Source organism: Mustela putorius, unplaced genomic scaffold (assembly GCF_011764305.1).
Source record: "Mustela putorius furo isolate JIRA1106 unplaced genomic scaffold, ASM1176430v1.1 tig00001009_pilon_pilon_pilon, whole genome shotgun sequence".
Taxonomy (NCBI): Eukaryota; Metazoa; Chordata; class Mammalia; order Carnivora; family Mustelidae; genus Mustela; species Mustela putorius.
In genome coordinates, this window is record NW_025421529.1 from 1390162 (window position 1) to 1455537 (window position 65376).

General features: G+C 54.9%; 1 protein-coding gene across 1 annotated transcript; it reads left to right on the forward strand.

The window, feature by feature from the left end:
- Positions 1-18588: 18588 nt before the first annotated feature.
- On the forward strand, positions 18589-60685 carry WNT3A (Wnt family member 3A). Its single transcript, XM_004780600.3, has 4 exons — positions 18589-18849; positions 32438-32679; positions 52853-53118; positions 58457-60685. The coding sequence occupies exons 1-4, from the start codon at positions 18779-18781 to the stop codon at positions 58934-58936; spliced, it is 1059 nt and encodes a 352-aa protein (XP_004780657.1). The 5' UTR covers positions 18589-18778; the 3' UTR covers positions 58937-60685.
- The last annotated feature ends 4691 nt before the right edge of the window (positions 60686-65376 follow it).

The following is a 65376-nucleotide window of genomic DNA, read 5'->3' on the forward strand; positions in this document are numbered from 1 at the left end:
TCTGGGAAGGCCAGCCTGGGGAGGGATTGCCAGCCACTGCCTGGATCGGGTGGGGGTACAGTTCTCTGGGTGGTCTGGAAGAAGCCAGCAAGCAGCTGCTTATCAGGAAACATTGCCTAATTGGGAAGGTTTATGGGGCCAAGCAGGGGGTCTCCCTAGGGGAGATGGTGAAAGCCACTTATGAGTCATTTGAAACTGAGCTGGACAAAGAGCTCAAGGAGAAATGATCCCACCCAGCCTGCCAGTCATGGGCAGAATGAGCTCATGGGCTGTGGGGCACGTGTATGTGTGCTTATGTTCGTGTGTGTGTGTGTGTGTGTGTGTGTGTTTTCACACTCATGTGAGAGAGAGAGGAAGGAAGAGAAAGCTGGTGCACTCCCAGCTGGGACTGGGAAGCTGAGCCCAGTGGAGCCTCTACCACAGCCCATCCCTACATGGCCAGGCTGCCCACTACAGATCAGCTGGCCCAGTGTCCCAGCCAGCACCCAGTCCACTATCCCAGCCAACACCCTGACCCAGTGTCCCGGCCAGAACCCAGTCCAGCATCCCAGACAGTGCCAAATCCAACATCTCAACTAAGCATCCCAATCCAGCAAGATAGTGCCCAGTCCACCATCCCAGACAAGCATCCTTGTTAAGTATTCTGGCCAGAATCCTGGTCCAGCATCTTTGCACAACATCTCAGCCAGCACCCAGTTCAGTACTCTGGCCAAGCATCCTAATCCAGTATTCCAGGCAGCACCCAGTTCAGCTTCAGGCCAAGCATCTCGTCCAGTATCCCAGCCAACATCCTTATCCAGCGTCCTGGCCAGTACCTGGTCCAACATCCCAGCCAGCAACCAGTTCAGCATTCCAGTCAGTACCCAGTTCAGCGTCCCAGCCAGCATCCTTGTGCAGTATCCCAGCCCACACCCTGGTCCAGTGTCCCGGCCAGTACCCAGTCCATCACCCCAGCCAAGCATCCTGGTCCAGCATCCCAGCCAGCACCTTTGTCCAGTATCCCAGTCAGGGCCCAGTCCAGCATCCCAGCCAAGCATCCTTGTCCAGTATCCCAGCCAGTGCTCAGTTCAGTATCCCAACCAGCATCCTGGTCCAGCATCCTGGCCAGTGCACACACCCTCTAGGCAGTGCCCAGCACAGCACCTGTCCTCAGACAGATGCCAGTGGACATGGAGCTTTTTCCTCACAGTAGGACACCATCTGTTCACACCACCTTGCCACCTGTGAGAGGTGTGTTGGAAAACTTGGGTGCATAGTAAACATTTCTTAACATGTTTCAAGGTTTTAAAATTTGTTGTTTAGAGAAAACTGAAGGTTCACATATAATTGTAAGAAATAATAAAGGTGATTCTTGTATCCTTCACTTGGATACCCCTAGTGAAGAAACTGTTGCAAAACTCTAGGACAATATGACACCAGAAAACTATCATTGACACAATCCGTCAACCATGGTGCATGCCCTCATCACATGCTGTGTTCAGTCCACCCATCACTTTCAGTACAGGAATGCTACACACATAGAAGCGTATAGTGTGTAACCTTTGAGGACTGGCTTTTGCACTGAGCCAACATTCAGTGGATTGACTGGATGGATCCATCCAATCAATCCACCCAGCATTGATGGATTCCCTGGAGATCCATCCAGGTTGTACATTCCTTCCTTTCTTTGCTGCATAAGATTCCACTCGACAGACGGACCACAGCCTGTTAAGCACACACCCATTGAAGGACACCTGGGCTGCATCCAGTTTCTGACTATTATGCGTAAAAACTGCTGTAAACATTCTTGGAAAGGTTTCATGTGAACAAAAGTTTTATTTCTCTGGGATGCATGCCCAGGAGAGCCAAAGCTAGGTCATATGCATGTTTGGTTTTGTGAGAAACTGCCAAACTGTTTTCCAAAGTGGCTGCATCGTTGCACACACTCCCACAAGCATCATACACGAGATCTAGTTTCTCCACATCCCTGCCAATATTTGGGACTGTCACTGCTTTTTTTTTTTTTTTATTCTAGATGTTTTTATAAGCATGTGGTTGTGTCTCATTGTGGTTTTAATTTGCATTTCACTAGTGGCTAATGATGTTGAACATTAATGATTTTTATTTGCCATCTATATCTCCTCTTTGGTGAAAGATCTGTTCATCTTTTGCCCATTTTCTAATTGGATTGGCTCTTTTAATGTTGAATCTTGAAAGCTCTTAATCTATCGTAGGCATGATTGTTTTGTCAGATTCCTGGTTCGCAAACATAACACCCAGGGTCTGTAGTGTGCCTTCACGGACACGACAGCACCTTCATTTCTTCAGGTATATAACAAGCGTTAACACTGGGAGACTATTTTTTCCACTTCATTCTTCTTTTTCAAGATTATTTTTGGGTAGTTTAGGATCTGCACCTTTCTGTATAAAGTTTAGAATAAGCTTGTCTGTGCCTTGGGGGGCAGAAAAACATCACTAAGATTTTATAGGGATTACATTAAACCTATAAATCAATTTGGGGAGAACTGTAATCTTTGCTATGTTGAGTCTTTCAACTCATGAACATGTCTCTATTGAGCTTTTCTTTGAATTCTTTTATCATTGTTTTGTAATTTCAGCACACAGATCTCATACATGTTTTGTTAAGTTAGTCAATGAGCATTTCTTTTCTTAGAGTGATTAAAATCATATTTCTTTTTTTAAAGATTTTATTTATTTATTTTAGAGAGAGCACGAGCAGTGGAGAGAGGCAGAGGGAGAGGGAATTGCAGGTTCCCTGACATGGGGCTCAATCAGGACCCCGATATTGTGATCTTAGCCAAAGGCAGATGCTTAACCTACTGAACCACCCAGGTGCCCCTAAAATCATATTTCACTTTCCATATGTTCATTGTAAGTATACAGACTTGAGATTGATTTGGTATGTTGCTCTTGTAACCTGCAACCCCACAGAGCTCACTCAGTTCTAGAAGGTTTTTGAGGTTTTTTTTTTTTTAATTCATTGGAATGTCCTATGTAGATAATCATGTCATATGTCAATATTCTTTTTCCATCTCACTACACTGACAGAATTTCCAATTTTATGTTGAATAAGAGACCAGATATCCTTGCCATGTACCTAATCTTAGGGGGAAATCTTTTGTTTTTCACCATTAAGTATGTTACCAGCAGGGTTTGATTTGTGTTCTTTTTTTAATGGTCTATATCAGTAGAAGAAGTTCTCCTGAATGCCTAGTTTTCTGAGAGGTTTTGTCATGAACAAGTGTTGGATTTTTTCAAGTGCTTTTTCTTTATCAATCAATGTAATCATATAATTTTTCTCCCTTGGCTTGTGGATGTGATGGATTACAGTGGTTGGTTTTCAAATGTGGACCCAGACTCAGACATCTGAAGTGAATCCCTCTTGGTATAGTATGCAATTCCTTTCACACATTGCTAAATTCAATTTGCCAATATTTTGCTGAGAATTTTTCTTCTAAGTTCATAAGGAAATTAGTCTGCCAGTTTCTCTCTCTCGCTCTCTCCCTCCCTGTACTGTCTTTGTCTGGTTTGGGCATCAGGAGGGTAATGCTAACTTCTTAACATGAGTTGGAGTTATTTCCATCTCTTCTACTTCTTAGAAGAAATTGTATAAAATTGGTGTTATTTTATTCTTAAATGTTTGATAGAAGTCTTCAGTGAATCCACTGGGCTTGGAGATTTCTTTTTTTAGGAGCTTTTTATGTACACGAGTTTTTAAAATAGTTATAAGACTATCCAGGTGGTTCCTTTCATCCTGGTTGAGTATCTATAGTTTGAAAGGAATTGGTCTGTTGCATCTAACTTGTTGAATTTTTTAGAGTAAAGTTGTTCATAGCATTAGCTCGTGGTCATTGTGATGTCCTGGGATCTGTAGTGATGCCTCCTATTTCATACTGATCTTGGTGACTTGTGTCTTCTTCCATTTTAACTTCTTCAGAGTCTCTACTGGTTTATAAACATGATTGAGTTTTTTGAAGAGCCAGCTTTTGTTTAATTGATTTCTCTATTTTCCTGTTTACAAATTCATCTGTCTCTGCTCTTAACTTTTATTCCTTCCTGCCTCTTGCTGTAGTTTTATTTTGCTCTTTCTTTTCTAGTTCATTGAAGCAAGAACAGAGAGCATTGCCGGGGGCCTACCCTACTTTCTTTTTTTTTTTTTTTAAGATTTTATTTATTTATTTGACAGACAGAGATCACAAGTAGGCAGAGAGGCAGGCAGAGAGAGAGAGAGGAGGAAGCAGGCTCCCTGCTGAGCAGAGAGCCCGATGCGGGACTCGATCCCAGGACCCTGAGATCATGACCCGAGCCAAAGGCTGCGGCTTAACCCACTGAGCCACCCAGGCGCCCCCTACCCTACTTTCTAATGTAAACACTCAGTGCTGTAAATCTTCATCCCTCCCATATGCAGTCCTGCGGTGAGCCCCTTGGAGAGGGGAGGACCCACAAATGTTCAGCAGGGCTGTGCTGGATGAAAACCAATCTAAAGGGAATGAATGAACAATTTCAAAATGGGAAAGTTGCAGCCCTAGTTCTGCCATAAGCAATCTTCAGAGGGTGTCAGAAACCTTAATAAAATGAGGATGAAATGCAGAACTTTCTGTTGATGTCAGGATGAGAAAGCCCTTCTTAAGTGTAAAAAGGAAATGTCGGTGGTGGCAGGCCAAAATGCTACACATTTTTCGTAGGCCATCTGGCAACATGCCTTGGCAGTTGCAGCTTTGTCAAACCACTGGCCCAGTTTTTAGACATTTATGCTACAAAACAACAGAGATGCACAAATATTCTGAACAGGGATCATGACCAAAGCATTGTTTGTAATATTACAAAATTACATGCATTATAAATGTCCCCCAAAGGAAATCCATTTTCATAGAGTTCCAGGAAAATTAAACTGTTTGAAGATACAAGAAAACTTCTGGTTGAAAATGGCTCTGGAGCTCACACACTGATTTCTTCCTCTTCCCAGGCCCCACAAACAGTGTCCTAAATGAATGAAAAGATACAAGGCCCATGGGACAGAGTCATCAGGAGAAGCTGGACAGAGATTATAGTGGAGTTTGGGAAGAAAGAAAACAGATGGGTGAGCTGGGGGTTCCAGAGAGTTGAGCAGAGCGGGACCCAGCAGACCCCCAGGCTGAGGAAACAGCGGGAGTCCACAGAGGGACTGGATTGTGACCCTCAAAATTCATCACCTGCAGGACCTCAGACTGTGACCATGTTTGGAGACACAGCCAGGAAAGAGGTGATCCAGTGCCCACTGGAGGGCACTGATCCAGGGGAGGAAGGATGAGGGGGCATGGCCCAGGCCACACACTCTGCTGCCTCTGTCCATAAGCCTTGCAGGCCTCCACCTGCAAGGGTGAGGCCCAGGTGTCAGAGCTGACATTCCATGGTTCTCTATTACAGGGCAGACCTTGGAGGGTAAGACCAGGATGTGGCAGTGGTGTCTGTGCTCCCCATCACACCCCAGCAGCATCGGCAGCGGATGGAGACCGTCCTCTGGCAGAAACGTCCTTGAGCCCAGGTCCTGCCAGGCATCTCCCTGCTGTGTGCTTGGCACCTCAACCAGATCCGGGAGGCCCACCAGTGAGCAGAGATGGGCTGACCAAAGCTGGGTGAGGGAGCCTGTGCTTGGATCGGGGACCTGGGGCCTCAGACCTGGGGGAGAGATGTCCCAGGGGAAGAGCTGGCCCCCTTTCCTGGCGGAGCTCAACAACTCCACACCTGGCAGCTCCCTGTGCACCCATCACAGGCCACAGATGGGTCCCAGCAAGCGGATGTGTGCTCCACTGTACAGCTCCCACAAAGCTGGGGGTTCCTCTTGGGCATGCATGGGAGAACACAGTAGACAAAGGGCCCCCCTGCAGGACTGGGGAGCTGCCCTGCTGCCTGTGGGGTGGGGCCAAATCTCAAGGGGTCAAAGAGAATGAAGTGCTGACTGTACCCTTCATGCTGGGACAGCAGACCTTCAGCAGGAACTGCTGGCATGCCAGGCCCTGGCCAAGCACCTTAGAGCCGCCTGCTGCCTGTCGCTACTTATACGAAAGTTAAAACTCAAGAACGTTAGCTAAAACTAAAAGCCGAGGTCCTCAGCTGCACTGACCGCATGTCAGGGGCATGGGAGGGAATGTGGCCAGTGGCTATGGCAGTGAGAAGTCCAGGCTCAGAGCATGCAGTGGGCAGTCCGGCCGGTCAGTGTTGCTCTGCATGCGTGCTCATTTGATCAACAAGGATGGATCCCATGCCAAGGGCTGAGGCCTGTGCCAGGTGCTGGCAACCCAGCAGTGATCACCCTCTTCTACTCTACTGTGGAGAGGCATATAATGAGTCAGATGATAGATAAATACATGATAGATAATAAATAGATTGATAGATCAATGATGGATAGATAGGCCCATAGATGATTAGATAGATAGAAGATCGATAATTCAGATGGACAGATGAGTAGATCAGTAGCTAGGAAGATCAATAGACAATAGATGGGGGATATAGAGAAACCCTGCCACAGAACACTTAGATCTGGGAAGAGTGGTCGGGGGTCAGAGTGAGTGTCTCTGGGGCAGTGGCAACTGCACCATCCCAGAAGGTGGTGAGGGGCCTGTTCTGTGCAGGCTTGGTATGGGGCATGTCAGGAGGTCAGCAGTGTGATGAGCGAGGCCTGGGGGAGGTGTGTGTTGGACCACAGGGAAGCAGAGTGGACACACACGTCAGGGCCCCACAGTGGGGTCGCTCAGGCTGCAGCCCTGAGATTGGACCGCAGAGCCAGCACAGGAGCAGGAAGCCGGGGAGGCTCCAGCCAGCCCTGCAGGAACTGCTGGCAGGCCTCCCAACATGCATGATGCGCACGTGCATGAGAGGCTGAGAGCCAGATGGCCTGAGGCTGGGCTGCCCTTGCTTGGCTCAGACAGGAGCTCCAGCGAGGGATGTGTGAAGTGCAGCATTGGTCATCCACATCAAGGTTGGGGTGAGGAAGGACAGACATTGGCATGGCAAATTAGAACCAGCAGCAGTCCCCATATCACAAAGTCAGCCCTGGATTCCAGAGACCAAGGAAACCAGCAGCAAGATAGAAAGTGCAGCCTACCACAGCCACAGAATCCAGCCAACAAGACAGGCCATGCACCCAACCACAGCCACAGAACCCAGCCAGCACCCAAGAGGCCTGCACCTAGCCACCCCAAGGTGGCAGGGAGAGGCCACAGGAGCCTTGCATGTCCATCTGCAGAAGCACCTGCTCTGAGAAACCTTGTCCTCAGATTCTTAGGACCAGGGACATCGTTGTCAGAAACCACCCAGTGGCACAACCCATTCTTGCCTGAAAAGTCCAAGCCCCATGCATCACTCTGACATAGACAAGCAGCATCGGTTTCCAAGCCTAGTGTGCCCTCAGATCCCCAACCCCAGCTGTGCACGCCTTGCCAAAGCCCCAATACGTGGAGGAGGTGAACCTGGGTTGAGTGCAATGGGTTGAGATTACTGACCAGCTGACTTTGAGAAGGCTGAGTGTCCAAGTGGGTCTCATTCAATCACGTGATCTGGTAGCTGGGACTAGTCCTCTGAGGGGTCACAGAGAGTGGAGGCATGTGAGTGGCCAGGAGGGCCAAGACATGAGGACAGTTCTTCACTGCTGAGAGCAGTGAGACAACAGGCACCTCAGGCTTGAATTACAAGGATGCTGTCTCTGCCAGTGATGCAGGGGGGTTCGGGGCAGCTCCTTCCCCAGTCCAGCTCCCAGAAGAGGACACAGCCTGCCTGCCCCCTTGGTTCTGCCTGATGAGACCCAGGGCAGAGACTGGTGTGATGCACCAGCTTTGCTGTGCTGATTTGTGGCATGTGGACAGAAAACTGACACATCTGTGCTGAGCTTCAGTCGAGAGGCTCCACACTTGACTGTCCATGTGTTGATTTTTGTGTAGCGTTCCAATAGGCAGAAGTCAAGGGAACAGCATTTCTCCCCAGGCTGCCCTGAGCACTCCGTCCTCCAGCCCTCACTCTTCCCCACCTCCACAAAGACCACCAGGGCCCCAGTTACTGATGGCCCATGACCCAGAGCTGACCTCTGCCTCGCAGCTGCTCTCAGGATCACCCAGCAGAGCACCAGGCCCTGATGCCCCTTGGGTGCTCTGCAGCAGGCAGCGAGTGACCTCAGTGAGGTCCTGCAATGGGGTTGATCTCAGCAGTCTTACCAACTGGGTTCATCATCAGGTAGGAGGAACACTTCCATCATCCAAACCTGCCCCTGGAGCACAGATACCAGTTGTGGACCCTGACCCCTGCTTCTGGTGTACATAGGTAAACCTATCTCAGGCCACCTGAGAGCTCTGGGTGGGGAGAACATGAACAGGTGTGGACAACCTGGGGCCCTTGGCAGGTGGAGACAGATTGCTCCTGGCCTTTTGTTTCCCTGAGTGTCTGTTCCTGCCATACCAGACTGTGGAGTGACAGCAGGCACAGTGGCTCATGTGGTTTTGGCTTTGGGCCTGATGCACCAGGGATCAGCCTGTGCCATCCTCTTAGACTCATGGATTGATCCAGCCTGGGTCTAGCTCTGGCCTTCCCAGCTCACACTACCTGACAGGACTGGAGCCCTTAGACCTGAAGTATCAGCTGTGTCAGAACAAAGGCCACTGGACACCATCACCATCTGAGGCAGAAGGAGCATGACATGCTGCTTAAGGATATGATGACACAGAACAGGAACAAGAGATCAGTGTCCAGAGCTTCTGAGGCCCCACCACATCCCTTCGGCGCATGCAGAGATCCTGTGGAGAGCAGAGGGTGTGTGGTGAGGAGCCGTGTCTACCCCCTGGCAACAGGGAGGTAGCACCTCCCCATCCCCACTGGCTGATGTTACAATGGACCAAGAGACTTGAATGTAGCACACTACAGTCATGCTGCCAAGAGGCAGGAAATCCTCAACCTGAATGACAATCAGCAGATGCTGAAATGACAGAGGCGTTGAACTTATCTGACAAGGAGTTTAATAAAGCCATCAGAAAAGTGCTTCACAAGCAATTACAAATGCACTTGAAATAAATGGGGGGGGGGTTTCAGCCAAGAAATAGGAGATATAAATAAGAACTGAAAAGAAATTTTAGAACTGAAAAATGCAACTAAATAAAAAATCTCAAAGCATGGGCTTGACAGCTAAACAGAGAGAACAGAGAAAAGGATCAGGGAATGTGAAGACGAACAATGGAAACCACCCAATCTGAACAGCAGAAAGAAAACAGACAGAAAAGGAAAGAGCAGAGCCACCAACAACCTTCTGCTGTTCACAGGTCTCCTGTGTCACTGGATCCTGGAAAGATAGGAGAAAAGAGGTCCAGACTGAGAAAGTTCGTACAGACAAAAACCTACAGATTTGTAGGCTGAGCAAACCCTGACCAGATCAATGGGAAGAATGCCCACCAGGACCCATCAACGTCAAACTTGGAAAGCCAAAGGCAAAGAAAAAGTCTTGAAAGCATCAAGAGGAAATAGACATCTTACCAACCAAGGAAAACCATTCACATTGTGGTGTATATCTCATTAGAAACCACAGAAGCCAAAGGAAGTGGCACATTTTCCAAGCACTAAGAGAAAAGAATTGTTAACCTATAGTTCTCTAGTCAGAAAAAACAAAATTCTTCTGTAATGAAGAGGAAATGAAGACATTGGAGGGGAAGGAAAATGAAAATAATATGTCCCCAGTAGACCCACTCTGAAAGATGGTTAAAAGAAGTTCATGGAACATAAAAGAAATGATGGAAGGAATCAAGGAATATTGTGAAAGAAGAAAGAGTAAAAATTTGGCAAATACAATAGAATTTCCAACCCCTCTTGAGTTTTCTAAATTGTTTTTGATGGTTTGAGCAAAAATTAGAAGCTTGTGTGGTGTGATTCTCAAAGTTTGAAGAGGAAATATTTAATATTTAATATCATAAATGAAGGATGGCAAAAAGATGTTCTTGAACCAGTACAATATCTGGTAAAGGAATGTAAGTTTTCTACACTGTATGCAAACTGGAAAGATGTCTACTCCAGTAGAATGTGATGTTATATACAAAAAAACTGATACCTAGACCAACCAGTAAAAAAGCTTTACAAAGTCATACTCTCAAAAGCACAGTAGCTAAACTAAAATGGAATTTTAAAAAGTGTTCAAGTAACCCACAGGAATGTATGATAAAGAAAACAGAGACCCAGAGGGAACAAATAGAAAAGAAAACAAAGTGGCAGACATAAGCCATAACATATCAACAATTACATTAAATGTAAATGGACTAATTTATTCATAATAGCTAAAACAATGCAAACAACAACAAGGAAAAAATCCCTAAGTAGGTGAATGGTTAATCAGACTCTAGTGTACCCATTCAACGTACTACTTACCAATACAAAAAAAACAACTATTGATTCACACAACAGCTTTAATGGATCTCAAGAACATTATGCTGAGTGGAAAAGCTAATCTGAATGAGCCACATGCCATATGATTCCACGTGCACATTTTGTGAAATGACAAAATTATAGAGATGAAAAACAGACTTGTGGTGCCAGAGCAGAGATTTGAGGGGAGGGCTAGGTGGGTCTATAAATGAGTAACCTGAAGAGGAGCTTTGTGGTGGTGGACGAGGTCCATATCTTGGTTGTGATGGTGGTGATGAAATGAGAAAAGCTAACAGACATCATACCAATGGCAATTCCCTGATTTTGACACAGTGTTCTAATTATGTAAAATGTAGCCATGGAAAGAAAGTAAATGAAGGGCATGGGGAAACCTCATGTACTATTTTTTGTGGATCTATGGTTATTTTTTTACTCATTTACTTTTAAAGAGTTATTTATTTATTTGAGAGAGACTGTGTGTGTGTGTGTGTGTGTGTGTGCATGTGCTTGTGTGTGTGCGGGTGTGTGTGCACATACGCATGCATGGGGAAAGGGCAGAGGGAGCGAGAGAGTGAAAGCAGACTTCCCACTGAGTGAGGAGCCCGATGCAGGGCTCAATCCCAAAACCCTGAGATCAGGATCTGAGCTGAAACCAAATGTTTGACATTTAACAGACTGACCCACTCAGGCACCCCAATCTATGTTTATTTTTAAATAAAAAGTGTTTTTAATGAGTAAGAGATTTGAAAAGATACATCACCAAAGAGGATACCCAGAAGGGAAATTGGTCCATGAAAAGATGCTCACCAGCATTAACCATTGGGAAATGGACATGAAGACCACAAGGAATGATGACCACACATCTATTAAAACAGTGAAGAATAAAAACAAGCAAACCCTGACAATGAAATGCAAGGTGTTGACAAGAATGTAGAGCAACTGGAACTCATATGTGCTGGTGGGAGTGCAAAACGGCGCAGCCACTCTGGGAAATGGTTTAGCAGACTTTGGAAAGTTAAAGAAACACTTAATCCCACTCCTAGATATTTATTCCTGGGAGAAAAAAAAACACTTTTGTTCACACAGAAATCATGTACACTAAAGTTTATAGCAGCTCTATTTATGACTGCCAAACAGGTAAAACCCCAAATTCCTTCAACAGGTAAACAAACTAGGTAATGGGTAAACAAACATGGTGCTTCCATATGGTGGAATATTTTCTGCAACAAAAGGGAATGAACTACTGATAAATCCAATAATGTGAATGAAGCTCAAAGGCCTTGTGCTGCAGGACAGAGGACAGCCTGAAAGGGTCATATACCACACGATTCTGCTTACTGATGTTCTTAACAGGACATTATTGAGAATGGGGATGCCTGGGAGGCTCAGTTGGTTGAGCATCTGCCTTCAGCATGAAGTCATGCTGCTGACACCCAGGATTGAGTCCCTCATTGGGCTCCCTGCTCAGTATGGGGTCTGCTTCTTCCTCTCACCTTCCCCGTCTCATGCTCACTCTCTCTCATCTCTCTCTCTCAAATAAATTAAAAAAATATTTTTTAAAAAATAACATTATTGAGAATGGAGAACACATCAGTGATGGAGCCACATAGGGAGTCTTTTAAGGTGATGGAGTAGTTTCATAAGATTATAGTGGTGGTTCTATACCTGTGGTAAGATTTCATGAAAACACACACACTCACTCACACACACAGAGGACTGGCATCCAGGATGTATAAAGAACTCCTACAAATAAAAAAAATAGGTAAAAATCTCAATAAAACAATATGTAAAACACTCAAATGGATACTTCAAAGTAAGAAAATACACAAGTGTCATTAGAAAAAGTGCAACTGAAAACCAAAATGATACCACTTCACATCCACTGGCAGAACTAAAAGCAATACTGACATCGAGAATTTTGCTTCCTTCCAAGGCAGAGTAATAGGGAATAGATTTACCTTCTTATATAAAACAACAACAAAGAACAAAAAAGGAACCGGCAAAATAGATGAAACCACAGAGAGTAAGGGTCAAACAATGCAGGACAGTGATCCCTAAAAGAGGGAAAACAAGCAAGGTGAGCCCTACAATTGCCAGGCCAACTGGGGAGAGTCCCCACTGCGATAGGGAAGAGGACACAGAAGGAGCTTCAGCCTTCCTGGAACTAGGGAGACAGCACTGGGAGTCTAGGAATCCAGGTTGGCTGGAACTCACAAGACAGAGCACCAGAGAGGACAGAACTACATGGACGGCATTCCTAAGATCTGCAGTGTGCTCCCTCAAGTCATCCCTGAGGGCTGATCGGCCCGTGTTCTACTAATCATTCGGGAAAAATACTAACAATTCTCTTCTAGAACATTAAAGAGGTTGTAATGTTCCTAAGGGGTCCATGTAGCCAGAATTATCCTGATACCCAAAGCAGACAGATATTATAAGAAGAGAAAATAGCAAACCAATATTCCTCATGAACGTAGATGCAAAAGTTCTTAACCAAGTTTTAGCATATCCAATGGATTACAGTGCTTCATGACGAAATGGGATGTATCCCAGGAATGCAAGTTTGGTTTGATATTTTGACAATCAGTTAGTACAATTAGATATATTAACAGACTAAAAAAAATAAAAACCATCAATTGTCTCAATAGACGAAGAAAATCAGTGGAAAATTCTGACATTTGGATAAAAACTCAGCTCATTAGGAACACAAGAGAACTTGCTCAACCTGATAAAGGACATCTATGGAAAACCTGCCACTGACATAATACTAAATGAAACAGCACATGCTGGTGCCTCCAAACCAAGAAGAAAACCATGTTATTGACTCTTGCCACTATTATTCACCATTGTCCTGGCATTTCTAGCTAATGTAATAAGGCAAGAAAAAGAAATGAAAAGTATCAGAATTGAAAGTGAAATGTAAAAGAGTCTCTACTCACCATGTCTGCGTAGAAAAATCCTACAGAATTTATGGAAAAAAAAAGGAAAGAAAACAACACTAGAACTAAAAAGTGAGTTTTGGGACAATACATATTCAATGTGCTAAAATCAATGGTATTTCTTCATAGCATCAACAAGTAATGGAACGGGAAATGAGAAGAACTAAGTCCATTTAAAGTAACACCTAGCCTCTAGACTATGAGGAAGGAACTGGACTGTAGAGCAGTGGAGGATTCAGAGACAGGGGATGCCAACTGAGTTGGGACATGAGAACACATGCTTTCCTGACCATGAGACCTGACCATGAGAACACATGCTTTCCTGGACCAGCGGCAGTGGTGGAAACACTGTCCTCTTGGGCAGGAGGGAAGCTGGCAGGAGATGTGGGGAGCTGACGCCCCATTTCTTCAGTCTGGGGAGGGGTGACGAGGGATGCATGCTTCCTCTGCCTTCACTGATGGAGCCCACAGGTGGCAATGGGGGTGCACAGAAGGAGTGAGGTTCTTGGTGTGGAAGGAGTTGGAGATTGTGGGCAGGTCATGGGCAGTGCAGGAAGGACGCCACCACCCAGGCCATATCCTAACTGGACGCTCTGAACACCCACCCAATTAACCTCAATCTTGGCCCCTGAGGGGCCTGAGCTGTGATTCACGCCCTGAGGGTAGTGATACCAACATCTTGAGTCATCTCAGGATCAAGCAGGTTGCCCTCTGCACCTAATGCAGACTGGCCAGGGCTGTAGAGACCACTGTTCCAGGAGGAGTCATTGCACTTGGGGGAAGGCAAGCTGAGGTCTGACAAGGGGCTGGGCATGCTCTACCCACAGCTGACCCCAGACACCTTCAGGTGGGAGACTTAGAAGTGACCCCTGGGCCTCATCCACAACACCTCCCTCAGCCTCTCCACATGGTGGCACTGTTGGCTCAGAATCACAGCTGTCACAATCGGCATGATAGGCAGAAAGGCTGGGCTACCAAAGTCATTTTACAGGTGAGTGAGTGCCTCCCCATGGGAGGCCAAAACTCCAGAACAGCTAATTTACTGTCCCTGTGGTGGTGGGTACAGGATGATAGAACTCCACAGTGCTTCTGTTTACCCCCACATTCTGTTTCTTTATGGTTCTAAGACTCTCCATCCGTGGCTTCCTTTGTCAGGAATCAGATGATGCCAAGACCCAGTGGCTCTTCTTCCAGCTGCTCTGGGTCCCATGACTCTGTGGCTGGGTGACGTCAGCTTGCTCCTTCATGGACAATGCACAGCTTCTTACTTGGGGAGCTAGAACTTGGTGCCCCCTCCATGATTCTGGGGTTCCACCCTTTCCCCCCCAAATTCCCACATCACCAGCCCACTTCTGTCCATTCGACTGACCTGCGGCAATGGGCTCAAGAAGCTGCGAAGGGCATGGGGTCTGCCACACCTGCTAGGTGGCCATGCCCTAACTGGAGCCAGGGCAGGAGGTCGGGGAGCCACATGAGCAAGGGCTGCACGCCCCAGAATTCACACAGGAGTCTGGGTGGTGGTGGGTGTTCATTCTCCAGGCCTTTGATGGCAGCCTCCCATAGGACAGGCTGTGTGGCTGATGATCCCCCACCAGAAGGGCATGGAGACCCTGGAGGAGGGGTCCAGACACCCCTGGCTCCCTATCCCCACCCTGCACCAGGTTCCTCCATGCATGGAGGGCTGATCCAGAGCTCTGGCCTGGGCCAGGGGTTGGGGGAGACCCCACTGTGGGGGAGAGCTTGAGATGGATAGATGGATAGACTGCCCCCAACACCTGTGAGCTCCCTATCCCAGAGAACCCCAGCACACAGAGACAAACCACACGGATCCTGCATGCTCCCTGGGGGAGAACACCCCATGCACACCCTCTCTGCCCCCCACTCAGATCTGGAGGGACTTGTGGCACACGTAACCCACAGGGACTCCCATCCCCGTCCTGGCCAGCAGGGACGGCAGACCTCAATCTCATCCAGCCCCCACCACAGTCCTTAGAGCCATGGTTCCCAAACAGTGTGCCAAGGCACCCTGGGGTGCACCAGCAAATCCCCAGGCGCTAAGGGATCTTCCCTGTTCTCCCGACACAGCAGTTCATGTCATCTGCAGGACAGACACCCATGATCCCCAGCAGCGACACCCCAGAGGTGCTCCTGAAGTGACAGGAGAATTAATTACAAATCAGACTTTTTCAAAGACTTGCTGATGACCGCATTTGTTGTGTGGCCTGAGTCGATTGCTAAGCCCAGCGGTGAGGTGTTCCTCTGGGCCTGGGCTCTGTGGAAGCTGGCGATGGACAGAAGGTCTGGCTCTAAGGCCCAGTCCCCTGCTGTGAAAAGCAGCTGTCCTTGAGCAATCCCTGGATAGAACAGGACCCCAGGCCCTCCTCCTGCCCTGCCTGCAGCCCCTCTGAGCTCACAACCCTACAGACTGCCCAGTCTTTCCCCTGCTAGGAAGCAACTGAATAGATTGGAAGGGGTCTGAAGTCCTGGCGCCCGCTCCCCAGGACAGGAAGGACGAGCCCATGAGTACCTGACACCGACAGGGAACTCACTACCTCACAAGCAAACTGCCCTCCCATCGGGCCTCCCAGACCTCCTGGGCCTGTGCCTTCTTCCCTCCGGGACATGTTCTGGGGCCTCTGGGAGCTCCCTGTGGGTCCCTTCCCTCCAGATCATCCATAAACGGGGAGTACTTTGGCAGACCTGCTTTGCAGTCTGCCAAGGAAGCTTGCCCTGCATGACAGCAGGGGGCGCTGCCAGGCACAAGGGAGCCAGGCCCCAGAAGGCAACGAGGAACAGGGGCACCGAGCAAAGACACGCTCGAGGCTGCCCTCTACCTTCATGCGAGGAGGCAGAATTTCCAGCTGAAAAGTAGGAGCCCGGAAAGAACAGCACCCCAACCCCATGCTTCTGGGGTCTCAGAAACCAGGGGAAACAGACTCCTGGGTTTTGAGGACGCCCAAAATAGGGCAGGACCCCATTCCCCCTCTATGTCAGCTTCCCAGGATCCCTGGAAGGGCCAGTAGTCACTGCCATCTGGACCCAGGATGCCCCTGCAGGCCAGCCTTCCCTCCAAAGTCCTGCTCCCCTCGTCTCTGCATTCAAAGAGAGGGGCCAAGACTCTCACCAAGACCACAGTAGGGGAAGGAAGGGCTCTGGAAGCTCTCAGCCCAGGACCACCACAAAGACGTGCTGAGATGCACATCCTCAGGGAACTCTCCCCCTCTCTCTCCCCCTGCAGCACAGGGGGCTGCCTAGCTCAATCCCTCCCCCCCCCCATCCCCTGTGCAGTAGAGACAGAAGCAGAGGGAGCCCCAAGGCTCCTGGCAGATGAGAAGACTGTGCCCACTGACTCCATTCTGTGCAGAGCCCAGCTGGCTGGGTAGCTAGCCCCTTTGTGTGCACAGAGCCACCAGCCTCTGGGGCTCCCCATAAAGGCCCTAACCCCTGGCCCCACAGCTGGGGTGGAGGGGGTGGGAGCCTGCTGCCTCAGCTCACCCCCCCCCACACACACACACACACAGCCCAGGGCCCTGGTAATGCGATAATTGGGTGGGATTTTTGCTGAGAGAGAGAGGGGAAGCCCAGAGGAGGATGAGCCAGCCCTCCACCAGCCCACCCCACTTCATTCCAGAAACTTCCCTCCTTCCCGATGCAGGTGGGGGGCTTGTGGGGACTGGGGGAGGGGGGTGGGCAGAGGGTCCGGGCATGCATAGACTTAACTGGATCCCAAGGAGGTGTGGAGGAAAGTTTCCTTTAAAGGGAAGAGCTCTTGCTCCCGGTCCAGGAAGAGATCCTGACGGGTCACCCACCCCTGAGGCTGACTCCCTTGGCAGACAGGGAAACCACAGCAGGCAGGGGTGGCATGCCATGGGTGCGATCTGCCTCTGGTTCTCAGCACCAAGCCTGAAGGCTCGCCACCCCTGCCCAAAGAAGGGGTCACAGGTCTACCTCCATGGGTCCCCTCACACTGCAGACGAGGTAGCGATGCCTGGCTGAAGGGGACCCGTGGAGGGAGCAGGTGGTCCACAAGACAAGAGATATTAGAGAAGAACCCGGAGTTGGGATTTCTAGCTGCAGCTCTGCTCCCTCAACTCCAAAACCATGTCATGAATTCCTGCTGTGTTTATCACAAGGCATCATTTGAGACTAACTGTTCTCCCACCACCGTCAAGGCAGGCACAGAATCTCTCACCTGTTATCATGTGCCATAGGGAAGCTGGGGAGATTTCAGGGTTTGGTCTTTCTTTCCCCAGTCAAACTCCCTTGGTGTCCCACTCACCCACCCCCAGAAGGTGCAAGCAGGGCTTCCAGGTGGACCCCAGGGTGGGTACTGGCTAGCTGCTCCTTGAGACTTTGGATAAGTCACCTTCCCTCTCGGGTCTGCCCTTTCCCCATCGACTAATCATATGGCTTACCTAAACGGTCAGAAATCCCTTCTGGATGAAGAGACTAGCGGCGCTGGGCATACCCGGAGGCTGGAGGTGCCAGAGCGAGGGATGCAGGCTGCACCGCCTTGGCTAGGAAGCGCCAGGGACTGGGGCCCATCTTTCCTGGAGGGGTGTGCGGGAGAAAGTGGAGGCGTCCACACCTGCGCTCCAGACAGTCCACACCCTTACCTTCAGGTAAGGGGCTGCAGCCTAGCCGCCCACCCAGCCACTGTCCGCACCGCAGGCGGCCTCCACCACCGCCGCGCTCCGCAGAGGAGCGGATCGGATAGCTCGGTTCCCAGCGGACCAGCGAGCAGCGACTCGAGGGATTGGCCCCAGACGAGCGGACCTCCCAGGCAAAGAGATGGAAGAAAGGGAGAGCAGCCCTGCCGCGGTCCGAGCAAGAGAACGAGCGCAGAACAGAGCAGCCGCGGGAGCGAGAGCGGGACCTTGCTTCCCACGGCGAGCGCAGGGCGCGCGGGGTTCCACACCGCCGCGCGGCCCAGGAGTTCGGGGCAGCGCGGCCCTGGACCTCGGAGGGGGCGCCTGAGGACCACGCTGCCCAAGCCGCGCACCCCCGCCCCACAGCCGCCCAAGCAGCAGCTCATCTGGCACAGTGCGGCCGTTAGAGCGGGCGCATCCTTGCGCACCCCGTGCGCCCCGCAGCCACGAGAGGGGTCGGCGCCGCCGCCGCCGCGGCTGCCGCCGCCGCCGCCGCCTCCCCAGCTCCAGGGCCCCGCCCGTCCCCGGCCCGCCCCGCCCCGGCCCGGCCCTGGCCCTAGCCCCGGCGGGCGCCCCCCGCGGCGCTGCCCCGCCCCCGCCGGCCCGCACCGCCCCGGGCCCCGGCCCGCCGCGCGGCCGCCGGCCCACCTGGCGCAGCGCCGCCCTCGGAGCCCGCGCACCGGCGCACACCCGCGCACCCCGCGCACCTCGCGGCTGCAGGAGGGCCCAGCGCCGCCGCCTGCCCACTCCCAGGGCCCGGCCCGCCCCGGCGTCCGTGCTCTCGGGGCGGACTCCCGGCCCTCGGCGCTCTCCCGCCCGGCGATGGCCCTGCTCGGATACTTCTTATTCCTCTACGGCCTGGAGCAGGCGCTGGGCAGCTACCCGATCTGGTGGTGAGTCTCCCTCGCGTTCGCCTTGGTCTCGCTCCGAGAGGCCCCCAGCCTCCGTCCCCTCGGGCAGGGCCCCATGGTGGCCCGGAGCCCGCGCCCTGCCCCTTCGGCTCCGGGGGCGCGGGCAGGCTGTTTTCCTTGGCGGCCACTTTCGACCTGTTGGGGCCAGGGCTGGGACGCGGGTGTCGGAGCTTCCGGGGACATTGGTGTCCCGGGCCTAGAGGTTCCCCCCGGCGTCTGAAGGGGCGCAGCGGCTGGGGAGAGGTAAGAACAGGGTACGCACAGATGGCACCAAGGGCCAGGGTGCCTAGGGCCAAAGGACGCGGGGGAGGGCCAGCGGGTGCAGCTCGGGGGAGAGGGAGACGTTCCTTGAATACCGTATGTTACGCACACGCACACCTTAAAACAAAGTCGGTGAGACAAGACCAAACAGCTTGGGGCAGCGCAGTTATGTAAGGACAGCGGGACCCGCCGCCCCAAGTCCCTGCCGCCTCTGGGGCTGACTTCGTGTGGGTGGGTGAAGGGGGAGCCCTCTCCGAGGCCCCTCTCTGCAGCGGGAGGCAAAGGGGGGCTGCCGCGGAACAGAGACAAGGCATCCAGTTCGAAGGTTCTTGGGTGAGGCCCACGTTTGAGAAGAATGGGGGCTGCCTCCTCTCCGCAGAGGAGGCCCGCTTCAGTGAGACCCTTGGAAATCTGACGATGGGAACGCAGATAAATCGAAGGGAGGCGCCCGCGGGGCCACTACACAAATATCAGGGGGCTGGGAGAGTGGGGGGCAGTCAGGGTGTCTAATGTGACCGAGCCCCCACCGGCGAAGGTCACCCGGCTGGGGGACGGGGGGAAGCGGGGGAGTCGGTGTGCGGGGTTGCGCTCTGAGAAGCCCACGATCTGACCAACATAGCCAGGGGGGATGCAGCCAGAAGACCCGGAGTCGGAGAGCAGACTCCCCACACACATGCTTGCGGGGGCGCGCGCGCGTACACGCACACACAGGAACCTTCTCCGACGGCTTGCCGGGAATCATAATAATTACGCCGAGGGAAAGGGGGGGGAGAACCGAGCGAGCTGAAGTACATCTAATCCGATAATAATTTTTCTCGTCGACATGGTTCAGGAGCATGGGCGCCCGGGTGGGGACGCAGGTCCAGGCGCAGCCAGGCGGGGCGGGGAGGGAGGGGAGGCCGGGGCTGGTCCAGGGACCTGGAGAGGCGGTTGGGCCGCACCTCGGGGACCCCGGCAGCCCGGACCGGCGCGCGCCGCACCTGCAGCGCCCTGTCGCCTTGGGGCGCGAGCAGGGCCCCAGTGCCTGCGGCCGCGAGGACACTGACGCCCGCCCGGCCGGTCGCGGGGAGCCGGGAGGCATGTCCGAGAGAGCGCAGCGGCCGCCGGCTTCCGCGCAGGCTTCTAATTAGAACCCGCCGCCGCCGCCGCGTTCCTGGGCGCAAGAGGAAGCGCCCTTCGCCCCCGCGCTGCTCCCGAAAGGAAGGGCCCTGCCCCCAGCCTCCTGGCTACGCCAGACCTCGGGATCTCTGTCCTGTTGGCCCTGAGGCTCCCTGGCCTTGACCTCCCCCGACACACACAGGTATGCACCTGGGCCACTTGTGTCCCTGTGAACAGACCCGCACATGCTCGGAGGTAACTCCTCGTTTTCCAGGTCCGTTGGGAAGGGCCCTTCGGCTCTGCAATCCACCCAAGTAAGAGTCTAGAGCAGCCCCTTGGCCCCATGGAGAAGGGGTGCCATGGAACCCCCACTCAGTGATTCTGTTTCCTTCGGGAACGGTGTCTAGCAGACAGGACCTCAGGGCCCACTGGGGAGGGCGGTTTGCCCTCCTCCGTGCCGCAGACCAGCTGGATGGAAAGGAGCCATGTCCCCACAGCTCATGCAGGCAGAGTACACAGGAGGGCTCACAGAGAAGCCTACCTGTTTCCTAGCAGGGGAAGGCCTCTCCATCCTCAAGCCCTACCTGGCGGAGCCTCCCACCGCTGCTCCTCCTTCCACTGCCCTCCCTTTCCCCCTTGGGGCCAGGGACCCTCTCTTTATAACTTCTCACCTTCACACCCAGCCTCCCTAATTGGCTGTTCTGTTTCATCCTCCCTTCCCCAGACAAAGCTGGGGGGGGGCCTTCTCCCCACACCTTGCATATAAAAGTGAAAGTAACGGGGGCCTTTTCACCTGCGGGAGCACCGCTGGCAACAGTGAGGAAACAGCCCAAATCAGGAGTAATTAGGCTCTTGAAGTTGGTGTGTCTCCCAGTGGGAGGGGGCAGGGGGAGGGGTTGGCGCTGCTGGCAGCTGCCCGTTGGGAATTCCAAGGGCCACCCGCTCCCCTGCTCCCCTGCTCCCCGCTCCCTTTGCCTAGGGAAACGTCCCTCCCCCTGCCAGGGCAGGTCCCAGCCAAGCCTCAGAGAGATATACACACAGTCCCAAGACCCCTGTGTAGACAGTGAAACTTGGGGGCCCCTCCTGCAGCATATGAGGGGGTCCCCAGAGAAGGGACCAGAGAGGCCACAGATAGGCGTGTGGTGGGTCCCTCCCCTGTCCCCCAGGAAGGCAGGCCACGCAGGAAGGCCCCTGGGAACACAGGATGGCAGCAGGGTCAAGGGGACACACTGAGCACTGGGAACAGAACCCAGTAGGCTCCAGGGCTCCTGTAGCATGGTCTGAGCCCCTCCTTCTGTGTCTGAGTCTGGACTGAGAGCACCTAGTAACCCCCTGGGCCTTGCCTGGGCCCTGCAGGCCAAGCTGGCTTCTGTCCTGCCCACCCTCCCTTGCTCCCCCCACCCGGCAGCTCTGCCCCATTCCTACCTTTTCCTGCCCCTTCTGGCCCTCATCTCCTCTGCTGCTCTGGACTTACACTGTCCAGAGTGTAAGTCCACCCTCACTGCTCTGGACTTACAGCTGCCTGTCCCCTTGCCAGTCGCAGCCGGACTCCAGGCTCCCCAGCACAGAGTGTAGATGTTGCCTGGGCTGACCCAAGACCTACCCCTGCAAGGTCACCCCAGGTCAGATCCGCAGCCTGGGCCGTGCTCCCCATGCACTGCTTCCTGTTCTTGCCCTCCCTACCACCTTCTGCATAGGTCCTCACTAGTGGAGGACTCCCAGCTAAGAGACAGGGCCTGGCCCCAGGCCCTACTTGCTCCCACCTCCCAGAACCTCCTCTCTGCCTGGCCCTCCCCAAAACCGTGCCACCCCACTGCCCCCCACTGTTTGTGGGGTGCAGATGCACCTCGAGTTCTCTGGGTGGGGGTGTGCCCTTGTGGCCCCAGCCCCAAGGGGGTGAGGGGGAAGGGAGAGCTGCTGTGGTGAGGGCTTACCTGTGTCAGGTGACTCTGACCTGATCTTCTCAGAGAGCAGGGGCCCATGCATGAGACTCCCCACCCCACCCCTGCCCAGCTGCCCTGCCCTCAGTGAGTCTGCACCCCTATGCCCCTCCTCAGGGCAGCCCCGCTCCCTCTGCCTGCCTGTCTGTGCCTGTCTCTGTCTCCATGTCTCTGTCTCCCTGTGTCTCTCTGCATCCCAGAGGCTGGTGGGGACAGCAGTTAGGTCACAGGACCAGAGGACTTCAGACTGCAGGTTACCCTTCTGGTGCTGGCAGAGCTCCGGATCCTAGCAGCCACGTCCCCCAACAGAGCAACCCATGGCCACTCTTGTATCAGGGACATGGTCAGAACACCGGCTTCCCAGAACCACCAGGCAGGCAGGCTTCATCTTTGTCCCTCAAGATCACAGCGCACCTGTCTCCCCCACCCCTCCGGGTCCCCCTGGCCTGGCTGCCCACACTCTCAAGACCATGTCTCCCAGCCCCCTGGGTCCCTGCTTCTCACTGGACTCGCTCATTCATAAGATGATTTTCTGTGGCATCTGCACAACCCTGCTAGAGTCCTTTGTGGCAGGCGGGAGGACCAGGCAGCTAACACAATCGGGGAAGAAACAGTCTCCCTTAGCAAAGGGCTATAAAGCCACACTTCCTATGGTGGGTCCTGTGTGCAGACTAGGCCTGCACTGCGGCAGGTGCCCTGTCCCAGTCCCAGCATGGGAAAGCAGAGCCGTCCTGGGACCGTTGTCCATGAAGAAATAGGAATAGAAGCAGAAGACAGGGAACGCTTGGGTGTGACGTGGTGTTCTGTGTTTTGTCGTGTAACCTCTTTACATACTTTGTCATACTGGATTGGGAACCTATAAACCCCGAAACCCATGTTGTGAGGTCAAGACACACCTTTACGTCAGCCAGCCGGCCTGAGGAGGGACCTCCCCGCAGACCACCAACCCTCCACGGGCTAGCCACATGGAGAGTTTGCATCTGCCCCTTGTAAGCTCAGTAGAAGGACCGAGAAGACTCGGGAGGCAGATGTGGGCTCTGGGTCGGGTTCCTGAAGGTGACAGGAAACCCACATGGTGCTGAGAGGTGGTGAGTACCCCGTCATGGCCGGAGGCAGAAGCGGAGCCCCAAGAAGGCACAGGCTGCAGAGGCCCCAGGCCCTGACCCTCCCTTTGCAGAGCCAGGAGGAGGCTGGTGCCTACATCCCATGAGGGGTCTGTCAGACCCCTGGTCCTCCTGTCAGCCCTGCAGCTGCTCAGCAAGACCCCGCCCCCAGCAAAGGAATGAGTGAGGAAGGAGTGAGTGAGGAATGAATGATGGTGTCTCTCCTGTGAAACACAGAGCCTGGCAGGAGGGACAGGAGGACACAGCGGAGCATGCCTGCTCCCCGGGCTAAGCTCCCCGGTCCGGGGCCAGGTCCCCACGACACGTGGGGCAGCAGAGCCTTGGTTTCCCTCCCAGCTTCCCCAGCTGACACCCTGGAGGTGTCTCGCGCTTTGGCGCGTCCACATTCCTTCCCAAACGAAACGTGCCGCTGCCGCCCAGGGAACCGGGCAAATGCATGGCCGCGGGCACAGGAGCCTCTGCCCACCTGCCAGGACTCGCTTGAAGTATGTGTCAGTAATCCCAGCTCAGCCGGTGGGGCAGCACAGGCGTAAGGGGGCTGTGGGGGGGTGGGGTGGGGGGCCAGCACATGCCCTCTGGGGCCCAGGGTGCACCAGATCCCAGGAGGGTTGTTTCAGGCCGCCAGGGGTAGGAGCCTGAAGGCCCGGGCCCTCCCTGTGGGTCCCCCATCAGAGGCTGGAGAGAGAAAGAGCCCTGGGAGGGTGGGGGGCAGGCAGGTTGGCACCCTTGCTGGAGCCCTCGGCCCCTGTCTGGAAGGACAGAGTCCGCCCATCCTGCTGGGCAACCCTCTACCCACAGGACCACCAGCCAGCCCCGCACTCAGGGCTTCGGTCTGGGGACGGGAGCCCCATGTCACCGTGAGACCTCAGACCTTGTCCCCAAGGGGGACCAGCCTGGGCCCTCCTCTGCCAAGACCCCGGGAGGTGGGTGGACCCTGACCTCCCTGCTCCCCTGGGGCCTGCGTGCAGCTCTGTGCCCACTCTGTGTCCCTGAAGGACAAGATGGGGGTCTTGCCCCATGGGTGTAGCACCTCGTGGCCCAAGAGTAAGAGGACACACAGGAAGAGGGGGCAAGCTTCTCTGGGGCCTAGAGCAGGCAGCTGGCAGGGCTGTGGGTGCCAGGCACCAAGTGGAGCAGGCCCTCGGCCCAGCCCCCTGCCCACCTGCCCCTGCCAGCCAAGGTTCTACCCACAGAACCCCTCTTCCTGTGAGAACAGCCAGAAGTAGCCCCGGTGTGGCCACGGGGAGGGCAGAGCGGTGCCCACATCCCACGGGAGCCCCACACCTTCTGAGAATTGCTGCCACGGAAACTGAACCAGGTCCACAGACACCTAAGAGCCAGCCGCCTCGTTGAGACCTGGGGGAACAGTGCCCAGGTGTCCCCTCCATCTGCGGCTCTGTGCCCAGGAGCCAGGCCAGAGGGCCACCTCCAGCCCTTCACCGCACAGTCACGGTGAAGCCCCGGTGATGATGGCTACCAGCCTGGGTCCTGGGCACCTCCTTCCCTTGCATGTTTCAGCTGGCACCTCCACTCCACCTTGAGTGAGATGGCCTGGCACTCTGCCTGACCTTGCGCCTGCAGGGTGCTCCCGGGGAGGGAGAAAACCATTAGAACCAGCAGGCGGTGGGTGTGGCTTACATGGATGCAGCCACAGGCTGGGGCTGGAGTCGGGACCACTCTCCGGGCTGAGGATGTGCACGCTCCGGGTGGAAGATGATGACCTGCATCCCCCACACATATCCTGGGGTGACAGCAGTGCCATGCACAGAGGTGGATCCTGCCTGCCTCGCCTCCCGGCTGCAAGTGGTCAGCACGTCGGGCCTTCTCCCAGGCCCCAGGCGAGACCACAGCCCCAGCTCCAGATGTGGGCCACCCTGCTGTGTGGACTCTTGGGTCTCTCTGGGCTGGGACTCTGGGGCTGGGGCTCAGAGGGCGATGGGGGGGGTATGTCTGGAGGGCTAGTGTGCTCTGGGCTTGCGGGGTGCCCGGCGAGGCGTCCAGCCCAGCGTGGGCGGAGGATGCCAGTGCAAGCACCTTCTGGGACAGTACTCTGCTCTGTGGAGAAGTGCACTGGATTCCTCACCGGCTGAGTCACCACGCCAGGTGCAGGGTTAGGAAGTGGGTGTAGCAAGGGTGGGGCGGGCCTGCTTCCCCAGACCCGCAGGACCCCCGCCCTAGGGACTACAGGCCCTGCCATGCTCTCCCTACAGCCATCGAGAAGGGTCAGACCTCACCATGACCCAGACAGATGGATGTTGGCTACAAGCCCCAGTCCCACATCCCCTCGAGGGAGTGGCCCAAAGCCAGGGCCTCCCATCCCTCTCTGGGACCGTGGGACACCTGGGAAGCCTGTGAGGCAGAGGGGGCGCCGGCGGGACGGACCCGAAGCTCAGTGTGGGCTCCGAAGGGTTTGTGAGGCCTGGTCTGCGCTGGGACACCGTCCAGTGACCTCCCTGCCGGTATAGGGCAGGAGGCTCTGCATCCGCCTCCATGGGGCCTGGGAGCGAGCAGCCCCCATGCAGCATCACCCTTCCGGCCTCCTCTGAGGGACTCTGGGGGTGTCAGTGGGGTCATGGGACACAAAGGGTCCTAATGCAGCCGGCCAGGGGCAGGCGCAGGCCGCCCACTCACACTGACCCCCAAGACCTGTCAGTAATGGACCTGGGGCTATATGGGGCCTGGGAGACTTGTGGAGCTTGGGGTTGCTGGTGCTGGCCGCAGGACACACCAGGGACTTGTCACAGACCCACGTTTGTGGTCCTAGAGTTGTGTACAGCACCCTGACCCCCACAGCGACAGTGTTAGGAGGGGGGTCCCACAACAGGAGTGGTATCCCTAGAAGGAGAACAAGACCACTGCTCTATGAACAACAAGAATGCCAGTCGGGTGTCCTCACCTGAGCCCAGATGCCCGGTCCAGGAGGTCCCAGGGCTCCATCCACAAGGCCATGTGGGTTGGAGCCAGTCAGGGAGTGGCCAGCTGAGCCCACAGCCACACAGGTGACACAGCGGGGCAGGGCGGGGAAGATTGTAGGCAGAGGCAGGAGCCTGGACGGGGAAGTCGCCAGCTGCACAAGGGACAGGCCGCAGACAGGGGAGGGGAGTGGTGGGGGGACACGGCATGGGGACAGGGGGGCCACGCGGGGGCGGAGGGAGGCGCGCCACCAGGAGGTTGGGCAGGGGAGGGGTGGGAGGCAGAGGAGGGGTGACGGGGGCTGGGGGAGGCCAGAAGGAGTGGCGTCGGAGGGCGGGGCCTCGGGGAGGGGTGGGGTCAGGGGAGGAGCGGTGGGGGCAGGTGGGGCTCATCACCCGGGCGCAGGAGGAGCTCAGGAGGGGCGCACAGAGGCCGCAGGGGACCGTGGGGTCAGGGGCTGGACCCTCAGCCCAGCAGGGAGGCCCATCCCTGGGGCAGCAGCCAGGAGGGCCAGTAGTGGCTGGAATGGGGTCTAGGCTGCCCGACTAATGGCCGCGCTGGAGGGCTTCCGGCGGCTCACGCCCACCGTGGGCTGTGCTCGCACGTCTGGGCAGCTCAGGTCCAGCAGGCCCCCATGACTCTGACTTGTGCGCCCAGCACGGGCCGTGCTAGGAAGGCACACGTGTGGTAGCGTGATAGGCTTCGGCGACCCGGATTCCAGTCTGTAAGCATGTCCTGTCATCCTGCACTAGGGAGACATCCTGACATCCTGGACATCCTGACATCCTGGGGCTAGGCAGAGTCCAGGCCTGGTGGGGCCTCCTTCCCAGGGTTCAGCACCACATGTCCCCTCCTGGAAGGTCCTGAGAAGGCTTGGTGCTCTGGGGGCCCCCCAGGACAGGGAGAGATGGCCCTTGTTGGCACCCCCAGGGCAGCAGCTGGAGCAATGGCGACCAAGGGCACAGTCACCCACAGAAGGCAGAGAGCTGGCGTCTCAGGCTGGGACCCTGCGTAGCCATGGTGTGCCCTCCCTCCTTGGCTATTTGCTGCATGTCTGTGTCAGTCCCGTGGCCTCCACTGGTTCTGCTTGGCCAGGGAAGACTTGTCTGCCCTCCACCTGTCCCCAGCCTGTGGGGCTCACATTGTAGGGTGGTACCTGCTGTAGGCCAGGGACCGTCCCTACGGTGATGTCCTTTCCTCGGCACATGACTCTGGAGCCCAGTCAGCACTCAGGACACAGGGGCAATGGCACCCTTCCCTTCCTCCATGCCTCCCATCCCTGTCAAAACCCGTGGATGGGCCTGTGCATCACCATCCCCCAGAGGTGGCCCTTGCAGCCGCAGCCCCTCTGCTTGGAGCCCCTCCCTGACATCCTGTCCTGAGCCTGGCCTCTCCCCAAGGACCCCCACTTGCTCCCATAGGGATGTGGGAGGAGGGAGCGCAGACTGTGGTTTTCTCAGTGCTGTCGGGCTGGGGTATCTACCTTCTGTTTAGGAATTTGGGTCCTGGGGGTGTGGGGGAATAGTGCACAGTTTGGATTTTCCCCGGCTTTGTTGACACGTGACAGCATGTGAAGGTGCATGTCGTGATGACCTGATACGTGTATGTTATCCGTGATCCCCATGGTAAGGCTGGTGAGCGCCAGCTGGACTTTTTGTGTAATTTTTCTTTACTGGCTCCGTTGTGCCTTTGAGGCCAAGCCACAGCCAGTGTCCCGACCAGCCCCCTCGACCTCTTCTGGCCCACAACATTGGCCCCCTAGCCGCCGGCTCACCTCTCTCCTCAGGCAGGATCTGCAGCACCCAGGCCCCTTTGGGCACCTGGCTCTGGGACACAGGAACATCTCCGAAGCCACTCATGGGGCTGGGGGGTCAGGCATCGGGACTGGAGTGGGTGTGAGAAGAGCCCAGCCAGGGTTGGTGGGGACAGGAACAGCTGAGACGGCCTGGCTTCTGTCTCTAGGAGGTGGGGTGGTGGCGAGCTGGGGCCTGCCCAGGAGGAGGGCCGTCCAGGTGGAGGTGCTGGGGTGCGGGGCACGCAGGAGCTGACTCAGCACTGGGAACAGGGGCTGGGAGCCTGGAAGTCCCCACCTGGTGGATGGCTGGGGCCACGAAGAAAACCAGCCTGCTCTTCCCTGCTGTGACCTGGACCCTGAGGACCCCCCAAGCCGGGCTCTGCACTCCCTGCTGCATGTGTGGGGCTCTGGGCTCACCTGCACCCCTGCCAGCCCCCGCCCAGGACAAGTCTGGAGCCAGGGAGCCAGCCCCTCTGCACTGACTACGTGATCTTTCTTTCCCATCCTTTTGAGTCTCCAAGTCAACAAGCACCGTCAGCCAAGAGAGAAATGATCACATGTGTGGACTTCCTTCTGGGTCAGCTCTCCGTCCCCTCAGGGGTGGAGTGGGGCTGAGACAAGAGGAGGGAGGCATGGAGGGATTCCCCCAGGAGCCAGGCCCCCGGGAAGCCGTGACAGGAGACCCCCCCCCAACCCTGCGCCATCCCGGAATGTCCTGCCGCCAGACACAGGGCCTGGCCAGGAACATCCATGGGCCCACCTCTCCTTGCCCGGTCATCCCACAGCCAACCACCTACCCTTGCATCTCCCAGTCTCACAACCCTGAGTATGCGGGCTGGCTCGCCAGGAGAGTTCCACGTTGCAGGACCCCAATGAGGCCTCTTGGCTCACAGAGTAGAGGAGACCAAGCAGCCCAGGGAAGGCTCACGGGAGTGACCCAGATCATACTCCCATGCAAACTGGAACCATTGGCCCCAGCCTCGCCCCACCAGCCATCCCCCAAAGCCCCTGTCCTGGGGCTTCTGGATGCTCGAAGTTGCATTGGCCTGGCCCCATAGTCACCTCCCTGGCCTGGTGTGGCCTCCAGGACTGGCCATGGCAGCCCTATCTCTGTCGGAGGCAGAAAGGAGTATGGCGAGTGACCAGCCAGGCCACCTGGAGGGAGGCAGGCATGGACTCTTATCTGGAAAGGCCATAGAAGCTGCAGAAGAATCCCGAACTCCACCACCTCCAGACCCTGCCCAGTGCTGGCCCTCACTAGGCCACCCAGCTAGTGCCTCTCAGGGACCCTCCCCCTGGGTCCCTGCATTCATTAGAGGGGTGTCGCTCCAACTGCTCCTGCCACCTGTTCCAGGTCACAGCTGGTCATGCAGTGTGGGGAGGGGGTACGCGGCCTGGGTCGGTGTGTTGCCTGGAGCACTGGGCCAGGAGTCCTCAGCATTGGTCTGTGCTGGGCGGATGTCCGAGGAGAGGCTAGCAGGGTTCAGTTCCAGGAAGACCTCATGGGGGAGGCAGATGCCTGGTGTTGGCCTGGTGGGGGCAGAGCCTTCCACATGTGGCCCATGCATCAGGCCATAGTTCCTGGGGCCATGACAGGGGCAGCTTGGGGGGTGAAGGCCTTTCACCTGGCGGGGCGCTCTGGACATTCTGAAGGACAGTGGGGCTGGGGGATTGCCCTGTGTGTACAGGCTCTCGCCAGGAGCTCCAGCCAGAGTCACAGCAGGTCCCAGAGAGTTGATGCGGCCAGTCGCCCCCCACACTGTCTCACTGCCTCCCCGGACCCCTCTGCCCCTCCCTGTGCTCCAGCCCAGGGGGGCCCATCTGCTCAACCCGGATGCCTCACTTCAGCCCACTGGCCCCCAAGGTTAGAGAACCCTGATTCGGGCTTGTACTCCTGCCACCTCCCCACCCACGCATAGCCCACGGCCCAGCCTCCCTCTCATGCTGCCACCCTCCTGCTCTGCTGGTCCACAGAGAAGTGCGGGGGCAGCCCCTGTGGTCTCCACTCAGAGCTGTCCCTGTAGGTCAGGGGAGGGGAGCAAGGCCCAGACCACAGGATCTTTTGTAGAGAAGTGAGGCCCCACCAGTGGGTGAGGCGGGGACCTGGTCTTTCTGGAAACTGCGGCAATCACAGGACGGTGGAGCAGGTGTGGAGGAAACGTGGGGAGCATTGGTCTGGCCTGGCACCCAGAACTCATCAGGGTCTGCAAGTAGGAAAGGGTTCAGCCAGGGAACAACCCCGTTAAGGAGGAACCAGCCCCACCAACCCAGGCTACGCCGGGGACACACACTCGCTCGAGAGTGGGGAGGTCTCCGGTGTCCTACACGAGGTCAGGTCTGGCTGGGGCGGCTCGTCAAGGCACCAGAGTGTGGACAAATGGGACTCATGGGGACCGTCAGAGGGCTGGGGGTTAGATACTGGGGCCTGTGTGGGAGAGACCCACAAAGTCAGGAGCATGGTCTAAGGGCGTGGATGATCAGGGACACAGGCCCACTGCCTCCAGGAAGGCGGCCTGACTCACACACCTGGCTGCAAGGTGCGGTGTAGTCCCGGGGAAAGACGGGCTTTAATTTTTAAGAGATGTTCTTGAGCAGGAGGAGGGGAAGGCTAGCAGATGGTGGACGTGGTGGCATGCCCAGGAATGTGGGGAACCACACGCCGTTGGGGGGTTTGGCCAGAAGAGCATGCACAGAGGAGGGAACCGCCCACGCCCCAGCTGGCTTCTGCAGCAAGGCAGAACTGCTGCAGAGGGAAGGCCAGGAGGGTGACCTGCCCAGGGGCAGGGGGCTGCAGGGGGATGGGGAGATGAAGCCTGTGTCGGTGGAGAGACCGCTGATGGGGATGAAGGTGCAGGGAGGTGGGGTAGCGGCCCGGGGCCTGCAGGGTGGGCAGGGAAAGCCACCGGAGCCAGATTCTAGAAGAACAGCAATGAGGAAGCTCCAAGTGCTGCAGGGCTGGGCTGGGAGCCTCCAGGCAGGCTGGCCTAGAAGATTTTGGGGAAGGAGGGCAGAAGGATGATAGCATCTCCTTTCTCTGGACGTCCAGAGGGTAGGCTGGTTTCTCTGACGGTGAATCCCCATGTCCAGCAGCTCTTACAACAGCTGGATGAAACTGGGTTAGACTCCGGGTAGGACTTACCTAAGGACTTACCTCTGTGTGAAAACACAGAGGCAGGGCTGCTGAAGAACCCAGAAGCCTCTGTCCCTCCTTCTCGCTAGGAGCTTAACCTCCTAGGGCCACCAGAAGAGCCTCTGGGGGTCCAGCAGAGGCCAACACAGCTGGCATGGACTTGGTTTCTCCCCACAAACAAAGGAGACACAGGCCTTCCATCTGGAGGCCACCAGACCAAGTATCGACTACATGGAGACCTTCTTCAGGGGCTCAGGGGCTGCTCTGCATCTCCGCCCAGGGCCTGGGATGCAGCACACCCAGCAGCCGCGGCTGAGGAGACAAATGGGCTCCCCAGGCTGGAAGAGGAGAGTGCCAGGGAGACAGGCTACGGGTGGCACTGGACAGGGCATCCACAGGGGCAGGACTTGGGGTCATGTGGGGGAGCGGGGGAGCTTGTCCATGGCGGCTGTATATGAGATAACCTGTATATGAGATAACCTGGGGGGCCATTACCCAGGGGAGAGGGCAGGGGGCATCCACAGGCAGCGATATCTGGGGTCCCATGGGGGAGTGGGTGGGGGCGTCCACAGGGGACAGGATCTGGGGTCACCTGGGAGGTAGGTGGGGGGTCCACAGCAGTGGGACCCACTATCACCAGGGGAGCCGGCTGGAGTTACAGCTTGTCACTCATCTGGTTGTGGAAGCTCTTTCCTATAGGTCCACAAAAGGACCTGGCACCTCTTCCTTGAAATCAAGGTGGAATTACATACAGTTAAATGGACATGGTTTGGTCACTCCAGACACATAAACATGTGCATGACTACCAGCCTCATGCATCACAGAGCCCTCCCATCACCCCGCCCTGCGCAGCCCTGAGAACTTCCACAGGGACTGGGAAGTCCTATTTCTAACCAGCCACCTCGGTAGCTGTGGCCTTTTTGGCTGATGGACTGAAAAACCAAATTTCTCTCCCTTGTTTGCTGTTCCATGTAATTTAAATGTCACAGGTGCGTGCAGTGAGTGGGAACAGTGACAGGAGATGTTTCCTCCCATGCCTTCCCCTCAGGCAGTCTCCAGCCTGAGCTCAGGAGGACCCTGCGCCCTGGCTTCTGCCCCATCTCCGGCTCCCGCACCTGCAATGCAGTCAGCAGGGGTTTGCAGGGGGAGGTGGGGGACACCAGCTTTCCACTCTTGCTCCTGTGTGCGGACATGGCTGGCGGCTGCCTGATCCCCATGCTGTGGTCATCCCCGGATGGGTTGGCTGCTGCCCGGGCTGTTGGGCCACGGTCACTCCCTCCACCAAGCTAACTGGTCTCCTCCTCCCCAGGTCACTGGCCATCGGGCCACAGTATTCGTCCCTGGGCACTCAGCCCATCCTGTGTGCCAGCATCCCTGGCCTGGTCCCCAAGCAGCTGCGCTTCTGCCGGAACTATGTGGAGATCATGCCCAGTGTGGCGGAGGGCGTGAAGATCAGCATCCAGGAGTGTCAGCACCAGTTCCGCGGCCGCCGCTGGAATTGTACCACTGTGGACAACAGCCTGGCCATCTTTGGCCCTGTGCTGGACAGAGGTACGTGGGCGCGCTCGCCAGCCTTCAGGGACAGGTGGCAAGCTGGACATGGGTGCTGCAGGTGCAAGCAGTGCCCTTCAGGATCAGGGGCCGCTCCACCTGGGTCCGCAGCGCTGTGTCCCTGATGCTCTGCCTGGGAACGGCATCACGGGGAGCTCCGCCAGCTGTGCAGACCTCATTCTCTGGCCATCTCCCACGCTCACCCATCCTGGGGGGCTCCTGGAGCTGGGAATTCTATAGTTTCATGGAAAGAGTCCTCCTGTGTCCCCTTCCCCAGGAGAAATTGTGCTGTTCCAGGGGGACAGGCTTCCCACAGGAACCAGACCTTCAGGACATCTTGCAGAGAAAATACAATTTAAAAAAAAAAAAAAACAGGGGGTAGGGGAGGGTAGATGCACACCTCAGGAATTGCCCAGGGTGCTAGGGGCAGGGTTTTACTTTAGGAAGAGCTAGAAGTTGAGGGTTGGGCGTGGGTGAACTTGGGGTAAAAAGTAGATTTTCACCAAAGAGAGTGGTTTCACAACATCTGCAAATCAGAGGGCATCATGGCCAAGTGCCTGGCTGGTCTCTGCTCTCTCCCACTCAGTGGGAATACCTGAAGGTGGCCTCTGCAATATGGTGGCTGTGGAGGGAGAAAGGCTCCTTACTCTCAGCAGGATGGTTTCAGGGTTGGTACACATGCTGCAGGTTTCAGCTCCTCCTGCCTTCTCCTGGGGGGAATAGTATTCCTCTGTGTAGACCCACTGCATTTTATAATGCATTCATTCGTTGCTGGCAGACATTTGGCTTATGTCCACCTTGTGGCTGCTGTGAACAGAGCTGCTGTGGACATTTTTGTACAAGTATCTGTTTGAATACCTGTTCTCAAACCTTTGGCATATATTCCTAGAAGTGCAATTGTTCTGTGTAAGATCTGGGGAAAACACCACAGTTTTCCACAGGGGCTGCATTGTCTTACATTTCCACAAGCAATGCTTGAGGGTTCCAGTTTCTCCACATCCTCACCACCGTGTAATTTCTGCCTGTTTCCTTATCCTTCCAGTGGGTTTGAAGGGATATCTCGTGGTTTTTATTCGGGTGTCCCTTGTGACTGATAATGGTGAGCATCTTTTCGTGGGCTGGTTGGTCATCCGTATGTCTTCTCTGGAGAAACACCTATTCATATTCTTTGCCCAATTTTTTCTAAAGGATTTATTTATGCATTTGAGAGAGAGCGCACATGGAAGGGAAAGGCAGAGGGAGATAGAAATTTTTTTTTTTTTAAAGATTTTATTTATTTATTTGACAGAGAGAAATCACAAGTAGATGGAGAGGCAGGCAGAGAGAGAGAGAGAGGGAAGCAGGCTCCCCGCTGAGCAGAGAGCCCGATGCGGGACTCGATCCCAGGACCCTGAGATCATGACCTGAGCGGAAGGCAGCGGCTTAACCCACTGAGCCACCCAGGCGCCCGGGAGATAGAATCTTAAACAGACTCTACACTGAGCACAGAGCCCAATTTGGGCTCAATCCCAGGACCCTGAAATCATGACCTGACCCAAAACCTGGGCAATGGATGCCCAGATAACTATGTTACCCAGGCAACCCTGCCCAGTTCTTAATTGGGGTGCTTGTCTTTTTGTTGTTGAATTGTCAGAGCTCTTTATATGTTCTAGATGCTGCATTTTCTATCAGATCCATGATCTGGAAATAATTTCTCCCATTGTATAGGTGGTCTTTTCATTGTCGTGACAGTGTCCTAGAATGCACAAAAGTTTTAAATTTTGTTAGAGTCCAATTTATCTATTGAAACATCATATTAAAGTAAGCACTGCCTAATCTAGGGTTACAAAGACTTGAACCTATGTTTTCTTCTAAGAGTTTTATACTTTAATCTTTTACATTTAATCTTTCATTTATAGGGAATAAATTTTTGTGTATGGTGTGAGGTCAGGGTCCAACTTCATTCTTTTGCATGTGGAAATCCAGTTATTTCAATACCATCTGTTGTTGAACAGATTATTTTTTCCCCAATGAATGGTCTTAGTGCCCTTGTCAAAAATCAACTGGCCGTGGATGTGTAGATTTGTTTCTTGACTCAGTGCCAGTCATTTGTCTATATGATCATTGTTTTGCTAATTCCACACTATTTTGATGGCTCTATACTATGTTTTGAACTCAGGAAGTGCCAATCAAATCCTCCATTCTGGGTTTCCTTTACAAGATTGTTTTGGCAATTTGGGACCCTTGTAATTCCGTATGAATTTTAGAATCAATTTCTCCATGTCTGTGAAAAGGGCTTTTGGGGGCGAAGAAAAGGCTTTTGGGATTGTTATGGGCATTACATTCATTTAATCTATGAACATGGGATGACTTTCTGTTTATTGAGGTCCTCCTTGGTTTCTTCCAGCAATGTTTTTTTTTGTTTGTTTTGTTTTTGTTTTTTTTTTTTAGTTTTCAGCATATGTCTTGTACTTCCCTCACTAATGCATTTCTAAGTAATTTTTTCCTTCTTGATGCTATTGTAAATGAAATTGTTCTCTTACTTTCTTTTTTGGACTATTCATTGCTACTATATAAAATACAAATAATTTTTGTTTTGATCCTGTATTTTTCAACTTTGCTTAATTTGGGGGTAGCTCCGAGAGGTTTTTTGTAGGTTCCTTCAGGTTTTCTATATAGAGTATCATGTCACCTATGAATGGTGACAGTTTTACTTCTTCCTGTCCAATTTGTACACCCTTGATATCTTCTTCTTGCCTGATTGTTCTACTGCTTCCAGCACTATGTTAAGTAGCAGTGGTGAAAGAGGTCACCCTTGTCTTGTTCCTGATCCTAGGGAGAAATGTTTCAGTCTTTCACTATCAACTAAGTGGGTTGCTATGAGTTTTCCAAAACTGCCTTTTATCAGGTTGAGGAAATTCATTTCTATAACTCATCTGTTGAATTTTTGTATCCTGCAAGGATGTTGGGTTATAGCAAATGCTTTTTCTGCTCCAATTAAGATGCCCATGCAGTTTTATTCCTTCATTCTCTTAACTTGATGTGTTATTATTGGTTGATTTTCCTACACTGAAGAACCCTTGCATTCTTGGGATAAATCCCCATTGGTCATGGTCAATAATCCCTTTAACATGCTGGAGGATTTGGTTTGCAAGCATTTTGTTGAGGATTTCTGCATCGATATTTCCAAGGACATTGGTTTGTAGTTCTCTTTCCCTGTTGAGTCTTTGTCTCACTTTGGTATCAGGGCAACACTGGCTCAGAGAATGAGTTAGGAAATATTTCTTGCTCTTCCGCTTTTTGTAAGAGCTTGAAAAGGATTGGTGTTGATTCTTCTTTAATTGTTTGGTAGGATCCACCAGTGAAGGTTTGGTTTCTTTGGAGGTTTTAAATTACCGGTTTGATCTCATTACTTATTATAGGTCTGTTCAGATGTTCTATTTCTTCTTAAGTCAGTTCTGATGTGTGTGTGTGTGTGTGTGTGTGTGTGTGTGTCTGTCTGTCTGTCTGTGTGTGTGTGGGGGGGGGAATGTATCCATTTCATCTAGGTCAATGTTACATTTTGGAAGGATAGTCCAAAGGTAAAATTCTTGGTTGAGAATGTTTTCCTTCAGTACCCAGAATATATCATCCCACTGCCACCTGATTCTGGTTTCTGATGAGAAATTGTCTGCTAATATCATGCAGAACCCTTTGTACATGACAAATTGCCTCTCTCATTGTTTTAAAAATTCTCTTTTTCTCTGTCCTTTTTTTTTTTTTTTTTTTTTTTTTTTTTTTTTTTTTTTTTTAGTATATGTGCTGCCGAAGCAAGCACTTTCTCTGTCTTTTGAGAGTTAATTAAAATATGTCTCAGTGTGGATCTCTCTATGTTTATCCAACTTGAAGTTTATTGAGCTTCCTGGAAATAATGATTCAAGTGCTTTATCAAATTTTAACATTTTTGGTCATTATTTCTTCAAATATTCTTTCTGACTCTCTCTCCTCTATCCTCTCCTGGGACACCTACAGTGTGGTGTTTGTTGCTACACTTGATGGTGTCCCACAGGTCTGTTCATTTTTCTTCATTCCTTTTTCTTTCTGCTACTCAGACTGCATAATTGCAGTTGAACTATCTTCAGGGTCACCAATTCTTTCTTCTGCTGCTCAGCTTTGCTGTTGAGAACCTTTATCAAATATTTTGTTTCAGTTATCATACTTGTCAGCACCACAATTTCTATTTGGCTACTTTTTGTAATTTCTATCTCTTTACTGATATTCTCTCTTCATTGAGACTTTGTTCTCCTGGTTTCTTTTATTATTTTTGACCATATTTAGGATGGGTGATTTAGTCTTTGTCTGGTACATCCAATATTTGCACTTCATTGGGCTACTTTCTGTTAATTTCTTTCTTTTGTGAAAGGCCTGTACTTCTTTGTGTCTTTGTATACCTTGTAATTTTTTGTTGATATCTATGCCTTTTGATCATTATAAGATGGTCATGCAAGAAATCAAAATCTTTCCCCTCCTCAGAGTTTAGTGTGCTTACTGTGGGCGGTAGTTGCTTGTTTGTTTAGTGACTTGTCTTTAGCTTGTGGTCAGCCAAAGATTTGGCAAAAATTTCCTTAATGTCTTGGAGGGGGAAAAAGGAAACAAAGGAAAGAAAGAAAAGCCCTCTAGTCTTTGCAGATTGGCTGTGTCATGAAGTGAAGGCTTCCAACATCAGCTAGTCTGCCCACAGCCCTGCCTTAGCCTTCACTTCCTGCCTGCACTGGGCCTGATGATCAGCTGTGGACAGAAGCTTACAATCTCTCCTGAGCATGTTTTCTGCCCTTGGCATGAACATGACTTTAACTCTCCTGGTACACACAGCAGCTTTTCAAACCCTTAACCCCACAAAACAACTTTCCCCAACACTTTTCCTCCACATGGCCGCTATAATTTTTTGTTCTACCTGGCAGCACTTACTCATTTGATTTTCAGTGTCACTTTAGGTTAGCCACTGTTCAATCCTGAGATAGTTCTGAGGTAGGTATCAGTTTTTCAAGTCAAACAGAAAATTTCTTGAGGAGCAACATATACTCTGCTCCCTCTGGAACTATCCACCCACATGGGAAAAATGCACACTGCTACCTCAAGACTTCTCTAGGCCAGGAAGGGTGGTGTGACCAGGTGAAAATGCCTCCAAGATCTTAGAACTTGTCAGAGACACCTTTTCTTGATTCAGCATTTGCTTGGTTTCTAAAAACCTTGAACTCCCTTCCAGGGCTCTGACAGTTTCTGCTCCATTCTTTGCATGTTTCTGTGGAGGAATGGGCCCTTGGAGCTCCTCATTTGGCCATTTTGCCAATGCCACTCCATACCACCTTCTCCAAACTGTCCTCAGAGTCCATGCAGTGCCACATTCTGTTAGAGGAGGCAATTACAAAGGCCCGCTTGGGTTCTAAGGTAGGGGACCCAGACCCCACCCCTCAGGGCATACCGAGGTACCCTAGGGAGACAAACTCAGTTCTATCAGTAAGGATAGAACTCACTGGTTCAGCTGCCTCTGGAATGCAGAGGAAGGGGCAAGAGATGTCTGGCAGGAAGAGACACTGGCCCCTAGGACTGTTGGTGTGCATGGAGGGGAAGATAGCTGAGGAGGGGTTCTGAGAATTAAACCAAGCATTGCATGGAGAGTTGACAGTGCCAGATTACATTTTTTCAAGTGCCTGAGGCTCCCCCACTTAAGGTGGTCATATCCATGCCCACAGGCCATGTAGGGAAGGGAGGGGGATCACACCATGTGACCTTGACTAGTGAGTCAGTTGACTTCCTGGAGTGTAAGCATCCCTGTTTATAAAATGGGAGACTAATTGCCACTCAGCTGGGGTAATTACATGGTAGTCCCCACAAGGACAGCTGCTGCCATGTGTGGGAAGAGTTAGGGTCACAGGATACTGTGGTATATCAGCTATGTGAGGGTCTGCAGGTGTGTATGTGTGTTTGTGAGTGTGTGTGGTATGGTGTGCATGAATGTGTGTGTGCATCTGTGTGGTGGGTGGGTGTACATGTGTGGTATATGCATATGTGTGCATAAGTGTATGTGAGCGAATATACACATTTATCTGCACAGGTGTGTGTGCACACATGTGAACACACTCGTGTGGTGTGGTTGCCATCCATATAAGTCCTCTGCTGTGCCAGTGGTGTTGTGGCCTAAGGAGGCATGTCCATCAGGCCCCTAGACACCCCTGAAGGCTTCCTGCTTCCCCAGGTGAGAAGAAGTGTCAGGGACTTCAGGAAGGACACAGAAGCCTGACCTACTTGAAGAGGCTGCCAGCTGGGTGGTGGAGGAAGGCAGTGTCAGGCAGGGTCCACCCCACCTGGAAGCCAGGGAAGGAAGCGTGGGCTTACTTCTAGGCTCTACTCTGCCCCATGGTCTACATGTTCTCTGCCTGTTCTGCTGTACAGCTGGAAATGAGGAAGTGTGAGTCCTCTGACTTTGTTCTGCTTTTTCAAGACTATCTTCACTATCCAGGACCCCTTGCCATTCTGTATGGATTTTAGGATCAGCTCATCAGTTTCTGCAAAAATAAAAGCTTGCATGTTTAGTGTGTGTTGAATCTGCAGATCACCTTGGGGAATATTGCCATTATGATATTAAGCCACCCAATCCATGAACATGGGATGTCTTTCCATGTATTTAGGCTTTTTTCAATGACATTGGGCAATTGTCAGCATACAAACTTTATACTTCATTTGCCAAATCTATTCCAAGTATTTTACTCTTTTTTGATGCTGTTGTAAGTGGAATTGTTTCCTTAATGTCACTTTTGGATTGTTTATTGCTGGTGCATAGAAAAGCATGATTGGTTTCTATTGTCAAGCTCATACTCTGTAATGTTGCTGAAGGTTTATCAGTTCTGATGGATGTTCTGTGCATTCCATAGGATTTTCATATCGTTGACTAACAGGACCAGTTTTCCTTCTTCCCTCCAATCTGGATACCCTTTCTTTCTTTTTCTTGCTCCTTGCCTGGCTGGAGCCTCTGGGACAATGTTGGGTGGCAGTGAGCAGAATGGGCACCCCTGATTTCCTCCTGATCTCAGGAGTGGCTTTCAGTCTTTTACCAGTGGGTATACAGTTCTTAACTTTTAAAGATCCAGGTGTCAGGGTCTTCATTCATATCAATGAATGATATGGGAGAATTTTGATATGATGTAACTCTCAATTCTTTGATTTTTTTCTGAATTATATATGACAAAAATCACATAATAATCTACTATCAAAAAGTTTAAAAATCTGTCCACTCATGTCTCGGTTGGGTCCTCCTTTCACTCTGTGGAAAACAAGGAGTTGGCGATGACCTGATTTGCACAGAGCTCCATGGCCCAGTTGTTATCAACATGGCCTGGAAGCCTGTGTGTCCCTACCTGGGAAAAGTGGGAGATGGTGGGTGTAGGGGTGCAGGCAGGGAGAAAGGGAGGGTGTCTTGGAACCACCCATGTTGTCCAAGGATCCTGGCCCATTTCCATGCACCCTCCTGGGATACACAAACCTGACTTGGAGACCGCTGGGGTAAGCCATCATTCCCACTAGGATGCAGCCTCACCCTCCCTGGCTACAAGCTCCGTCCTTTCCCCCTATGTTCATACATTGGGCTGCATCATCTCAGAGCCCAACTCACAACCCTCCAGGTATGCTCAGACACAATCTCCTCAGTCAGGGTGACCTTCAAGGGCCCTTGGCCTCTGCACCCAGTCCTGCTGCTCTGCCCTTTCGCATGACCACCACCCCCTCCACGGGCACTCTCCTGGGGACTTATCCACTCCCCGCCTGCCTAAAACCTCACTGCTGCACACAGACTTCCCTGCCCATGCAGAGCTGCCTGTCTCTGCGCACCATCCTCACTGCTCCCCACAGTCTGAAACTGGATCAGCTCCTGCAATCCTCGTTCTCTCTGTTCAGCCCTATTCCCAGGCCCCGGAGCAGCTCCAAGTTTCCTGACTCTGTGCCCACCATCACTCTCCCAGGACAAGCACCAGGCCCTGAAGTGTGCCCTCACGTCCGCTGGGGTCCCCTGTCACACACAGCAGATGCACAGCGGGTGTGTCCAGCATGAAGGCAAGGTGGCTGCTAGGGCACTGCAAGAGTTTGCTCTGGTGCTTCAGAAAGAGGTGCCAAGCAGACAGGTGGCCTTCCCAGGGGAGGTGGTGCCTGAGCTAGATCTCCAAAGCTGCGGTTCTCTCTTTCTTAGAACATGTGTATGGTGCTGTCTGGGGCTGCGCTGAGTGTTTTATACACAGCAAGAGCTTGGACATAACACACATCCAGCAAACTGCTGCTCTAGTTGCAAGTGAGGATGCTGGGGAGTGGTACAGGGGTGCAGAGGTGAGGCCGGGACTCCTGTGTGGGAGTCTGCAGGGTGCCGAGTATACCTGGTGGGGTTGAGAGGAGAGCAGAGCTCTCTGCTGGGCACAGCAGGCCCACCGGGGCCTAGGGAGTGGGCACCCAGGGAGCAGACAATCCCCTGTCTTCTGGGCTATGGTCTCAGAGAGCCCCTGTCCTCCCCTGCACCTCCTTATTCCTCAAAAGCCTGAGTCCTGGCCCCTCTCCTGCAAGGTGTACACTTATACCTATGTCCTCCATGTTCCCACCCCTACAACTCCATGACCCGCAGGTCCACTCCCCTGTGTCCCTTCCCCCCATCCATTCCCCCACAACCCCCATGTCGCCTCCCTGTATGCACACTCTTTTCTCTGCCCTCTGTTGCCTCTGCCCCTCCTGTCTGTCCCCTCTGCCCTCAGCCTTCTCCCATTTCTGCCTGGTGAAAATTGTCTCAGCCCCCAGGCTCTCACCACTTGGCTTTAATGGGAAGAGAAGGGCCCCTGTCCCCCTTGCCCACTGCAGGGCTGAGAAATGGCGGAATTCATTGTGGCCCAAGAGTTGAATGGCCCTCGATGAAGGAGCTGTCAGGTGCCCGAGAGAATCCAGCTCTGGGAAGCCATTGTGGAGCACCCCCCACCCCCTGCTCGCCCGGCTGCGCCTGTGGTAATCAATCTGATTGGATTAGGGTCAGGGCAACCCTAATCGTGTCAGAGGTCACCCCGGCTTTGTGGCAGGGTCCACAGGGTGTCTGGCCACCCCTGCTGAGGCGGCCTCTTGAACAGAGCTTAATACTGCCCAGCCAAGGGAGGAGAGGGGCCCAGCCGTGTGTGGATGTTTACACGTGTGTGTGTGTGCGTGCGCTCACGCGCGCACGTGCACACATGAGAGGCTGGCCAGCTTGGGGCTTGGGGCTGGCTCGTTGGGGTAGACCTCTGGAAGCCGCCACTGCAAAACACAGGGCTGGGCGCTAGGCGTGAGTCCAGGCTGGGAGGAAAGGCCCTCTGCCCTTGCTCCAAAAGGCAGCAGGCTGATGTAACTTGCATCATGGGGCAGAAAGCATTTGAAGAATTTGGAGTGCATGGCAGCTATCTGTCCCTCCAGGCAGGCCCCCAGGCACCTGAAGGGCCTGCTTTCCCCAAGAGCAGGCCAACACCTCCTCTTGACACCCCCCCCCCCCGTTCCGGAGGTGAGGGGGTGGGGAAGACCCAGGGCAGGCAAGACTGGTCCCAGGGCTCTGGTCCCAGGGCTCCGGGCCCCAGCAGACAGACCCACTGCCAGCCTAAGAGAGCTCAGGGGCCACCGTGGCCCACGTCCAGGCCCATGGGCTTTTGGGCAGCATGTAGCTGCAGGAAGAGGGATGTGGATCCATGCGGCCTCTCCCCGCAGCACCCCAGCAGGGCAGGGCACTGAGTGCAGGCCCTGACCCCCAACCTGCATTGTCCACTCCCTCAGAGTCCTGGAGCCACAGGGCTGTACTCCCTCCACTACCGTGGGGTCTCAGTGCTGGGGAGATGCTGGGCCTGTCCCTCTGCAACAGGGAGCAGGTGTCCCTCGCAGTATGAGGGGAGAGGGTTTCACTGCCCGTGCAGAGAGATGGGCTAACCCTAGCGGGGGGTCTACTCCTGGACCTCACCCCACTGGACAGCTGAGTTGGGGTCCTAGTCCTGATCCCTACTGCAGGACTCCCTGAGTCTCTGGGGCGGGGTTCGCTGGTGTCAATCAAGCTTTCAGCAGGGCTGTGCCCTCCCCCAGACAGTGGCCTTCCTTTGCAGCCCCCTGCCACTGTCCTTGGTCAGTCCCCTTGAGGGTCTGCCCTGCGGAGGAGTTCACTGGGACCCGCTGCACTGGGACCCTCCTGAAAGAGCCCCTCCCCGGGCCGGGCTCCCGGGGGGTGGTCTGTAGGCGCCCTGTGTGTCGGGGGGGGGCCCAGGACGGCACAGGCCGCAGGCCTCAGGGCTTGGGAGGGCGGCGAAGGGGACGCAGGCCCCGGGGGAAGCGGCGTCCGGAATCCAGGTTGCGACCCCTGACCCCCGTCCGAAAGTGTGTCGGTTCCAGGCGGCTGGGGGGGCGCGGCCAGGCTCGGGCCTCCCCGCTTATCATTAACTCTGCCTGGCGGGGAGGTGGGGTGGGGGGGTGTAAGGGGCCAGGAGAGACCCCGGCGGCGCCCCGCGGCGCCCAGCTCGGAGCACAATGTCCCAGCGACCAGGACAAGATTAAGCACAGGGGAGGCGCGGGGCCGCGGGCGGTTCACACGCCCTCGGGAGAGCCGCGCGCCGCCGCGTGTGAATAGCGCGCTCCCCCGCGCCGCAGGCCCCTCAAGAGTGCATACCTCCCGGTTGCTATGACTGGCGGGCCACGGCCTAATCGCCGACCAGGGGGAAGCTCATATAGAATATCGCGGGCCATTGTGGGCCTAACGCGGCGTGACAGTGCCGCACAAAGGCGGGTTCATTAGCCCCAGCGGGTGACCGGGACGCCGGCCGCGCGGTGCCAGGGGCCGCGGCCGCCGCGGGGCGCGGGCGGCATTCCGCTCCCAGGGTTCCGCCTTTGTGCGGGGCACGGCCGGGGGTGGACCGACGCCGCCACCGCCGCCTCCCCTCCCGGACTCTGCCAGCTCTGGGGCCGCAGACGCCGGGCGTCCTCCTGGGGCCGAGCCCCGGGCCCCGGCTTCGGCCTTCCTCCGGCAGCTCCGCGCTGGGGACCCCGAGGGCGGAGGGAGCGCCAGCTTGCAGAAAGTTCTGGAAAAGCCTTCCCCATCTCCCCGGCCAGCATTTGCGGGCCTCTGCACCCGCGAGAGCTGCCCAGCTCTTCGCCCCTGCTTCTGCAGCCGCCTCCTTCCACCCCTCCCTGCCCAGCAGGAGTGCGATGGGAGGCCCCAGAGAGGCTGAGGCCACCCTGTCGTCGGGGTTGCGTGTGTGCGGGGCTGCCGCATGCTGAGAGCACCCCTAGGATGCTCTAGGAGCGGTGGGCAGGCGTGCAGAGAAGCCTGGGGGCTTGGTATCCGCAGGAGCCCAGAGCCCGGAATGCCCAGCCAGCCTTTGGCACTGCAGCTGCCACAGGAGCGTGCTCTTTGCTCAGAAAGGCTCCGGGCCAGCAGGGCTGGCCTGTAGGACTGGGGACTTACTCCCACATGCCTTGGGGGAGAGCAGCCACAGCAGCCACATCCCGGATGTCCAGCCAGCCTCCTTGCAAGGTGCTGGGGAAGAAAGGGCTGCAGACTGGAAACCCCCGCCCTGGCCAGGGCCCTGTGGTTACCCAGCAAAACCATGGAGGCCAAAGAAGGGGCTCCACAGAGGAAGGAGAGCGTGCCCCACCCCCGCCCTTGACAACCCTCTGCAGACCTGAGGCTGCAGTCGCCTCAGTGTCATGTAAGTCTTGCCCCAAGGTCAGACTGCCCAGAGGTGAGACTGAGCAGGGGGTCCCAAGGTGCCTTACAGAGGCAAGATCAGTGGAGGGACAGTCCTTTTGCAGCCACTGGTCAGCCAAGAAAAGTTCTGGTAGGCTGGACCTGCAGCTCTCAGGGGAGCTTGCCCCTTACCCAGCACGGGTCTAGGTCTCTGCCTCCCACCAGCTGACTAGAGACAGGCCCCCAAGTCCTAAAGGCTGGTAACCAGAGGCCAGCCATCAGGTAGGCGCCAACAAATGGTCTGCAGACACTAGCAGGAAGGAGGCAATGACAGAGATCCCCCAACATAGCTCCCATGCCCCACTGATATGGAGATTTCACCTCCCCATAATAATCACTCTATGTCCTTCTGATACGAGAAGTGTCAGCTCTTCTGATGCAAGAAGTTCCCTTCTGATGCGAGAGGTGTCAGCTCCCCCATTTTAATCCCCTGATGTCCTTCTGATGGGAGGGGTATCAGATCCCCCATCTTAGCCCCCCAGGTCCCTCTGATGGGTAAAGTGACAGAGATTCCCCATATCAACCCCCCTTCTCACTCTGATGGGGGATTTGTGAAAGTTTTCTATTCTACGACCCTCATACCCATCTTAAGGAGGTTGTATCAGAGACGCTTCTCCCCCTCCCCTTGTTCCCTCCTCTCTCCTGGTGGGTACCATTTGGGGGTCTCCTGGGTCTGGCCTCCATCTGGGGGGGTGGGTCTGCCAGTCATGGTGCCCTGGGCTATAGTAGAACCTGGGGGTTCAGCTCAGGGTTGCATCAGAATCACCTGGGGACCCCTTGGAGAAATTGGTGTCTCTCCAAGAACTGTGGCCCCAGGGCCCAGCTTCTGTATGCAGTGATACACTGCCTGGGGTGACTGCTAATGGAACAGCCCCTATCCCTCCTCTCTGCAGAGCTCTCAGAGTGGTCCACCCAGGAACTACATCTCTTTGATCAGTGGTCATATCTAAACCACAGCCCCCTTCCAGGATCTTCTGCTGCTGGAGGTCACACGTGTTTCTCAGAAAGGCCACTCCAGTACCCCCTTAGTCTCATCCTTCCCATCCAGTGTGGGACCCCACAGTCCTCCCCCAGGAGAGGAAGGGTAGGCCACCAAACATACCTGGTGGAGTCTTAGGACCCCTTGTTGGGGGTGCAGGAGCATCTCCCTGACCCTGTCTGGGCTCAGCCTTCACTACTGTGGGTCAGCTGTGGGTCAGCCACTGACCCACTCTGAGCATGCTGGGGCTAAGGGGGCCTGCAGGACCGATGGCAGTGCTAGGCAGAGAGGAGTGCCCATCTTCCTGTCTGGGTCAGTTCTCTCAGCAGTGATAAAGATGCGCCAGACCCAAGGCAGGGTGACCTGTTGGTCCAGGCTGAAACAGCCTCCTGGATGACCTCTCTGCAGGACAGTCAGCTCCAGAACAGAAGCTGCAGGCTTCTGTCCACTAAGAACACAGTCAGTGCTCAATTAACAGTTGCCAATTGCCAATGTCATGGTGAAATGTGAAAAATGAACTTTCTTCAACACAAAGTACCCTGGAAATATATCTTTTTTGTGTGTTAAATGGTTTTTTTTTTCTGAAATTATGATAGTTCTTTTTATATGTCTTATTCTCCCACAAAAAAAGTAAAAGTAACAACACTTGGTGATCCTAATTCACTCCTCAAATGATCTCTGGTACTTGACAAGCTCATGAAACTCAAATCTGGAAACAGGAATTTGTTAAGATTCCTCTAATTTTCAAGTTCGGCAAGAGGCAAAATTACTGCCAAAGTGATGCCTAAGGTTCCACTAGACTAGCTGGGATGGAACACTGTGGGGCTGCTCTCCCTGCCCTCTGCCAGACACCCCATTCTCGCTAGTCAGGATTCCCTCAGCTGTCCCAGACTTTACTCATCCATCCATCTACCATGTATCCACCCACCCACCCATCCATCCATCCATCCATCGTCCATCCATCCATCGTCCATCCACCATATATCCTCACCTACCCACCACCCACTCACCCATCCATCCATTGACACACTCTTCTACCCTGATCAATCCATCCATCCACCCACCCACTCACCCATCCATCCATCCATCTACATGTTCATCTATCCACCATCCATCCGTCCATCCATCCACCCATCTACAGGTTCACCTATCCACCATCCATCATCTATCCATTCATCCATCCATCCATCTATCCCCCCACCCATCTATCCTGCATCTGCCCATACCCCCATCTATCCACCCATCCACACACCCATCCATTCATGTACACATTCATCTATCCACCATCCATCATCCATTGATCCATTCATCCACTCACCCATCCACTTACCCATCCATCCGTACATATATACATCTATCCACCCATCTACGTGTGATCCACCATCCATCCATCCATGTATCTGCCCATCCACACATCCATCTATCTATATACCCATCCACGCCCCCACCCACCCAATCAGCCACCCAGCTAGCCAGCCAGCCACTCACCAATCCATTCATCTACCCATCCATCCATTCTATCCTGCCCAAGTTCAGGTTGTGAAGCTTCATTGTGTATCATTATTTCCCCTACTCTATCTCTCATGAATTATAAGGTAGATGTCCTGATACAGCTCAAAACTGATAACCTGATGCACAATAGCAGAGTTCAAGTTCTGGAAGGAGGCAGTTCTTTCGCTAGAGGCAGGATTCCCCTGGTTCACTCTCCTCATTTCCACTACAGGGATTCTTTCTACTGGAGAGTGGGTCATCCAGATTCTCTGTAATTGACAGTCGGATGGGTAGTTCCTTCAACTTTTGAAAACCTGAGTTGTTAGAAACTCCATCAGATAGAGCAGCAATCCATTGTCTTGCAGGTTTCTTACCTATGTTCTTGAGAATGGATATATTACATCTTACCCACCTCATATTCCTAGATCTGAGCCCAGACTCTCAGATCCTGGATGGATGGATGGATGGTGGGTGGATGGGTGGACAGATGGTTGGGTGGATAAATGGATGATGGATGGATGGAAGGGTGGATGGATGAATGGTGGATGGATGGATGGATGGTGGGTGGATAAATGGATGGTGGATGGATGGGTGGGTGGGTGGATGGATGATGGATGGATGGTTGATGGACGGATGGATGGAAGGGTTGATGGACGGATGGATGGAAGGGTAGATGGATGGAAGGGTAGATGGATGGATGGGTGGGTGGATGCATAAATGGATGTGGATGGGTGGATGGGTGGAAGGGTGGAAGGATGGTGGATGGATAAATGGATGGTGGATAGACAAATGAATAGATGGACAAATGGATGAATGGATGGTTTGATGGATAGATGAATGGATGGTGAGTGGATAAATGGATGGTGGATGGATGGATGGTGAATAGGTAAATGGAAGGTGGATGGACAAATTATTGGTGGATGGTTGGACAGATGGATGAATGGGTGAATGCCTGGATGGGTGTGTGGGGAGATGGTGGATGGATAGATGATAAATAGATGGTAGATGGATAGATCATTGGTGGATGGTTGGATGGAAAGATAAATGGGAAGATGGTAGATGAATGGAAGAAGGGATAGATCATTGATACTTTGCAGGATCTCAATAAATAGTTGGTAATGAAACCATGTCAAGTTTCTGGCAAAGATGGCTTTCCCCAAGGAGGATGCTTACCTCACAAAACGACTTTGTCACCCAGTTCCCTTTCTTCTTTCTTTTCCCAACCCCAACCTCAATTACAAAATTGTGACAGTCATTTTCCGTGTGTCTTCCTCTCAGAGAAAAGTGACAACCCTTGGCAGTCCTAGTTCAGTCCTCCAGTGAGCTCGGTTACTTGACCAGCCTGTGACATCCAAGTCTGGAGACAAGATCGGTCTAGTTGGAGTTCAGAGACCCAGGGAGACAAAGCCCATCTCACAGGTGTGAAGACATGTCCTGGAGCCAGCAGGGCAGTCCTGAGCACCTCCAAGGGCTCTGGCTGACTCTATCCCAGGCACCCATGTGCTCTCCTCCTCTCTTGACCTGCTGGAGTCCATTGCCGTGACCTCGACGGGTGTTTACAATCTCATTTCAAAGATGTGATTCCCTTCCCACAGTGTCAGGGCTCCTCTCCCACTCCCTGGATGCCTCTGTTGTATAAATAGAAGCAGAAACCTCTGACAAAGCTGGTGTCGGTGGCTAAGAGCTTTGCTGTGACTGGGGCGGCTGCCAGGGCTCCAGACCCTGGTCTGAGTCCCCACTGTGCCCTCCCCAACCACGGCCTCAGGGGAGCCCTGTCCCACCTCCTCCAAAGCCTGAGGCTGCCCCAGCCAGTCAGATCATGACCTTCTTATCTCAGCCCCCTGTGGAAATCCCATAAAAGCTGTGGGTTCTCCACCCAAGCGCGTGCGCGCGTGCACATACACACAACCCACAAGTGTTCTGGCATGCCCTGTGATTCCTGCTCATAGGAAGGCTGCCAGAGACCCCTACATCAGAAGCCCCACTACTGTGGGGTATCACCTGGACACACTGGGGGTCTTCCTTCTGCATGACCCTAGCATGTACTTCCATGTTGTATTTTGCAAGAACTGTAGACATACAGAAACATCGCAGGCACGGTGCCGAGTCCATCTCCTCTCCCACTCCCCACTCCCAGGGCTGACAAGCCCCAGATGCAGCCGCATTCATCAGAACAAAGATCTGCCAGTGTGAACTCTGGACTTTGCCCAGATTCACCCGTCTTACCACCTGTCTGGGATCCTGTCCTAGGTCCACCTGGCCCATGCCTCTCATGCCTTCGAGACTAGGAGGAGCTTGGTCAGGCTTTTTGGGTTTGCCTGATGTTTCCTGAATCTTTGGTGAGAGGGCCTCCATGGGTGTCCCTGGAGCATCTGCTCAAGGCCAGTTGGTATCCACCGCCTTCCCCCTGGGGTGTCCACAGCCCTGACCCCTCCAGCAAGGTAGGGCAGGCCAGGTGTCTGCCACATCAGGACACAGCCTTCCCAACCTGTGTGGAGGCTGCGTGCCCCATTGAAAACAGACTTCCTTTGCCAGAACAAACTGCCGCACACTTTTTTGGCCATGGGTCCTGTGGCCTCTCCTCAGAGGGTTCTTTTCCTTTGGAGCAAGGTGAAGGCAGGCGACAAGGTGTTCTCGGCCTTTGGGACTCCGTGTGTGATGAGCCCTTTCCTCTCTGGGCAGAAGGGGAAATGGAGGCCTGAGGGGGAGGGAGGCCTGGGCAGGGTCACACAGCCAGCTGGTGACAGAGCAGGGCAGGACCAAGTTCTGCTTCCTCCAAGTTCAGGCCCCCCCCCTCCACTCCACCCCAAGCACGCCCTTCCCCTCGAATGTGTCTAGCACCCTGGCCTGTCTGCCTGAGCCTGATAAGCAGCCAAGCCCTTGTTCGGGGAAGGAGCAAGGCCGCAGGCTCACTGGCTCTCCCCTTATCTCAGAAGAGGGAAAGCGGGCAGAGGCAGAGGCAGCCTCCTCCAGTAGGAGTGCTTCTAGCCCCCTGGGCTGGGATCAGGCACTTAGGGCCTGAAGAAGGGCCATCAGGGGCCCCAGCCAGCTTGGCGCAGCCCGAGGTTTCAGGGAGAAAGGCACTGGTGTGGGTACTGGGTTCCAGCCATGCTCAGGACATGCCAGTCTTCCCCAGGAGACTGCAGGGCCCTGCACAGAGTGTAGGGGAGGCTGTAGGCCGGGACTCTAGCAGGGTGAGCAAGCAAGGAGCCAAGCCCACCTGGAGAAGAACATTCTCTTGGGAAGACAAAATAAAGGTGGGCTCTGCGGGAGGGCGGGACAGAAGGACAAGGCTCCGTGTTCAGGGCACACTGGCATTTATTCATGGAGGCCTTAGACCATGCCTGCCTGAGAACTGACGGGTTGTGTGACCGAAGCAAAGTGAGGCAAGGGCGTCCAGCGTCTGGGGGAGTGGCTGGCCTCTGAGAAAGGGGGCAGTGAAGGCTGCTGAGTGGGGAAGGGTGGAGAGCCAGCCCCATGGGCTCAGATCCTGCAGATCCTGTCCCAGCCCAGGGCCACTGGAAATGAAAGATGAACAAGACACAGTCCCCGCCTCAGGGAGCTTCCAGGCTGGGGAGGGGACAAATCGGGAGTGGACAGAGGCAAGAACTCCCCGGGCCAGGCACTGACCACACCCAGATGCCAGGGCCTGGACCCCAGCCTGAGGAGGAGACAGGGGAAATGGCAGGTGCACATGAACAGAGGAGCAGCTGCAAATTGCCTAAGGGGAGGACAGGGGCTGAGTGTGGCTGGAGGACAGGGAGCAGCTGCCAGAGCTGGGAGGGCAGCAGGTGGGACAGGCCTGTGTGTAGGTCAAGCAAGGACATAACCCCAAGAACTCAGAGGGGCCCAGGCAGGGCTAGGTGGTCATGAAGCAAAGGGCTGTGCCCTCAGCCTGTGTGTACACATACCTGTGCACGCATGTTTGCACACATGCACCTGCCTATGAGTGTGTGTGGTGTGCGTGTGTGTTGGTGTGTGCATGTGTGTTCATATATGTGCACCTGTCTGTGCATGAGTATTTGTGACTGTGTGTGTGTGCAGACACGTGGGTGGGGGAAGCTGCAGGCTAGGGCTCTGGGTTCCCTCCAGGAGCCTCTGATGGTGCAGGGACAGATGCTGAGGGCTGGACTCAGGGAAGGCCTGAGGGGAGCGGGGGTGGTGGGGGGAGGCACGGGATGGTAAATGTGCGCTTTTTGGTGACAGGTGTGTTGGTTGTTGAGTGAGTCTGAGTGTGTATATGCTACTGGCTGGAGCCCGTCTCGATACTCCCCTTCCTCTGCCTGCCTTGGCTTTGGAGCTCGCAAGCTTGAGGAGGCATGGGGAAGAGCCCACAGCCACTCCTCACAGCCTCTCTTCCCTCCCCAGGAGAAAGCCCACCCACTCATCCCCGTCCCAAAAAAGAAGTTCTCAGGCAAGGATGTGGATGGGGAGGCAGCTGCACTCTGTGTCAGGAGCCACTGGGTGCCCCAGCACTGTCCCAGCTGCTGCCTAGGAGGAATCTGGGGACATGCAGGTCACCCACCCCATGCCCAGCATGGAAGGCTTGTACAGACCCACAGGTGCAGTGCACTCACAGAGTCTGAGGAGGCCTGGCTGGGGTCCAGCCTCTGCAGAGCCTCCACATGCTCTGTGCTTCCAGGCCTCCCTCAATGCCCCTCACATGCCTCTGTCCGCTCCTGGCCCACCTCACCAGTTCCTTCCCGAGCTCCAGCCCTTCTCCACTGCTCTTCTGCAAAACCACTTCCCCAGCCTCAGTTTCCCCCTGCCTCTGGGGGCCTGGGTAGCCTCCAGACCAGCCCCTGGGGTCTGCAGGAACCTGGATGCTGAGGCCTTCAGCATTTCTAGGGCTGGGCGCAGGGGGCTGGTACAGGGCACTGAGTGCTGTGGAGGCCACCGATCTGGAGCAGGTCCCAGAAGAGGTGGCCATTCCTGGAGCTGGGATGAAGAAGGGGAAGGTGTGCAGACAGAACAAGAGGCACAGTGCACAGTGTATGGGCCAGAGCTGCCACCCAAACAGGCCATTAGGCTGCCAGACGCTTTGGGCTTGGACATCTGGGTCAGATGCACTCTGCACTGCTGGGGTCCAAGGAGGAGGTTTACTGGTTGTATCTACCATGCTCCGTATTCTGTCCCTGCTGGGCCGAATTCCAGTTTCCTTTTGGCAGTGCACTACTGCTGACCCAAGACGCTCAGTTCCCGGTGCACAACGCGAGGGTCTGGTACATGTGGGCATTGCACAATGGTCACCACTGTCTAGTTGATATCCATCCCCCCGCAGGGTTCCCGTTGCCAGTCTTGGGGTGGGAGTTCTGAAGCCCCATTCTCTCAGCAGCTTCCAAACATGTGAGACAGATGTGTTAGCAGAGGTCCCCAGAAGTCCCCCTCGATTGGGGGATTGCACATCACATCCCCAGGATGGACTTTTTCCAGGCCACAGATCTCTACTCATTGACCTGCAGAGAGATATTTTGAAGCCTCCCCACTGGGGCTGTGCCATTTGCTTCCTGGGCCCCGCGAGCACCTGGGTGTCCTCCCGGGTACATACCTAGCCGCATGGCCTGGCCACAGGGGAGACGTCCATTTGTAAAAGGAGGTCACACACTGTCCAAGGCGCAGCCCCAGTCCCTTTGCCCCCAGCAGTGCTCAGGGCTCAGATCCTGCACATCCTGGCCAGCACTGGCTGGGAGCTGGCCGCAGATGGCCGGAGTCTCAGGGAGGGCTGTCCAGCACTGCTCCTGGACTCCTGGGCTGGCTGGCCCCCGGGTACTTTCTCCTGATACTCGTCCTCCTCCACGGGTGTTCTGCACCAAGGGCAGACCTGCCTGGCCACTCGGTGACTGTGAGTTCAGGATGCACGCCCACCCCGGGGGCCCAGGCCCAGCCCAGCAAGAGGCCACGGCGCCACGGGCCAGGCTCTAGCACCCAACCCCTGCTGGGCCTGCCAACCCGGTCGCCTCTCTCCACAGCCACGCGGGAATCTGCCTTTGTGCACGCCATCGCCTCTGCCGGCGTGGCCTTCGCTGTGACGCGCTCATGCGCTGAGGGCTCGGCGGCCATCTGTGGCTGCAGCAGCCGGCACCAGGGCTTGCCGGGCGAGGGCTGGAAGTGGGGCGGCTGCAGTGAGGACATCGAATTTGGCGGCATGGTGTCTCGGGAGTTTGCCGATGCGCGGGAGAACCGGCCAGACGCCCGCTCCGCGATGAACCGTCACAACAACGAGGCTGGCCGCCAGGTACAATGGCAGCTCCTGGCGGGTTCTGGGGGTGTGTGGAGTGGGGCAGTGTCCTGGGGCTCCTGGCCTGCATGTTCTCGGGTGCAGAGGGGTCATCCGTCCAGGCCCTGTGCATCCTGCAGGGGCACAGACACAATGGGGTCTGGGGATGCACCCTCTGACAACATTCCTGAGGTCCTGGGGAACCAGAAGCTCTCTGAGCTGGACATGTGCCCTGGTCCCCTGAAGGGAGGGCTGTTAGTGGTGGCCAGGCTAGGGAGCTGCTCCCCTGTGCCAGGGCTGTGTGAAATGGCCCAGTCCAGCTGCTACACCAGGGTCGAGGGTAGTCCCACAAGGTGGCAGGGTGGTGGGCTCAAGGCCTGCCCTGCAGGAGTGCCTGCATGTCCCAGGAGAAAGACAGCGAGGTCCATACAGCACTGCGTGGGACATTGTGTGATAAGGAAGGGCACACACAAAGTGACATGGGCACCTCAGAGGGGCCACACCCCAGGCTGGCATCTCAAGAAAAAGCCTTCTGTCGGCAGTGGTGCTGAAAACAGTGTATGCAAAGGAACACAGTTCTCTAGGTGGAGGGAAGCCAGGAGCCTTGGGGCAGCCCCAGTGCTTGCCTGTGAGTGAGGTCATCTGGTAGAACAGCAAGAAGAGAGCAGAGGAAGAAGAAACATGGGGCCCAGCAGGAAGGATGGCATCTGAAGGTCACGGGGAGCCGATGGAGCCCTGAGCACTTGGTGGAGCCCAGAGAGCCCAAGCAGATTCAGCAGTACAATGAGGGGCTGGCCTTAGAACCCAGGACTGCAGGGGACTGCGATGTTTGACTGCCAGCAACAAAAGATGAGGTGACTGACTCATCTTTCCGTCAGAAACAGGACAAATACAGGACGCAATGTGGGATGTGTCCTGTTAAAAGCATGGGCTGCCTGTCACCTGACTTATCCCGGGGAAGACAGTGCAGTGCTGACAAGAAATAGGGTCTTCAGTGAAGGGTGCTGGCCCATTGGATCACCGTATGTAGGAATGAAAAAAAAAAAAAAACAACAAAAAAAAACAAAACCCTTAACCCCTACCTCACACCATATATAAGGTCAATTATGAACCCAGGTGGCAAAGGTAAAGCCAACAAAGAAACATGGTAGGAAGAAAGCATAGGGGAACATTTCTGTGAACTTGGAGTAGGCAACGGTTTCCCAAACAGGACCAAAAATCTCTCACAATGAAAGAAACATGTAGCAATAATGTGGACCACATGAAAGTAAAGAACTTGGGTTCATAAAAGGACGGGTATAAGGGTGTCAGAGGCTGAACAGGGGACTCCATGCAGCTGGAAGAGAACACGATGGGAGTTTCTGGGGAGCAGGTGTTCAATGGCTGGCAACTGGTGAACTTTTGTCCAGTTTTGCATTTACAGCATATATACTAACCCTAACCCTAACCCTCCCAGAGCCAACAGCCCCACCAAGAGTGCTATCTCTAGGAAACCATGCCTCAGTTTAGGCTGGGACCCTGGGGAGTAAAGGAAAACCAGAAGGAGACCAGCCCTTGCTCACATGTGCAGGCTCAAAAAATCTCAGTATCTGAGAGCAGATTATGGTGTACCCCAATTGCTGGGTTTTCCACACACCTGGAAAAGGCAGGCAAATCCTCTTTGGAGGAGGATCGCCTTTTTCAAGTCAAAAAAATGTTTCTACGACTAATTTCTTAAACACAGCATTCAGCACATAATCAAGAAGGATAGCCTGTCACATGAGCTACTGATACAATGAGTGATCATTGGCAAAACCCACAGGGACAAGTCCACAGGGACTCCAGATACTGGAATTAGGAGATGCAGATGGTAAACAAAGAAATATGCTTCCTTAAGTTTACAAAGCCAAACTGCAAGTCTGAATGTCTCAGCAGGGAACCAGAAACTGTAAGTCATAGAATGTACTTGGGAAGGAATCACATGGCCATTGTAGGACTGAAGGGTCTATGAGGAATCCCAAAACAGAAGCATCCCTCTGCACCCCTGAAACTCAACTAAAATGACAGCAAATGAATATTACAACACATAAGAACAAAATCACACCTGACAATGGAAACCAGGGGCTAACGTGGCAGCAAAAGTTTTCAGACTAATAAACTAATCCATGAATACTTGGGTCTTAGGAGAAAGTAGAATCTTAAACCAGTAGAGGAGAACTCTGAGAACCAACCCAGGATTTACTAGTATCAGGTATCTTGAAAATTAGAGATCAATAATGGGGCTAAACATGGGAAGATGGGCTGATAATCCACTTTAAAGGCAGTTTATAACCCACCAGATCTTCTGTCCAACTCCTTGCAACCAGGAAAAGTCCCTACCCTTTACCATGGTGGAAGTCTGGAGGTCTGTTCTCCAGGAAGGGCAAATCACAGTGTGTCTGGACCGAGGGACACCAAGGACAGCCTGGGGAAGGTAAGGTTTCCTGAGAGAAAGTTGTCTCCATCTACACACATCTTTCTCTTCCTAGTCTCTGTATCCCACAGTGAATCTTGATGACCCTCTCCCCTGGGGATTGGATCAACCCAAGAAGAGACTCAAATGAACTGACCTGGGGTTCCCCCATGAAGTAAAGTGGCCAGGTCACTCTACAATGAGGGCCTATGCTGATAAGCCCCCACCAAGCACATTAGCCCCCAACAGGATGTGTAGTGTTCTCCTTTTAAATATGAGCAGCCAGCCAAGGATCCCGGGACATCTGAGGAAAGCCGCTCACAACCACAAAAGTGAAGTCCAAAACAAATGAAAACAGAACTTGTGAGAAAGAGACACTGTAAGGAGAGATGAAAACTTCAAATACTGCCACTACTCCAGGTGCCTGGCTGGTTCAGCTGTACAGTGTGTGACTCAGGGTCATTAGTTTGAGCTTTGCACTGGGCACAGAGATTACTTGAATGTTTTTTAAATGATTGAAAAAAGGGAAAGAAAATTAAAACTGCCACTATCCCCAGAGAGATAAAATACTCTTTCCATAAAAATGAAATAGGGTGTTAAATTAAAAGAAAATGTTATTAAGAGAAAAAGAAAGCTGCTGTATATAAAAGTAGAATAGCAGAAACCAAACTCCCCACACAAAGGTTGGCAGATACTTGAGACACGAGTCCATGGAACAGAAGGAAAAAGACAAAGAGATGGAAAATAGGAAAAGAATGGAAAACAAGGAGGATCTGTCCAAGAGAGACAATGATGAACATGAAGAAGAGAATGTTGGCAAAGAAGGCAGGAACATTCCCAGGACTGAGAATCACAAGTTTCAGACCAAACAGATCCAGTAAGTGACCCTGGCACGTGAGAGAAGAGACCCATATCAAGACCTATCATACCTTGAAATTCACAGGGAAGCCCTCTATGCTGCGGGTTTCATGGAAAGGATCAGGAATCAAAGTGGCATTCAAGCTCCCAAGAATAGCAATGGAGGCTGGAAGAAAGATGGAGCCATGCTTCCAGAGTCCTAAAGAAAATAAGATTCTCAGCCAAGAATTTTATACCCAGCTCAACCATCTTGTCCACTTTTTACATAGAAAAGATGTGTTTTCAGGCATGCACATTTCACAAAATCTACCAGATAGCCTCTGAAAAAGATGTCTTGAAGAAGCTGAAATCACAGAATATGCAGCATGTTTGGGCATGCACACATCACAAAATCTACCAGATAGCCTCTGAAAAATTTATCTCCAAGAAGCTGAAATCACAGTATATGCCGCATGTTTGAACATCTCAAAGAGGATATTCAGATGATTTAGGGAGGGTTTGAGTCTGAATCTGTAATAAGTATGTAAAAAACAGCAACAATAAAATTCTGTAGAAAAAGAAAGGAATCCTACCCTGTCGTGGGGTTTGGCTGGGTATGACTTTAACACGGTCCCAATACCGCCAGTCCTGGATATCACTCTAGCTGGATTATGCTTCCACTTTAGGGTGGAGGGGGCTGGGCAGTTGTATGCTGGAGCAGTGGGGTGATGGTGAGGAGCTGACTTCCCACCCTCCATGGTGAGAGGGGACACATTGCTGGAGCCCCCAATGCTCAAGAAGGAGCCAGACAAACATTCCATTGGACATGCAAGAGGCACGGTGTTGCCTTGGCTGGTCAGGAAGGTGCTGTGCACAAGTGGGTGTGGGAGCGGGTCTCAGAGACTCTTGGACTCCTCAAGGTATAAGCATATATAATTTTGATAAAAGTCGACCTGAAGACACCAAAGAGGTCTGTCCTCTGGAGAAGAGAAGAAGAGAAGAACATAGATATGAGATGGAAATGAACTGGGGGAAGGGATGCCAGATAGTACTGACGCCCAGAAAGGGCCAGTATGAGAGGGACACGTAAAAGAAACAGGAGAGAGGCAGGGTTTGGATGTAGAGCCCACTGTACACCGGCCAACAGGAGTATAATGGGACTCACGCACTTGGCTGTACACTTCCCTGTAGCCACAATGAAGGAGGAAACGGGTGGTATTAGCTTTAACATTAAATTTTATCAAGGCGGATCTACCAACCATCATGGTATCATTGCAGTAGTGATCACCATCACTATTGAACTGGTGAAGGAAGTAGTTTACATCCTCTTGCCTGAGGATCTCCAGGGCTCATGGGTGGCAGGCATCCACCACAGTGGTCCAAGCAACGGTGGACAGGTAGGTTTGAGTTACACACCCCTTCTCCCCCAACCCCACCCCTTCCCTCCAATAGAAAAGGGAAAAAATGTATCCCTCAGCTGTTGGCCCTCAGGGCCCCAGAGTCCCCCCACCTCGTCCCTCCACACTACCTGCCTCCTCTTGGAATTCCCGTCCAGCCCCATAAACCCAGCTTCCCAGACCCTGAATGTGGGCTGCTCAAGCCACTCCCATTAGTCATGCTCAGGTACTGGTCAGCCCCTGGCCTTGCCACCAGGTACATGTCCTCTGGGCTGTGGTGTCAGGCTCTCCCAGTCAGCATTAATGTCCACCCTCCTGCATGCCCAGACCAGACCATCAGTTACTGTCACTGTCCCTTCCTTCCTTCACGCAGTCGTACAGGCTGCCTGTATAGACCCAGCCAGGAGACAGGGGAGGCTCCCAGGCCCTGCCCTCCAGGAATCTGGGGTCAGCCAGGGTGCAAACCCACAAGAGCACCTGCACCACAGAGAAGAGGCGGCACCGGGAACCCGCGAAGGGCCTTTATGGAGGAGACAGGTTGCCTTGGGCTTGCCAGGAGCACATGGGGTGGGGGCTGGGACGGTGCAGGCAGGGAGCGCACCCCTGGGGAGCAGGCCCCTGCACGGATGGTGAGAGCCAGAGAGGGGGGTGCGTGGGGCCCGCCCTGACGCCCCCCGGCACGCTCCTGCAGGCCATCGCCAGCCACATGCATCTCAAGTGCAAGTGCCACGGGCTGTCGGGCAGCTGTGAGGTGAAGACCTGCTGGTGGTCGCAGCCCGACTTCCGTGCCATCGGCGACTTCCTCAAGGACAAGTACGACAGCGCCTCGGAGATGGTCGTGGAGAAGCACCGCGAGTCGCGCGGCTGGGTGGAAACCCTGCGGCCGCGCTACACCTACTTCAAGGTGCCCACGGAGCGCGATCTGGTGTACTACGAGGCCTCGCCCAACTTCTGCGAACCCAACCCCGAGACCGGCTCGTTTGGCACGCGCGACCGCACGTGCAACGTGAGCTCGCATGGCATCGATGGCTGCGACCTGCTGTGCTGCGGCCGAGGCCACAACGCGCGCACCGAACGGCGCCGCGAGAAGTGCCACTGCGTCTTCCACTGGTGCTGCTACGTGAGCTGCCAGGAGTGCGCGCGCGTCTACGACGTGCACACATGCAAGTAGTGCGCCCAGCGCGGGGCTGTCCCGAAGGCGGCGGGGGGCGCAGCTGGAGTCCTGGGCGGGGACAGGGCTCCTCCCGGGATGAGGGCGGGGTCTCTAGCTAGGGTCCTGGACGGGTTAGAGGCTCCTACGGGACAGGGACAGGGGTCCCCAGCTGGGGTCCTGGACAGGGGCAGGGCTCCTCCCAGGACGGGAGCGAGTCCCCAGCTGGGGTCCTGGACGGGGTAGGGTCTCCTCCCGGGACAGGGGCGGGAATCCTCCCTGGAAGGGGGCGGGGGTCCTCCTGACACGGGCGGGGCCCCCAAGTGGGGCACCCGGATGGGGGCGGGGTCCGCCCTGAAAGCGCTGATTTCTTCCTCGATGGGGCGGGGCTCCTCTCTGGGGGCGGGCCTCCGGGTGGGGTTCCTGGATAGGGGTGGGCTCCTCCCTAGTAGGGCGGGCGTGGCGGGAGGAGTAACTGTATGGGGACCATGTCCTTAGACTGGTTCTGGTTTCTTCCTTGAATGGGGCGGGGCTTCTCCCTGGGGGCGGGGTTCCAGGACTGGGACTCCTGTAAGGGAGGAGAGTCCCCTGTGGTAGGGCCCTGGGGTTCTACACGGATGCGGGGCTTCTGGGTGGGGGGGCGGGGTTCCGTGGGTGGGGCTTCCGCGTGGGGAGGGGTCATCTCTGGGGGCGGAGTGCCCAGCGGCCGTCCTCCTCCCCACCAGCACACCTGTGAGATTTCAAGCCACTTGGCCTGCGCGGAGCAGAGACCCGGCAGGCTGGCCTATCTCCTCCCAGCCCTTCTTCTGGGCCCTGTGATCCAACCTCCAAGTCGGGTGCTCCGGGACAGTTAAGGGGTCTGGAGGCCTTGTGGCACCCCTCCGTCAGCCGGGCATCTGCCGGAGCCCCAACCAGAAGCCCAACCAGACAGCCGTCACCCCACCCAGCCCCAGGAACCTGGACGGGATTGAACCAGTCCTGCCTGGGGAAAGCACGTGGGGCCTAGCCGCAGAGGGGCCTGGACCCAGAGGCCTGGCCCTGCCCCTGCTGCTGTGTGCCCTGGCCTCGGACCCCTGGGCCCTCTTCCTGTGGCGCAGCACCCCCCAGGCCCCACCCTCGGCTTGACCAGCCCAGATCTCTACATTGCCTCTGATGGAAAGTCTCACCGCCTGGCCTGCCCTTCCCCTGCCTCAGAGGCTCACTTCGATTTGGGTTGGGTTGTTGGGGACGGTTGGGAGGGTGAGTCCACATCCATGCTGCGGGCGAAGGCCCCTCAGTCCCCAGAGGGGTGGTCACCATCCCACCCCCTATGGCCAGGACTGACCCCCCCCCAGGCCTGCTGCTGTGGCTGTGGTGTCCAGGAGCCTCTGGCTGGTGGCTCCTCTCCTTCTGACTCATCCACCCTGCCTGGGAACAGGAGGCGGAGGGACCTCCCGGGGGGGGGGGGGCTGCCAGGCAGAGACCTCTGCTCCCCCAGCCTCTGCCACTGTGAAATGTCTCCCAGCCCCGGCTGGAGGGCCCTCGCCCAGGCAGGGGGAGCAAACGGTGCGGCACCATGACCTGCACACCTCTGGGGACACCACCTCCCTCGGCCTGGAATTCTGCATTTGTGATTTTAATGTTATTTCCAATGCTGCTACAGCCACCATACACTGGAGCAAGACAAACAGCTGTGTTGTTGTTGTTTTCCTTTTCTTTCTATGAAAGAAATCATTGCAGTCATAGCTTGTGAGTTACAAACAATTGGGGAGAAAGTAAAAAACAAACAAAGAAGAAACTATGAAACGAGACTGGATTGTACTGGATTTTTGGCAGGGGGTTGGTGAGGTGCAGGGGCTGGATGGGTGGTGGCCCTCTGGGAGGGGAGATGTCCATGGGCCAAGACAGGAGGACCCCCGGGGCCTCTGCTATGGCCCGCAGAGGCCAGAAGTCCAGGGGAAGGGGGAGGGTCACCAGGGAAAGAGATGGGGTCCCCCTTGTGGTCCTGCCCAGGGTTTTCCAAGAGCCTGGCCTGGCTGGGAGGTAAGACACAGCCCCTCAACCCAGGGCTGGCCAGTGCAGACAGAGCCTAGGTCTCAGGGGGCTCTTCTGGGCCTGGCCTCCTCTGACCAAGGCCAATAGAAGTCATAGCTCATGTGGTGGAATCCAGCATGAAGGCCACAGGGACATCCCTTACTGGGAGAGAGCCACCACGAGAGGCCAGGATGTCACAGGGTTTCCTCCCTGTTCTCATCCAGCTCAGGCCTGGGGTCAGAGCCAAGCCCGGTTGCCTGGCCTTCCCTCTGTGGCAGGGCATAACTAGTGTGCAAGGCTTGGCAGGGCTCGGCAGCCTCTAAGTGTATGGTGGGCACCATGCTCAGGACCTCAGGGTGGGGATGGGCTAGCCCTGCCTTTGGGAGCCCCCTACCTGCCTTTCTTGGCTGGGCAGGGAGAGCCCCCAGGACAAGCAAGGTGCCCTGCTGGCTGAAGTCTCCCACGGCCCCTCCATGTTGATTCAGGGGTATGTGGAGTGTACAGGGTTGACTGCAGCCTCTGGAAACTGAGGCCGCACCGTCACTCTCCAAGCCAGGTTCAGGGTCCCTGCTCTTCTCTCTGCCCTTCAATGCCCCAGCTCTGTGCCCTGCCCTGATATCCACTCAGACCAACCTACAGAGAGGGAGAGGGCTGAGGAGTCAGGGGTGGGGGGGACAGGCTGGGCTCCATGGGGGAGGGGAAGAAGATGACCAGGACGCTGAGGGCTGAAGGCCCAGCCCCCACCCTGCAGGGGCCATTTGCTGGAAGGGAGTGGGCCAGGGACAGGCAGGAGAAGGTCTCACCAGGGCAGAGGGAGAGAAACCCAGTGCAGGCAGCTGGCAATGGGAGTCAGGGCCCCAAGGCTTCTCAAAAAGCACAGGGAGGAAGAGTCACCCTCTGCAGACAGACAGCCACAGCTGGCTGGACAGGGGTCCTGGACGGGGGACAAAGGCCCAGGGAAGGAAGGGGATCCTGGACAGGGGACATGGATGCAGGGAATGGAGGGGGTCCTGGACAGGGGATAAGAGTTCACAGACCCAGGGAAGGGAGGAGGTCCTAGACAAGGGGGCACAGACCCAGGGCAGGGAGGGGACCCTGGACAAGAAGCGCAGACCTAGAGGGGACATGGATATGCAATCCAAAAGAGGCCTGTGCTGGGAGAGCCATGAGAGGGTGTGGAGTAGGTCTGCACTGAGGGACCAGGAAGGCAAATGCAGGTCTGGGGTGGGGGATGGTTTTGGCCTTGCTCCTTGGGACAGTCCAGGCTTCTCCTTCACCCACTCCTACCCACACTGGTCTTCCTCCTTGGTGTCTCCCAGCCACTGAAGACAGAGCAGGATGGGGCCCAGTGGGGCAGTAGAACGGGACACAGACCCTGGGCCCTGGACTCCAGTACCACTCCCATCACACCCCAAATCATGGCTGACCCTCCCACATCGGACCCCAAGGCCATGGCCTCATGCTGGGTGCTCTCCCACCAAGCCCGTTCCTGGCTGGGCCCCCCCCTGTGCTGGGGACTCTGCACTGGGGTCCCAGGGGACTGCTAGACCAGGTGGGCTGTGGGCAGATGCTTAGAGCAGGAGCCATGGCCGGGGCAGGAGCACCAGGCACCCAGTCTCCTGGCCAAGTGCCCTGGGGGAGATTCAAGCGCAGCCTGCAGGCCAGCCTGGGCTGCAAAGTTGGACAGGACACTGCCCAGGGTCAGGCCCTGGAAGGGGGGTAGGGGGACAGGTGTCCGACTCCACCCTTGGGCTCCGTCCATGGCACACATTGCGGCCTCGAGCACCTCTGAGTCAAGGCCCAGGCAGGAGCCACCCTAATTGGCACCTGCTTAGACCGCTGAGACCCAGGTGCCGAGGGAGCCACAGATGAAAGGGTTAGACAGGTGGGTGGGTTGGGAGGCCACAAGGGAGGACAGACAGAGGGATAGCAGGTGTGCCACCCTGGGGGGCTGACGAGAGGTGCATTCAGCCTGTCTGGCCCCATACCTCTGTGTCACAGGACAGCAAACCCCCGGCATCCAGGCTCTGTCCCCCAGGGGCCCAGAGAGGCCAGGAGCTTGTCTGAGGACACACAGCATGTGACAGACCTGGGCAGGCTCTGGCCTCCAGGTGCCAGGCATGAGCCCCCTGAGGGTCTGGGAGCAAGGCCACTGTGGAGATGGTCTCAGCTGTCCACAGCTGCAGGACGGAGAGGGGCAGAATGCCACCAGAGGGGAGGCCAGGATGGGGCCATGGGCCAGCCTGCTGTATGGTTTGGGGGGCTGGAAAGGGCCCAAGCGATTGAGGAGCCCAAACCCTCCACTCTGCTAGCTGGCCTCAGTTTCCCTCTGGAGCAAGAGTGGGCTCTCCCTAGGGCTTCTCTGCTCCAGGCTTTTGCTGCTGTGGGATACCCCATCCAGACCCCCTCTACAGCCTGTCCCAGCCCCCCACTCAGAGGGCAGAGCAGGACCGCCTGGCCAGGCCCCTCGCCTCTCCAGGGAGTTTACAGCCCCTCCTGCTGCCCCTGAGAAGGAGGAAATGGGCCCCGGTGGGCCTGTTCGCAGGTAGTTGACACAGGAGAGGAATAACCATATTAAAGGCCCGGAGGTCGTGGGGCCTCACCCCACCAGGCCCCCCTTGGCTCAGTCCCCTGCAAATCTCACACTCCCAGAACAGCAGCTTTGAAGTCCTGGAAGGGGTGTGGCTAGCCCCCCCTCTGAAGCCCCACCAGCTCTCCCTCCCCCAGACTCCCATTTTCTGGGTCCTGGGGCCTCAGTTTCCTCCCTTTGGCTCCTTGTCCTATGCAGGACCAGAATTTCCCAGGGTTAGGGACCTCCCAGAACAGCAGGTGCAGGGCCAGCTCTGGGTCCCCAAGCCTGGAGTCAAGGGCTAAGCCCACACTTTCCCCCCAAACACATACCCTGTCCCTAGGCCCTGCATGATGATGACCCCCAGCCCCTCATCAGAGCCTGGGCTGGACGGGCTTCAAGACCCCACTGGCTGGGTCTTTGCCCCTTGTCTAGGGGCCACAGTCCTACCATGTGGTCTGGTCTGGGAACATGACTCTGTCCTACGGTCTGTCCTGGGAAACAGAGCCCTGCCCTGGGGTCTGGTCTGAGGATTGTGATTCTGCCCAGGGTCCAGTCTGGGGACATGACTCTGTCCTGGGATCTGATCTGGGGATCATGAGTCTGTTCTGGGGTCCGGTCTGGGGACATGAGTCTGCCCTGGGGTCTAGTATAGGGACATGACCCCGTCCTGGGGTCTGGTCTGAGGATCATGACTCTGTCCTGAGCCTGGTCTGGGGATCATGACCCTGCTCTGGGATCTGATCTGATCTGAGGATATGACTCTGCCTGAGGTCTGGTCTGGAGACATGACTCTGTTATGGGGTCTGGCCTAGGGGGCACAGCCCTGCCCTGGGGTTTGATCTGGATATCATGATTCTGCCCTGGAATCTGGTCTGAGTGATGGGACTCTTACCTGGGGTCTGAATGAGAAACAGTCTGTTTTAGGGTCTGGTCTTTTGGCCTGGTAGTGGCCCCACTCCCTCTGCCCTCCGCTACACCACTGTCCCCCACCCCAAGCCTGAGGTTCTCCCTGACCTGCTCAGCCCTCTTGCCATCTGTTTCACGGTTGGAACCCCATCTCCCTTCCTGAAACCCTCATGCCACCCCAAGGACAGGGCCTTCTGGAATCTCTGCCTGGTGGTCAGCACCTTCCTCTTGGAAGCCCCTTGGCCTCTGGCCCCAACCAGGTGCTGCTCCCCAAGCCAGTATGCTCAGTGTGCACCTGACCTCCAAGGACACCGTCCACGGATGGGGAGGATGGGATGGTGTCCCTCCCATCTCTCCCTTCTGTTCATAGGCACCAACGGGTAAACTGAGTCCTGTTGGGTGAGGCTGCCCTCCCCAGTGTGAGTTTATGAAGGGATGGCCACCCCATTTCCTTCCTCCCTGTCCCCACCGCTGACAGATAACCCTCCCACCTGACCTGTCCCTCACCTCGTCCGGTGACCTTGGCCCTGGAGGGCTGAAAGATGGCAGCCCCTTCACTGCCTTCTGGGTCACCTGGGAAGCCTTCCGGAGAAGACGAACTTGGGCCGTGGTTTCTAGGGCTCCAGCACCCTGGTCCAGGCCCCTGAGGCCTCCTACGCATCTGAGAATCTGTCCCTGCAGTCCCAGGACCAGGCAGGGTGCCCAGGGCCCTGGGGCAGCCCTGGGAGGGCCCCAGCCAGGGAGCCGCCACCACCCGCCTGGCAGCCGGGACAGGAGCGAGTCAGAAGGTGCTAATTGACGTTTAGCTCTAAGCCAGCACCTCAATCACATCTCCCTCTCACTCCCTTTTTTATTTGAGTCTCTGGAGCACACAGTAAACAGTCATTTGCCTCTCGGGGCCCTGCAAATTGGTGTTTATGGTGTGAGGACCAGGACTCGTCCACCCAAACACGCTGGTTGTGGGGAGGCC

Coding starts and splice junctions, on each gene's coding strand:
- WNT3A (XM_004780600.3), top strand. CDS start 18,779: ATGGCCCTGCTCGGATACTTCTTATTCCTCTACGGCCTGGAGCAGGCG. Junction 32,680..52,852: donor TGGCCCTGTGCTGGACAGAG/GTACGTGGGCGC, acceptor CTCTCTCCACAG/CCACGCGGGAATCTGCCTTT. Junction 53,119..58,456: donor ACAACGAGGCTGGCCGCCAG/GTACAATGGCAG, acceptor ACGCTCCTGCAG/GCCATCGCCAGCCACATGCA.